The sequence below is a fragment of the Manis pentadactyla genome, chromosome 9, assembly GCF_030020395.1.
Source record: "Manis pentadactyla isolate mManPen7 chromosome 9, mManPen7.hap1, whole genome shotgun sequence".
NCBI classification, from domain to species: Eukaryota; Metazoa; Chordata; class Mammalia; order Pholidota; family Manidae; genus Manis; species Manis pentadactyla.
This window is the reverse complement of record NC_080027.1, coordinates 118,808,782-118,871,155: the sequence shown is the minus strand read 5'-3', so window position 1 is coordinate 118,871,155 and position 62,374 is coordinate 118,808,782. Positions and strand designations below refer to the sequence as shown.

Sequence of the window (62,374 nt, the reverse complement as noted above, 5' to 3'; positions counted from 1 at the left end):
CCCTGGTAACGCGGTGGACAAAAAGCTACTCCATCCCGTGACCGAAGAGCAAGGCTGTCCTAACCAGAGGCTTGTCCTTTTCACCGGCCTCCCTTTCGGCTGTCGGGAGAGGCAGCGCCACCCAGTGGCTGACCGCAGTGGTGCAGCACTTCCCCCACAATTTCTTCCTCCAGTTCGTGCTCAGGCTCTATTCAGGGGTCACCACCACGTCCTCCCAATGTGCATACTAGCGACTCGCTGCTTAGGGAGGATGAACAGGCCTCAAGGAAGCGGGGCGGGACACAGGCACCGGTAGGGCCCCCTGGCCCAGCAGCGGAGGACCCCTTGGGCTTTCAGCTGCGTGAAGCTAGGTCTGTTCAATAGCGACAGCTAGTGGTCACCCTCTAAAGCAGGGTTCTCTGAGCCTCACAGGGAAAGAAATGTCAAGACAGACTTTTTGGCTCTCAGTGGAGGCAGGCATATATCCAAAGACGTTCTTGGATAAAATGGCATGTAGAAAACCCAAACTCTTTAAAATGATGTTCGAGGGCCTTGGCTACCTTCCCAGCCACATCTTAGGCCACCCGTCCCTGCTTCTGATTTCCCCGGAGCAGGGACCTGCTGACGCCCTGAAGGCTTCCTGCAGCTCATGCCGTGCTTTGCCCTTGCCCCCTCTCGGCCCCAAATGCTCTTCATTCTCCCTATTGTCTGCTCAACTCCTGCTCATCCTTTAAGACTCAGTTCAACCATTACCTCCTCTAGGAAAAATTCCTTCCCTTCCACCAGAGCCCACCCCTCAAGGCTGGGGTAAGTGCTCACCTCCCCAGTCCTGTGCCTCTATTATTTTCTGCATTTTTCTGTCACTTGAATTCGCTACACTCTCAATGTGCCTTTAAAATAGCTTTATGTAACCACATAGAGGGACTTACTGTATTTTACTCACTGTTGGCACCCCTAGTACTGAAAAGAATCTTGGCACATATAAGGTATTTGGTTAATGTTTGCAAAATAAAGGATTCATAAGCCCTAGTACTGGGAAAGGCTTTAGAGGAAACAGAGACCCTGAAGACAAAACAGCTTTGCATTTAAAGGGAGAGATGTAGATGTATCTAAAATTCATTTCACAGATTCTAGCCCATTACTTTCTTCTAACCCCCAGCAGCGCGGAGCCCCCAGACTGTGCAGAGAGCCTTTCACCCCTCAGCAGCTCTCCTGACCTTGTCCTTTCTAGCAATACCCTAAACCCTAGCTCTGTGGCTTTCTGCCCACCTCCTGCATGACTTCTCGCCAGAACTAAACTGCTTCTTCATGAAACTGCTCCAGCACACCCACTCCTGGAATTTTATCTTAAAGGAAACACCTAAAAGAAGAAAAAACACATAACCGCATGCTTGTTTGCAGCGCTGTGTGTAAAAGTTAAAAATTAGTAATGACAAAAATATCCATAGAAATAAAATAAATTCCTCCACATAATCTCCATATGAATAGAATTATCAATCACATCATGCAAAAACTAAAAAGAGTATTACCACATTAGAATTTGTTGGGTTTTATTTACTTCCTTTTATTACCAAACATTTCATAGGATTTACTGTATTCAGGCACTGTTCTACTAGATGAATATTAACTCACTTAATCCTCAAAATAGCCCCATGAGGTAGAGGTTATTGCAATTCCCATTATTTATTCCCAAACATATTTGGTTTGGTCTCCTATTAATAGAAGTTAAATGGCCTACAAGACACTTGTTTGGGAGGACATGTCAAATATTTTTCATTGGTAAAGAGCGACACATTCTTATAAGAACTCGGTCAGTTGACTTGAGTTGAATGAATTTAAAAACTTATATATTTCTACTTTTGCCATCATTCCATACATGGAGAGGTTCCATATGCCTATTACTCTTTTGAAGTGATGATTTTAAATGTTTTTTGACCTATGAATATACTTATGAAATTATAGCAGATACAATGCATTGACTCACTGAAACTATGCCTCCATTTTCATACAACCATAGTTCTGAGTGAAGATCCCTTTCAGCATAACCATTAAGTCACAAGAGCAGATGCTCCAAACGCAGGTGCTGCTATAACAGTAGTCATAGCTAGCAGTTGCTGAAAGTGTTATAAATGTTGTATCATGTAATCCTAAAATAATCCTGTACAGTTGGTACTATCATTATAGCTGTCTTACAAAGGAGGAAACTGAGATGCAAAGAAATTAAAAAGTTTACTAACCTGAAACAGGCAGTAAGTGGTAAAGCAAGGCTTCCAACCCAGGGAGTCCTACTTCTGCGTGCTCCTGATCTACTCAGGGCCATGTGCGTCAGCAACAGCCTTGGGGAGCAGGTGGCAGACCTCATTTATGAAATATTCTTGTTACTAAATTGAAAGTTATCACAGCTCTGAATTAATTATAGAAAATTAATATAACATATATCTAGTAAATTATATTTACAACAGTTAATAGTTATCCTCAGTAAAGCTAGGTAAACATGGCTGCTATTTAATAAGGAAATTATTAAACAGATTGTGGTATACTAACATTATGAAAGATCATGACAACACTAGAAGGTAAAAATATAAAAAATATAAAAACACAAAAAATATTTGTAATGTATCAAGTGGAAAAACAAACACAAATCCTAGGTTCACTGCATTTAAAATAGGTAAAAGACAAAGATTCACTGGGGTGATAGGATTAAGGTGTTTATTTTGACCATTTAAAAAATTCCTTGAATGCTACCATACTACAATTTTTATAAAACTGAAAAAAGAATATCTGAATGTTTTCTGACCCATTTATCCATCAATCTGCCTTCATTATTAGTCTTCAAAGCGTGCCACTAAAATGCTCTCTCCAGAGCAGGCTCACAACGATCGACTATGTCAGTGCTTTGGTGAGATCAGTGTTGGTTCAATTTTGCTACATCAATTTAAATATTCCTTGTTATAGATAACAGACTGTGCTGAGTAGAAAACAGATCAGAAAGGTAAGTGTGGAAATTTGTAAATGTATAGAAAAGGCTCTGGAGGCTATTTCAGTTTGGAATGTGAAGCCATCTGTGAAATAATTGGGATAGTTTATAACAAAGGCTGTGGCAAGAAATGACAGTTTAAACAAGGAAGGAAAATTGCTAGTTTCGGAAGGAGAATAATGCTATTCAATAACCTCATTTTACGAGAGAGCACAACTCTCTCGAGTTGACAGCTTTCCTGAGATGCTCTCAGAATTCACACTTAAGCAAAGCCTCCTGGCTGTCCGGGAGATCATGAAAGAACAACATATACATAAATGAAGTAAAGTAAGTGGAAGTACATTTGAATGACTGGAAGCTTCACATTTTTGATATTTGTTAAATGATTTTTGGTAATTTATATAAGTACATGGTTTTCAAATAAATCACGTGGCTTTTTAGTGATAAACTAGGAGTTCTCAGAGTCCTGTTATTTGATAACTCACACATGCTGGGAAACAGCAGGGTAGTACTTTAACTGAGCCCTAAAAAGAAGTAATTTTTAAAGTTTAGAAAGGAGTATTGCATACCCAGGGGACAAGTCATTATGCTACCTGACTCAAAGATAAGCTTTGTTTTACATTGTGGCAAGCCCAGGGGGGCAGAATTTGAAATGAAGTCTAAAGGGGAGGAACGGAGTTGCTATGAGGATTAACATATGGTATTTCTTTATGTCCAAACAGATCAGCCTTACTCTTTCCTGTGCTGTCTGTTCTATAATACACCACACACCACACACACGCACACACACACACGCACACACACACACTCCCTTCCCAGGCCTGAGGTCTCATCATGTCAGAGCCCCTCAAGGTCCAAGCCAGTGAGACCTGGTCTCAAGGTCTCAAGACCCTAGGATGAAAAGTAACTTAGCTTTCTCAATGTTGGACCCCACAAGAATGGGACAACGTTATTGTGCCTTAGGGTTTGGACCTTCAAAATCTTAACATCTGTATGACAGATCTCTTGCCAACACTGATCATCGCTTACAGCATAACTTTGAGGTTTATTATACTAAAAGGTCCTCTATCAACAGTGATGACGCTAAGCAATCAAAGAGAAGAAGAGGACTGAGAACTCTGGCCACAAGTGTGATGTCGTGACTCCACTGCAGAAGCAAGCTTGCAAATGTCAGAGTTAAGGAAATATTTATCTTCCCCCTAATGGGTTTAGGTTGTATTACAGCCAAGAGTGATTATTTGTCCTTGGGAAGTCTGTGCGGACATCTGATTAAACAGTTACCACCTGGACACTTGGCAAACTAAAAAGGAGAGTCTGCAAGTCACTCTCTGGGAAGGCCTTGAATGGGAGCAGACTTTAATAAGCCCCCACTGCGTGAGCCTTTCTGCAGAACTTGGAGTTCCAAGTCCTCCCCCACTGGTTCCTGCAAAACTTGGGATGTCAAGGCTACCATGGACAATCCCATAAAGAGTGAATATTCTTCTAGAATATTCTAGAATGAATTATGCTAGAATGAATAACTTAGATTTGAGGAATGCATCCAACAACCGTATTGAGTGGGCCATTCAGACAAGGTGAATTGCACAGTTTACAAAGCTACTCAGTTAACTTGTTCTAACCCAGTTCTCTCTCTGTCTTATTCTGAACTTCTTGGGAATTTCCTGACAATATCACTTGTAACAGTTTCTTTTCAATCCACACAGATCAGTTCCTTTCTTAGTTTTCCCCCAAATTTCCTAGTCCAATTGACTTTTTAAAAATAAGATTCTGCCTGCAATTGCTCCTTTTATTCCCCAACCACCCACTCACCACTCATCACTTCAGAAAGGGGTGAATTCAGAGCTGGCTTCATTCCAGAATTCTGAAAAAGACACCGGGGACTTTAGAAGAGCAGAAACTTTATAACCAAGATTGAGAAGAGGTAACTAAAGAGAAAAGGAAATAAAAAGCCATTTCTCCCCCCTCCTAGAATTGCACGGTTTGAATCTGACCCAGAGACCCATCCCTGTCTGCTCCTGGAGAGGGCTCTTGACTTGAAGCTGTCTGAGAACTCGGACCATCCAACAGCAAGAGAAAGGGTGCTGGGGTGCCCACTGGGGGGAGGAGCTCCTGGGCCCAGCCCTGGAGGCCCCAAGGGCTCAGGGGCCCACTCAGATTGTGCCAGAGAGCAAGAGAGAGGAACTGGGGTGAGCAAGCATTGCGGCTTTGTCTGTTTCCTGTTTCAGTAAGGCTGCTGTGCACAAAGAAAGACAGCATTAAGAAGGGAAATGCTAAGGGGGCCCAGAGCCACGGACTAAGAGCTTGCACTTCACTTATCTGCTGTCTTGCTCCTTCTGAGACCAGAGCCAAGATCTGTCCAGGAGCTGGAATGCTTTCCTGAGCTGCTTGGGTTGGAGCCTGGGACCTGAGGTAACTGTGGAGGATGCTTCTGTGTCCAGGTTGGGGACATCTGGCTCTGGGGCGGGGCAGAAGATGCTCTATCATCCAAGCTTTCCTGAGCTGAACAGGGAGACACAGAGTGGACGGTGTCGGTTACGAATGTTGGGGGTTGGGTAGCTAGGAAAGTGCCTGTGTTGGTTTCCAGAGGCCGTACCCACAGCATGGAGCTCAGCTTCCAGCACTCCTCTGTTCCATCCATTACATTAGATGAGGAGTGAGTCAAACGACTTAGGGCTCAAGCAACCCAGTAACAGGGGCATGAGCTAAATGACTTTTCACAGTTCTCTTTGAAGTAGGAATCCCCACAGCAAAAGCTGCCTTTCCAGAAGCTTAGGTGAAGCCCCTTTCTCTGCCCCTCACACCCAGTGCTCTGGGCTAGGACACCCAGACCCAAGCAGGAAGCCATTCATTGCACACACAGCCCAGAAGTAGGCTCAGAGCCTTGGAAAGGCAGCCCCAGACCACTATCAGGTACAGGCAGCACCCGACCTCTCCCTGCAGCACTGCACCCCCAGCCAGTCCACCTGGTCCCTGAGCTCCAACTGGGCCTCAGGCAAGCGCCAAAGGGCACCACAGATGCCAGAAAGCCTGGGCAGTGGCCCAGTGACCTTTCTTTGAACCACACAGAGACCAGTTCCTTTTTCTTCTACAGCCCATCCCTTTTAGTCAGCCTTCCCACATGGCTCCTTGTGATCAACTAAATCAGGTCAAGACACCCCAGAAACTGGGTATGATTCTGCTCAGCCGAGTGTATGAAATCTGACCCAGCATGAGGGCCTAGGGGTCTGGGAACTCTCCCTTCCCTATAGAGCCACTTCTATGGCAACTCCCTGCTTGGGTAATCAGTGCCAGTGTCTGCCCCAGGAGGCCGAGCAGGGCAGCTGTGGGTTTCAGTGCGCTGGGTACACAGCCTGGTTGAGAACCCCGAGACCTTATCCCAGGTTCTGTCTCCTCCCCCACAGCCCTTTCCCCCTCACAGCAGGAAGGTAGGGGAGGATTCTCCATAACCAGAGGGTCTGCCTCCTATGCAAAGCCTGTGGATTACCTAGAGCCAAACAGGAAGGGGATCTAGCACCCCACATTTTAATCGTGGGATGCAGGTAGGGTGACCACAAGTTCTTCACCCCATCCTCTCTTGGCCTTTCTGCCAGGCCTACCTGAGTTGCTGATTGTGTCCAGACCACAGAGAAGTCCTTTCTCCTTGCAGCCCACACCCTGGGGTCAGATGAGCCAGAGTGTATTTACATAGGATTTCAGTCCAGGACCAACATCCCTGCCACATGGCAAGCAGTGCCCCCTCAAGGAGAAACGGGTGGGAGCACTACAGAATGAGGCGTCCCTGGTCCTGGAGTGCCAGGCCAGCTTGGGGCCTTTGCCTTACAGCACCGGGTATTTAATATCCAAGGTTAGCAGACAGGGGTAATAATAATCATAGTTTATGTTTATTATTAAAATGTTTATTTTTTTGTTATTATATAATAATATATATAATATATATATTATTATATAATAATATATATTATATAATAATATAATATAATATCATATAATTATATATTATATATATTATATAATAATAAAATGTTATTATTATGTTTATTATATAAAAAGCTAACAAAAATGTAGTGTGTACTATGTGCCAGATGCTTGATATGAATTTTTTCTTTAATCTTCATAACCTCGCAAGGGAGGTTCTGGTCCCATCTTATAAATGAAGACATTGCAGCCTGGAGATATTTAATAGCTTGTCCAAAAGCACGTAAGTAGTGGGTGACAGAGCCAGGCTGTGAATCCACACAGTCTGAGGCCCAGCCAGGGTTATCCCCTGCCCCTGTCTGTGGCAGAATAGCCAGGGGCTATGGCTTAGGGTGCCACAGTGTAGATTTTGGACATGGAGTTCACCTGAATATAATTCCGAGTCTCCTCCATTCAGCCATTCATAACTTAGTATCGAATGGGCTTCTCAGATCCTTTTCTAAGTTTTTAAATAAAGGAGGTGACAGGTGGAAAGTCAGGGGACCCCTATAGAGTAGGAGTAAGGAGAAAAGCCTAAAGAAAGGAGAGAACCCCCCAAGGATGGGACAAGAGGACAAGACAGGCATGGATGACCTCACAGTCCTGCATGGGGTCAGCTCTGCCGGAGACCAGAGGATGTGCCCCTCCAAGCCTTGAGTCAGCCTTGAGAGCGTGCAGGGCTTGACTGTGGAAGACCCCTCTCAGGGAGTGAGACTGCCATACCCAGGACCCTGGGAACGAGCAGAAGGATCAGAGCGAGCAGGAAGCCTGCAGAGAAATTCCGCACTGAGCCAGGATGGGCAGCGAAGTCCCAGTGAAGGCAGAGAGGCTGCTACCTGTTGAGTGTGTTTGACCTATAAACAAACCTGAGGGGCCAGATCTGGCAAAGGCCTGCTGGTTGGTGAAGCTGAGACACCCTTGTCTGACTTCCCCAGGAGCTAGGTTCCCGGAGTGGTGGGTAGTGGGCCGTGGGGCAAAGCAGAGAAGCGGCAGCTGTAAAGGCTAGTCCCTCGTCCCTCATCAGTCCTGGGCTGACTCCAGTAAGCAGTGGAGGCAGGGCGCAGAATGGCCAGAACTCAGGATCCAGCTCAGCCAAGTCCAGTGCCAACTCAGCCAAGGGACCAGAGGGTTCTAGGAGGATAAACAAATCTGCAGAAGGTAGGTGAGGGATAGTTGGAGAGAGAAGGGGGAAGGGAAGGGGTGACACGTGTGGCCTCTATGCCAACACTGGTTTCCCAGGGACTTGTAGGTACTGTTTTGTTTGTTTTTGTTGCATTTTTGTTTGTTTGTAAAGGCCTTAGTAAGGTATAATCCACATGGTTGCTGGTTTTGATGACACCATCTGTGTCCAGGCAAACAAAAGCCAACTTGGCACCATACTTAACTAACAGGGAGGTGATTCTAAAAACAAATGGAATCCTCAACTTGGAGAGTGATTGAGCGAAAGCCATGTAATGGGCTCCAGACAGCACTGGACTGACAGTAGGCACTCAGCCAACACTCAAATACAATTTGAGTTTATCTGCACCTAGAGTCAGAACCGAGGCGTGGGGAGTAGGTTGCCAGTGTCTGAGCTTCATGACTGGAGGAATCATGGACCAGAACCGACCCACAGCCAGTTGCTAAGAGTGCAATAGGCTAAGAAGTGAGCAGTGGGTGCAGGTCACACGACTGGCCATCTTGGGGTCTGGTTATCCTTCCAGGCCAGAAGAGTCACTCACCTACTTCAGTAACAACTTGGGCCAAGAGATGCTACTTTCCTTTTAGATTAGGAAACACAAAGCCAATTTAACTGGTTTCCTAAGAGTCCCTGGAAAATGAACACATCCCCTCTGCCATCCAAAAGGCTATAAGCTCATGACAATTTTTATCAATTATTTCTAATGTTCTCCCACCTTAGAGGCAGGGTGAGATGTCAGTCAAGGAAGAAGTGGCAGCCAGAGAGGTATTCCCACTTTGTAGAGGAAGAGATGCAAGCCAGAGAAAAGCAGATGTTAGTATAGAGACTAGACCCAGGAGTCCTGACTGCCAGTTTGACACCATCACCTCCCCAGTTTTCAGCCCACATGTATGGGATAGTGTGCTATTTCTGCCCCCTCGTCCAGGAAGACAGTCATTTTTCTGCCCATCTCCTGACCCCTCCCTTTCCCCTCCCTCCTGGCATTTGGCAGACCCAGGCAGCTATTCCAGGAACTGGAAGCCAAGCACAGCAGGTGCTCAGGAGGTCATCATGATCAGCCCAGACCCCAGGCTTTCCCCCGGCCGAGGCCGGTGGGCTGAGAGCTACGAGACCAAGTATGAGCGCCGGCAGGAGACCCGTGAGAGCCGCCGCTGCCGCCCCAACGTGACCACTTGCCGCCAGGTGGGGAAGGCGCTCAGGACCCAGCAGAGAGAGCAGTTCCAGAGGGCACGGCAACAGCAGTTCTTCAGGAGGAGGAACCTGGAGCTGGAGGGGGAAAGCAAGGCCCAGGCCCCCAGGGCCAGGGCGCAAGGTCCCTCCAGGAGGACAGGCCAGGCAGCCGACCCCAGGGAGCCCTTGTCTTGGGCCAACAGGATCTCTTCCCCCAGACAGCAGGTGGGCCACAGCAAGGGACACACTGCTTTGGAGGTGGGGGTGCAGTGTGGGGGAAGTTTCAAGGCAGGTGGGTGGGCTCAAGGTCACTGAAAAGTGATTTAAATTAAGTCCCTTCATCCTCAGTCCTGTAGTGAAGTCTCCCTTAACCACTTACTCATTCAAAGGTTCTTGTGTTTCTCATTAGTTTTGCTATTTTTTTTTTCACACTTGCCTTTTAGGAGAGAAAATAATAATTTTAGAAGTAATTCCACAGCTAATTCCTAGTATCAGTGCAAATTTAGACAATCTATACATATCATTGACAGCATCCATTCATCCTTAATTCAACAAATATTTACTGAATGCTTCTTGTATACCAGGTACACAAACCAGTCTTCCAGATGCCCCTCTCAAAACACGCATCTCTCCTTTATTCTTCTGTGAGGCTGTTGTCCCCACCAACCTTCTCTCTTTCCCTTCGACCATTCCAATTGCACTAAATTCACTCGGCTAAGGTCTCTTCTCATCCAGGAAGGCTTCCCTGGCTTCTCCAGGCCACCTCTGCTTGCTGTGGTCTTTGAGGTTATAAATCCTCTATGACTGTGTAACTCTTAGAGGACCCAATAGTCTGCGCTAGGAAGCAGGGTTGGCAAAAATCAGGGTATGTTGAAATGATCTCAGCCAGCAAACCATCTGTGTCTTCCTGTTCATCTTGTGGGCGTGCTGGCAGAGGGATGGGTCCCCTGTATTCTCTGCAAGTGCCTGGCATAGTACTGTACTCAGAGAAGGTGCTCAGTCGGGGCTTCTTAACCAGTGGCTCTGTAATCCGCAATAGGAGGTGCTGTTCAGAAAAATGATCTTTGAGCCCAGCTGTAAAATAAACCAGCTGTGCACTTCTGGGGCAAGAAGGTTCCTGAATGCTTCTTGTTGAAATAAAAAAAAAATTAAGCAGAAAATACAATTGACTACAGAATTACACCTGAGCCTACCAGTCATTCAGTGTTTTGTTGAGATTGAGTCAGTCTGCATGATTGATACCACGGGCATTTCTTAGACTTGTAGTGTTATATTACAAACAGAAGTTTTGATTTTGTAAGAAGAAAATACAAAAAGAGCAAACTAAGTGGGGACAACTACAACTCCACCCCTCTCTGTAAACGCCTCCTCTACCTTCTCCCTTCTCTTCGCACAAAGCCTCCGAGGAAGGCGGCCATCTCTAGGAGGAGGAGGGGACCTTGAGGCCGTCCATTCGAAACTCCTCGTCACACCACGGGAGGGTGAGACCTAGAGAAAGCAGGAGCTGAGCCCAGACGCCCTCACTCCCAACTCAGGCCCGTTCTCTTTCCACATCACCACGCTGGCTGCGTGACAGGCTGAGGCCAAACAAGGTAGATCAGGGATTGTGGAGGCTAAATGGAGACAAACCCAGCTCCCCTCTGCCAGGCCTGAGGCCATTCCCACTCCAGGGCAAGAGAGGGAAGAGCAGGGACAGCCTTGTAGCTCTGAAGGCTTGAATGGGTTACTTGGGTTTTCAAATCATTGGTTCATCTTTCCACAATCAGCTGGAGAACCGTGTTCTAAGAGGCTCGAAGATCTCAGCATCCCCCACTTGCTTTCCAGGTGTCAGGACCCATCTCTGAGATCTTTCCAACAGCGCGTCATCCTCCCTCGGGCACCTGGAGCAATCCGGCAGACCACCTCCCCTCCCAGGCTGGAGGCCTTCCAGCGCAGGGCTCGCCCACCAAGAAGCCCCCCAGACACCACCGTGGTGAGCACAGAGCCTCCATCCCTCACTGGGGCCTGCAGAGACTCCTGCTCAGGCCACCTCTGCTGGCCCGCAGTGGGGAGTCCCTGGGTTCTGAATCACCTTGTCCTCTATCTCTCAGGCACTCAGACAAAGGCAGACGGAACACAGCCAGCAATTAAGAATGACGCCAGCCAGCAAACCAAGTGAGTGCTTTCATGTTCCTGACCCCAACTCGCACACAGCCCCTCCATTCCTCTCTTCCAAGCGTTTACTTGAAAGCCCTCACCCAGTACGTGGAGAGGGAACATGGTGCATCTCTGTGTCTACTTAATTGAGAAAGAAGAAGACCTTTCCCACCCTACTGGCTCTTCAGAAGAGATCAGAGAAGGAGTCATCCCACTGCCTTGTCCTAAGGTGCTTGTTTCTTTGAGCCATTGTCATTTTTGTTTTTATTTCTTCTCTTCCCAGTTATGGAGTTGCTGTTCTAGATAAGGTAAGAAATCTTTACCTTGAAGGGGTTGAATTAAATGTTATCTAAGCTCCTCCAAGTTCTGACACTCTGGAATCCCATGGTAAACTCAGATGGGATGGAGGGGCACCTTCTCCTGGGCGAGCACAGACACGGGGCCCTGGGGGGACTCTAAGTCAAGGAAGAAAGCTGACTTGACACAAACCGATCCTGGCTCTGCTTCCATGTCCCAGGATTTCAGGGGCCTACAGTCTCCTCTTCTTTCTCTCTAGGAGATCATCCAGCTTTCTGAATACCTCAAAGTAAGTAACATGAGGGCACCCCGCTCAGCCACTCCATCGTCTAGGCCTTCTTCCTCTAAGTCAATCTTACCCTCTTGCATTTTGTCCCCCAGGAAGCCCTGCATAGAGAGCTAGTTCTAAAACAGAAAATGGTGATTCTCCAAGACCTGCTGTCCACCCTGATACGGGCCTCTGACAGCTCATGGAAGGTAAGGAAATGAAATCTTTATTTGAACAAAGCTGACGGGCATCTCTCACTACCCATTTCATTCTTCTTTCCATACCATCCCAGCAAGAGAAGGGGTTTTCTCACTGCTGAAGAGGCAGGAGGTGGGGGATGATGCTAAGACCTAGAGGTCAAACAGGTCACAGTAAATATATGGGGGACTTGGCTGGGCTCCTCAACTGAGGGCCATGTTGCTGCAACACCCAGGGAAGACCCAGAACCAAAAGGGGCAAGAATTGCTTTTTTTTAATTTTTTGGAAGAAAAGAAGGATGATTCCCCTGACTGTGGTGTCTGTCAACTATTTTTGTATGGAATTCACACCAATATTAAGTCCAAGCCATCGTGCAGCTGCTACTCAGCCCAGACATAAACGTCAGTGGGAAGAGACTAGAGATCAACTAGTCTAATTTTCTCATTTTGCCAATGAGGAAACAGTGTCAGAGAGCTCAAGGGACTTGCCCAAAGTCACACTACTAGTTGGAGGCAGAACTGGAACTGAAATTGAGATCTTCTGACTTTCGTCCATTCATTCGACAAATATTCATAGGTCATGCTCTCTTTATTAAGCACTGGAAATATTAAGATTAATTAGACAGTGTTCTTGCTTTTAGAGGGTTTGTGGTTTTATCAGGGAGACAGATGCCTAGACAATGCAGAGAAATGAGAAATAAAAGGTGTGTTTTCAGGATATGTAGTATACAAAAAGGAATGAATACAGAAAAGAGAGCCAGGGAGATATTCAGCTATATAGGCATTTTCTGGGCAAATGTGGAAGCAGGAACTATATTCTAGGCAGAGGACAGAGCACAGGCAAAGACCCAGAGACATGGTATAGTCTAATGCAATGGGTCTCCAACCTTTTAATCTCAGGACCCATTTATTCTTTTAAATCTATTCTCATTATTTAAAATACTTTTAAAAAGTACTGAAAGCCCCAAAGAATTTTTTAGATTTATAATATTACAATTTATTGTATTAGAATTAAAACAGGAAACTTAAAATATGTATTCATTTTGAATTATAATAGTAAATCCCTTACATGTGAGCCTAAACTATATATTTTTATGAAAAATAACTATATTTGCTTCTGCATTTAATCTGTTGTAATACATTATTTTGGTTGAAGCATAGGAGAAAAATCCAGACTCTCAGATATGTAGTTGGAAAAGGGAAGACTTCACAGATCCTTTGAAAGGGTCTCAGGGATTCCCAGGGGTCCTTGGGCCCCACATTGAAGCCGGGAGATGAGCGTGTTCAGGGAACTACAAGCAGTTGGACGCCACTGGAGCATAAAGTACCAGGTGCAAAGGGAGAACAAATAACCTCAGGGGTCTCCCTGAACATCTGGCCCTGCCACACAGACGGCTTGTGCTTAGACAGAGAGGTGGAATGGAAGGGTGCAGAACAAAACCAAGAAGTTGAAGCAATGTGTAGAAGACTTCCAAAGCTCAGCCCTCTGTACCGCCATTAGTCATTGGACCTGGACTTGTCCATGTTCAGGGCTCCTGACTACTAAGGAAGCCGTTTTCATTAGCAGGACAGGAGCCCGGGACAGACAGCTGTGCATGCCAGGTAGTTTCTGGTGTTGAACTAAATAAACTCATTTATTCAACCGACATTTGATCAGTTCCAACTATGCCTCGGGTCCTGTGTGAGAGGGACAAAAAGAAATGGAGGAGGAGCTAGCCTGTTCGCCAGGGAGAGCCATGTAATGAAGAATTCTCCTCCAGTGTGACAAAGCCACAACAGCAGTTTCCACAAAGTGGCACGGAGAATAGAGGAGGGGGCAATTCCTCAGCCGGAGCTGGAACAGGGCAGGCTCTGAAGGAAAGGGGCCCCTGTAGCTGCGTCCAGGGGCATGGGTAGGACTTTACCAGCCCAGAAATAGGAAGGATGGTGGGGAATGAAAAGCCAAAAGAAAAGGATGTTTAAGGTCAAGGAATCCAAATGATTATAGCAGGTGTAACAAAGCGTTGGGTGTAGCAGAGTGTGGCTACAATGAAGGGATCATGATGACAGTGACTGTAATGGGGTTTGTGGGGGAGACTTGGGGAATGGGGGAGCCTAGTAAACATAATGTTCTTCATGTAATTGTACCTTAATGATACCAAAATAAAAAAATAATAAATTAAGTAAATAAAATGAAGGGATCATATTCAAAGATAAAACCAGAAAGGGGCTCAGACAGGGCTCTAGAATTATGAGGCCTCAACTTTCTCTGTTGAACAGGGTATTTTTAACTTAAATAATATGTAGATTCCCTTTTAAAGGAAAAACAAGTATATCACAGGTCTAGGAGAATGCATGCTATCCCCAGTTTGAGAAACACTGCTCCAGACACTAAGCAGGGTGGCGGTGGGACGACACTTGATTGGGGCTTAAAGTCATGTACTCACAGTGTCCGGCCCGTGCTGTGCCCCTGCTCTGCTAAGTACACGTTCCACTGACAGCTGAGGAGTTGTCCTCACTTGGGCAGCACATACACTCAAATAGCTGCAGAGTTAAGCTGGCAGACAGCGATCAGGTCTGTGTTCTAACAGGGGGAGCCTAGCCCTGGGTTGGGTAGGAGGGGTGAGGGCCCTTGTAATACTCCAGGTCAGATACAACCAGAACCTGAGCTGTAGCGAGCGTGGCAGGCACATGGGGAGACATCTCCCAGGCTGATGAAGGGGCCTCTCACTCCGTTCTCCAGCACAGAAGCCCCCTCTGGCTGAGGTTTGCTCCCTGCCTTCTTCCACCTCTGCTAAGACTCACATTTCTTTCCTTCCTCCTCCCCACCTTCCCACCCCAGCTTCCTGTTGGTGAGAAAAACAGTCTCAGATTTTTCAGTTAAGAGCTCTTGCTCCCCCAAAACAAGACAATTCAACCTTCTACTCCCTCCCATGGAAACTTCAACTTCAGTGAAACGCCAGCCCCAGACTGTGGTATTTGGGGAAAAGAATGGAAGAAAGTGACCAGAACAGGGACTCTGACATTCGGCCCAGGTTAGGCCTTTATTTTTTCCCTTTGGCCTCCATGATTTGAATCTCCAGCTTCACATGCAGAGAAGCTCACTGCAAACTCTTAGACCCTAGAGGACCTGATCCCTCACTGCCTCCCCCTCCAAGCTGACCCTGGGCCTCCCGGATGCTGACATCCCTGAGCTGGGTCCGACCTTCAGAGAGGACACAATTCGAGCAGTAGAGAAAGCGAGCTCAGACTATCAGGCAATACAAGCAAGCAATACAGGCAGCAGCAAGGCACACTTGGGTTTTTGTTTTAAGTTCTGTTAAGTGGAAATGAGATCTTGAGATGACAGCACAGCAGGGGATTGGCTGCAAGCCCTGAGCAGCCTCTGCTAGAGCGGAGAGCTGAGCCATGCATGGGCTGACGCTTCTGAGGTGAGGTTGTAGCGTTTCTGGAGAACAGATCAGAAGCAGGGAAAAGACAAGCAGAACGGGAGCTGATGCCCTCAGACCAGCACCAGATGTGCATGGCCTCCACCTCACTCCCTTTTCCAGCTGCAGGTACTATGCTCTCTGAGCCCTGGGCTCCTGGGGGTGGCAGGGGAGTGGAGGGAAGGGCAAGGAGGACAATTGCCCAAGAAAGTCCCCAGTAGTGCTTCTCCCTTGTGCCACTGGGTTTCATGCAGTGAGAGCTGGGACGCAGACCAGGAAACAATATGCCCCATTTGCAACAGCTTGGCTGCAGCTTTCCTGCACTCCTTGGGGAGTCTGGGAAAGCGGAGCTGCGGAGAGAGATTTTGTTTTTAAGGCCCTGACTTGGGTGGCCCTTCCTTCCCACTGAAAGGGCTATCCTGAATTGTCTTCTGCAACATGACTGGAAAAGTAATCTGGGGTGTGGCTAAAATACAAAAACAGTTGGAAGAGGCAAAATATTGGATTAAAACCATCCTAAAGAAGGAGTGAGGAGCTACCCACAAGAAACAGGTGACAGGAGAGAATGTAAAACTATTGCCTTGGGCTTGTCTGTTTTCTTTGCAAATTATAGCAAGATAAACCTTAAACTCAGGGGGTTAGATTGCATTCTTCATAGTAAGAGGTTTAGGCAAAGGAAAATCTGAACAACGGGATGGGGTGCAGAGGGAGTTGATTTCAGGACCTGTGAAAAACAATGAACATGCCGCTCAGGAAAACACATCACTTTGCAGTTGCTCCAAAGCCCAGAACAGGGAAAGTCTTTGTCCGTCTCTTTGATCTGTCCCAAAGCCCTCGGTATTATTGTAGATGCCAAATCCCTGACTTTTGGATCTCACACGAGACATTATGGAAAACATTATGAAGAACTTTGAAAAATTATTTTTGGCAAAGCCTTTTGCTTTTGCAAGGCCCAGCTGAGTAACACAGGAAGCAGAGAGGGTGGGGGCGCCCCCTGGCTCCCATGGTTAGAAGAATCAGCCAAACAGATCAAAACAGGAGCTGTTGAGATACCACTTCCTGCCTCCCCCAGGTGCCCAGAAACTCACTGAGGGGAGGCAGTCTCCCCCCTCTGCCCCCAGGCCATTTTAGACTCTGAGGAGGAATGTCATTTCTAGACCTCACAAGCATCCTACAAGACCTGGCTGGACAAAGCCAAAGAGACGAAATGAAAATCTGTTACTGCTGAAGAGACCCACAACCTTTTCTCTAGGAAACTAGCTGTCATTGGTGGCGCCCTGCCCTCTCTCACCCTCTCACACACACGACCTTAAATCAGACTCAGGTCTGGAAGGACAAAACCCCTCCTGGGAAGAAGGGAGAAGCCTGCAGGAGGGAAGGACAGAGCAGTAAGGAAGCTCCCAGCTACTCAGCTGGAATACTGAAGCACCAAGGGCCAAGGAGGGCCCTTCCTGCCTGCCTTTCTCCGTCCTCGCCCTTGAGATTAGCATCTCTACTGGAAAGCCCAAAATGCCATTAGACAGATCCGCCTTGTGAATAATAGAATGTGGTGTTCTGGGAAGCCCTTTGCCGCCGCCACCACCACACACATGCCCACGCACATACACACGCACACCCATGCCCTAATAACACTCCTCCGTTTCTTGCTTTCTTAAAGAATTTCTCATCTTGAGTCCGGTATGTGTGTGTGTGTTGGGGGCAGGGGGCAGGGAGGAAATGTATTAGTTTGCTAGGGCTGCTGTAACGAAGCACCATAGATGGAGTGGCTTAACCAGCAGAAATGTATTTTCTCAGAGTTCTGGAGACTAGAAGTCTGAGATCAAGGTTCTAGCAGGGCTGGTTTCTCTGGAGGCCCCTATCCTTGGCTTGCAGATGGCCCCCTTGTGGCTGTGTCCCCTTAGACCCTCTCTTTTGTGCATGTGCATCCCTGATGCCCTCTTCCTCTTATAAGGACGCCAAACCTATTGGTTTAGGGCCCACCCCAATGGCCTCATTTTAACTTAATTACCTCTTTAAAGATCCTATCTCCAAAAACAGTCACATTTCTAGGTACTGGGAGTTAGGATGTCAACATATATCAATTTATTTTTTTGAGGGGTGGGTGGTGAGGGGATGGTTATGGGGATACAATCCAGCCCATAAGGGGGGAAGGGAGGGAATTCATATTCCCTAGGTGGGGAGACCCCATTAGTCTTATTGGCATATACATTAGAGGTAAAGTTCTATGTACAAGACTGAGAGGAGTTGCAGAGTACAGAAGTGTCTAGGCAGACAGGGGAGAGAGGTCATGAGGTAAGAAAAGGAGAGCTTAAAAGCTTTCCTTCAAATGGACTCTTGCTAGGGTACCCTGAATAATTTGATAGAGAACCTCAAGGTACAGAGAGGATGTTGGGGGCCAGTCTGATTCTTCCTTCTCTTTCTCCAGAGAAAAAGGAAATATCCTCTTCTATCCAAACATCCTTTGCCTCTTTCCTCTCCCCTACCTCCTCAAAGAGTTCAGTTCTACAAAGTTTGTTTGAGCACAGACCACGTTCTAGGCAGTAGGCTGGAAATATAGAACAAAACTCTCTGCGTGCTATGCTTTGAGCCAAACTCATTAATTCATCCCATTTGTTCCAGGGCCAGCTAAATGAAGACAAACTGAAGGGCAAACTGAGATCCTTAGAAAACCAGCTGCACACCTGCACCCAGGTAAGCACTCTAGAGGACACTTCCAGCCCAGGAACCTAGTATTAAAGAAGAATGCTTGAACCCCAGTCCTCTCTAGAAATGCCACCTGACAGAGATTCATGCACCCATTCCTACTCACCTAGTCCTAGCTTGCCATTTTCACTTTGGTTCCCAGCTCGCCATCCCCATCTCCTTTTCTCCTGGGGTCCTTCCCTTTGCACCCTGGGAAGTGTGTTCTGGGGTCCTTCCCTCTGCACCCTGGCAAGTGTGTTCTGGGGTCCTTCCCTTTGCACCCTGGGAAGTGTGTTCTTTACTCCCCGAACTCCAGGAAGAGGCCCTTGGTAAAGATTCACACCACCCAGATAGACTTTCACAGGTCCCGATCTTTGAGCAGATGAGTTGGATATGTTAAGGAGGTCTTGCAAAATGATTGTCATTCCTTGGGCAACTTTTATGTAGTAGCAATCACTGGGAGAAAGTAAAATACTGTGACTCCTGACTTTTCTGTGGCATTGTTATCCAGTTGCAGTAAAATCTTGACTGGCCTGATCTTGGGTTACAAGTCAAGCAAAGAAATCAACTTTCACACTTGAGAAGTGATGGATTTCTGACAGGTGGTGAGATGTAAAACAAGAGAATGAGGTGAAGCAGGCAGACTGCTCCCATTTGGAATTAGGGAGATTGGGTGGACCTGGCCACACAGTTGGGTCATGCAGGGGAACAGACTTTTATATATAGGTTTGCTGTTCCCCAAGTTTTATTTTTTAAATATGGCTTGTTTTGTCAGATTCTTATGAAGTAAATAATGTCAACTAAGCTCATAAGAGTCCACTATATAATCCAGAATGCCAGTCTATTCATTCTTAACAGGGGATAAAGCTGACCAGCATGGTTAAGTCCAATAACTGGGACATACCCATGTAAGACCTCAGCCAATAACCCCTAGATCTGGTCTCTAATGAAAATTCCAAGAATGTAAGATCAACTCACATTCAAATCCAAATTTTTTCAAATGACTCCAAAGCTAAGTGGAAATGATTTTGTATTGATACCTAAATGTGTGTTACCTAGACTACTGATTACCCTGTGGGGTACCCAAGAATGACAGTAAGTGTCTTGCACTCCCCAAAATCACAGGGCATAAAGGTGAAAGGCCTGGGGAAGGCAAGACCCCCACAGAATCTACAAAGCTGCTCTGTGTCTTTTTCTCAATTATGAGGCCAGGTGGAATTTTTTTTTAATGCAAACCTATTATTTTTAAAGCATTAATTGAATTTACTGGGATTTGCTCAGATCTCTGAAGCTACAAAGAACAATGATCTTAAAAAGAAAAAAAAAAGCATGCTCTTTGCCCTGAAGGAATTTACAGTCCTCTAAAGCAGACAGATGAGTTGATAGAGTGCAAAGTGAGACATGCAAGGCTTACTGTGCGAACACTAAGCTCCCTAATCCATAATGAGTTGGGGGATGAGGTGGTTAGTCAAGATTCATGAGAACGTATGTGATTCTTGGGCTGAATCTTGAGCATGAGTAGAAGTGAACCTTAGAAGTATTAGGTGAAAAGAATGGATAAAGAGACTCTAAGCCAGAGAAGCTACACAGACAAAGGCAGAGGCCAAAATGCACAGTGCTTAGGGATCTGTGAGCAGTGCAGCCTAGGTGGTGGTAGCATGGAGTTAAAGTCTGGGCTTCCTCCAGATGCCCTGCCAAGGAGTCAGGCCCTGATATTTAGGACACTGAGAATCCACTGAGATTTAAGCAGGGGGTGACCTGATCAAACTTTTGTTTTAGGAAGAGTCCTCTAGGTATAAGGCTTGAACAAAGGAAACTACTGCACTGATGCGTATCGTATTATTAGAGTCTGAACCAAAGAGGTGGCAGATGGGACAGACAGGTATGAGCTGTAAAGGAGACTGACTTGACAAAGCTTGATGGACAACTACTTACTGGGAGAAAGTGAGAAAGAAATCAGGATACTCCCTGGTTTAGGGCTTGGGAGATTGGGTGGGCGATAATGTGGGTCACTGAGATAGGAAGCACAGGAGAAATGTTTATAATGATTGCCTTTTGGAAATGTTGAATTCCGAGGGCCTACGGAAGGCCAAGGGGACATTGCCCACCATGCCTAGGGCACTGATTATTATCCCCACTCACCTCTCACATCCCTGGGGGACTCTCCCTGCCTACCTCTAGCCTGGACCGAGGTCCACCAGATTACTGGTATCCCTGCCCAGGGGTAAGGATCAAATGCTTTCCATTTCTGTATCCCAGCTCTGGATTTGGTATACCGTGGCTCGGTGCGTATGTGTTGATTACATCAAATTTACAGAAATACTCCCCTTGGGGAATGAAAAAGGTGCTATTAGAGATGGAAGACCAGAAAAACAGCTTTGAGCAGAAGGCCAAGGAGTCACTGCAGAAGGTGCTGGAGGAGAAAATGAACATACAGCAGCAACTGCAGAGCACACAGGTGTGGGGATGCTGCAAGGGGCTGGGGATGCCACACGGCTCTGGGTACCAAGGGACCAGCTACACAACTCCCAGGATGCACCCTCTCCTCTGATATCCCCCAGAGGTCCCTGGCTCTGGCAGAGCGTCAGTGTGAAGAGTGGAGGGGCCAGTACGAGTCGCTGAAGGAGGACTGGAGGAACCTGGGAATAGAGCACAGAGAGCTGGAGAGCCAACTCCACGTGCTCCAGTCCAAGCTCCAGGTACAAGCACTGAAGGGAGGGGGTTGGAGACAGGGGGCAGGCTTAGAGGAAGTAGGGTAGTGACGGCAGTGATGACAGAGCTCTGCTGGCCTGAGGCCTCTAAAGGCAGCTGAGCGCAACTGGCTTTCAGTTCCTCACTCACTGCCCACTTTGTACCCGACTGTTTTGGATCTGAAATCTAATTCTGAATTTAGCAAGGGTGTCAGCACTGCTCATGCAAATGAACTAAGTGTTCATTGGAATGACACCATCCAAATGCAAATGGCTGGACTGGAATATGCATCAGCCTCCTGTCATACCCGAACCCACTCTCTGCACCCCACCCCAGCAGGGCAGCAGGCTCAGAAATGCCCACTGGTGACACAAAGCAAATGTCATGAATTAACTTACAGGCTGACTATTAACTAACATATCCTGCCACTGGTTTTTAAGCAATTATAGTAGACCTCTGGCATTCTCAAGGGTTCCATTATTTCCAATCCATGTGCCCTCAGAGGAGTTAACTAACCTCCTAATCCTCAGTTTCCTCATCTCTAAAATGAGTATAAGAATAGGACCTGTATCATAGGAATGCTGCAGGACTAAGGGCGGTAATCCACACAAAGTACTTAGCACAATGCCTGGCACATGAAGGCCCTCAACAAATAGTAGCTACTATTTTTCATAGATTGGACTTACTTGGTTTGGAATTTTGAGGACCCACCTCAGAAGTTCATCTTTGTAATTTTACTGAAGCAGGGATGCCAACAGCCTACTTGTTAAGAGACAGGGTTTGTGAGTCTTGTCAAAGGAGGGAGCCTAGCTGGCCCCTGCACTGCGCCCACCTCTCAGCCTCGGCTGTCCTCTTCTCCCCCTGACCTACAAGGCAACTTTTGTGAAGGTCTTTTTCTTCTTAACCTTAATTCTTGGAGAAAAATGACCCTACCCAAAAATAAAAATAATGATCACGCTAGAATAAGAAGTAGAGACGAAGTGAAGACATCTAGAAAAGTGATGATACGGTCTTCCTTAATTTGGGCATTTACCCAAGTGAGTCCCTTGTGAATGCTGAAAATCATATGCACTGCTCTTTTAAGTGTGAAAAACAGAGCAAAGGGAAAGATTTTTAAAAAACAAAAAACCTTCCCTATTTTTCCATTTCCCAAATACTCCTTCTATTTCTGAAATGCTACAGTTTTCTACAATTTTCCTCTTCCACGGGACCTGCCCCCAGCCTCCACCCTAGCACTGACCTGCTTCTGTGTTGGCCTATCCACCTCCTCTCAGGGAGCAGACAGCAGGGACCTACAGATGAACCAGGTCCTGCGACTTCTGGAGAGTGAGCACGAGGAACTGCAGGCCAAGATTGAACGCCTACAGGGGGACAGAGACCTGGGTAGCTCGGACACCCAGCTCCTACAAGGTACCCTTATCCTTGGACACCTTTGGCTGAGTGAGCTCAGAGAAAGGAAGCTGGCTGGAGAGAAAGACTTCAGTATTTGTTTGGTTGGCTCTGTGATTTCATTTTACCTTGAGGGAAAGGCAGGGCTATTTTAATCATTCCAAGACTGAAAAATTAATTTAATTGCACTAGACCATCTTGTAGTATCACTCTCTCTTCCAGCCCATCCCTCTGAGCCAGATCACAGCTGTTCCCACATCAGTCACATGTGTCAAGGCTGCATTCCTAATTTGAAAGGGATGGTCAGTTGAAACACAAGGCATACTGTAGTGAAGGCTTCCCCGTCACAGCCTCTGTGTCAGCTGACAAGGGACACAAATTGTGTGTAAAGACGATCCTGAATGCAAGCCCACACTGCTGATGCAGATGGAATCCAAGGTACTTGGCTTCTGGTTTATCCTTCAGAACTGGGACAAGTAGAAGAGCAGCTTTCACGTGACACATGTCTGAGGCCATGGATAAGAAAGCCCCTACTACTCGTTTCCTTTCATCAGGTGTCCAGTTCATTAAGTCTTATGTTCTTCTATTTTGGTTTGCATTATTTCATTTTTCAGGTCAACTAAAGAGGTCAGAAGAGGAGAAACTCGCCCTGGTGACCAAAGTACAAGAGTTGCAGAGTAAGTTCCCTTTCCAGATTCTGAAAGGTGCACAGGTGGCTTTCAGTGTCCCTGGGTCTCCTGCCCCACAAAAGGCATCCAGGAGGGGCCGGGGGCCCCACCTCTGGCATATCCTCTACTTCTGTGCATTTTCAGACTCTCTTGTTATGAAGTGAGGTCCCTTACGTAGCTCTTCACAAGGTATGCGTTATTAGCTCTACTCTTTTTGTTTCTTTTCTACTTTTCTACTTCCATGCTGGTGACAACCACCTGCATTTCCCCCCAGGAATTGCAGAGCTTACAAAGTGTTGAGTTTTCCAAGGCAGTTCTTATTTTATATACTCTAACTTGTATCATGTACATGAATATACTGACCGTTGTCACTAGGAATATAGGTTCCGAAAACAAGTTCATATTATATATGGCTCAGTCCACTTCAAAACTACATATTGGAGCCAAAAAAGAAAGGAGACTTTTCAGTAGAAAAGTAGGCAATTTCAGAAAAGCCAGAGAACCTGATCCAACTAATAGCTCTGCTGGTGGCCCCCCACCTGACAGAGAAGTTTTATGCAAACAGCAATAAACACTAAGAGCACAAGGCAATGAGAGGTGAAAGGGAGAAGGAACACCAGCAGCAAACAGGAGCTCAATGGGCAAGAAGTCCCTTCAAAACCAGGCCTTTACTTATTCAGTACATATTTACTGAGCCCCCACCAAGTGCCAGGCACTCTAGATATACACACTGAGGACACAGTAATGAAAAGAATGACACAGTTCCTTCCCTGATGAAGATTACATTCTAAGTAAGCTCTGCAGTAGAGTGTGGAATTTCTACAAACAAATAAATGTATGTCAGTGTGTAATAACTGCTGTGGAGAAAAATGCAGCCAGTGAAGGGGAAATTAGCAGCTATTTTGTACAGGGTCATCTGGGAAAGTCTTTCTGCTAAGGTAATATTTAAGTAGAGACTTAAAGCTAACGATACGGTAAGATGAGCTATAAGGATGGTGTATTCACAACAAAGTACCACAAAGCGGTGACTTAAAGAACAGATATTTATTTTCTCTCAGTTCTGGAGGCTTAAAGTCCAAAATCCAGGTGTTAGCAGTGTTGGTATCTTCCTAAGGGCTATGAGGGAACCACCTGTTCCAGGCTTGTAGATGTCCATCTTCTCCCTGTTTTTCTTCACATGTCTTCCATCTGTGCATGCCTGTGCCCAAACTTCCCCTTCTTATAAGGACACAAGTCCTATTAGATTACAGCCCACCCTAATGTCCTGTTCTAACTTACTTACCTAGGTCAAAAATCTATCTCCAAATGAGGTCACATTCTGAGATACTGGGAGTTAGGACTTCAACATATGGGGAGAGGGGGAACACAATTCAACCAATAACAGATGGGAACATCTTTAATAATTAAGGTTCTAAGCAAAGTTCTAAAAAGACAGTCTTTGCAGTAAATATGCTAGAACAGACAAGTTCTTTGTGTTTTCCAACAGGTTTGCTTCAGAATCAATCCTTTCAGCTTCAAGAACAGGAGAAACTCTTAAAGAAAGGTCAGCAAATTTACTTCCACAAGTTCTAAGATATTGCTCTTTCCTTGCCTGCCTAGAGGCAGGGGATGGACCACATGACCTCTTGGAGTCCCATCCAGTTCTGGGAGTCTGTTAGGTCAGGGATATAGGGGAGCTTTGTAAGGACTGATCACTGGCTCTGGGAACACTTTAACTAGTTACCTCCCATCCTGAGAGGTTTATAAACTGTGAAAAGGATTTCTAATCCCTCTGAAAACATATGTCTGTGTTGAACATTTCAATAAATTGATTTTGAACTCAGGATTTCATGTCAATTTTTACATTTCACTTTCCAAATCACAGCCAACTCCCCAAGGCTAAGCCATGTTGCATGCAACAGTAACCTCACTCTCAGCCCTCAAGGGTCTGCTGCCTTAGCTTTCTGAGGATCCATCATGCATCCGGAGGGGGCAAAAGCCCCTTGTTAACTCACTACACACCACTTTTGTTTCCTCATCACACTCACTGGGTAAAATGTAAGGCAGAAATTATGATGCCCACATACTATGGATAAAAAAAAATGAAGTCCTACGGTCATACAAATTAAGGACACAGCTCAAATATTCTGAATTTGACTCCAAATCCAGTGCTCTCTTCACCAAGACTTAAGACTGCCAGGTGGCTGAAAACCATCTTTAACTACATGAAGACGAACTGTAGGATATGACTGCCATTCTCATGACTTTGAAATAAGGACATAAGGGAAAGGGGTTATATTGGAAGCATCCAGCCGACTAGCTGAAAGGATATGCCATGCAACCAAAGAAACTGGATTAAGTATTCTCTATAAATATCTGGCATTAGACAAGACTAGGGATTCGAAGAAAAGTAAGATGCCAACCTTACCCTCAAGGGGCTCAAATTGCAGCACTCTAGGCTGAGCAGGGCCCCAGGGGAGTTCTTTAAAAATCTGAAAATTCCACTCCACGCAGTCTAGCCAGGGACAGGCCCTCCCTTGTTCTCTCCCCCATTCCTGGGGATTCTGTCCGCAACAGGGCGCTTCCTCAGGCCTCACGATCACTGAGAATCTGGCTGCTTTTTTAGATCAGGCTTTGCCTGTGTGGAATCCAAAGCCCTCCCATAACGAAGTGGAGCCTGAGGGTACAGGGAAGGAGAAAGACTGGGATTTCAGAGACCAGCTGCAAAAGAAGACTTTGTGCCTCCAGGCCAAGGAAAAGGAGGTGAGACACTGCCCCCAGACAGTGAGGGACTCCCCCCACAGTGGTAGGAAAAACTGCTGGGAGGCAGCCAGAGAGAAGGGATTTCGAAGTTCAAATTGTGATTCGTGCCCACAGGTATTCATGTGCCTGTAAAAAATGTGCTTTGAGGTTGATTTGTGAATCTTCTCCCTTCCTTATGTATACCAACCCTTATTCAAGGTTTTATGAAATACCTTTTGGAAAGTTGATCTAAACTCAAACACATTTAATAAACATATTACCTTCTCAAAGTTTGACCTACATTGAGTATCTTAAAACTTTATATGGTGTCTTTTAAATAATAAAACTCTTCCTATCTACATACATATCCCTGGGAAGTATTCACATGTGACTAGCTCCCAACAGAGATACTTGTACAAAGCACATTCCAAGTCTTTTTGTGCTATACGAATTTCACTTCTGAACTTCATTTTGTTCACATTTACACTGTCACATGAAGGCACTTCTATGTATAATACAGAATATTAAAATATGCATTATAACCAATCATTTAAATGAACACATTCTGGACAAACTAGGTGAGACAGTCAAAAGGCAAACTGAAATCTGAGAAAGGCTGGGAAGGGAGGATGATGGCAAAAATACCAAATGAATAAAGGGGTAACTTACACAGGGCATTCTCCCCTGGACTCTGCCCCAGATGGGATGATGGTGATGACCTTGGTGGTATTCTCCCCCACAGTGCAGAGAACTGCATTCAGAGTTAGACAGCCTCAGTGAGGAGTATCTTTCCTGCCTGCATAAGCTGCAGCACTGCCGAGAAGAGCTGAACCAGAGCCGGCAGCCACCTCCCAGAGTAAGAGCGTTTCTCCTCCCACATAGCCCCAGGTGATGGTGGGAAGATTCCTTCTTTGGCCAAATCTTGCAGATAAAATTTATCAGCCCATGCCAACAGCTGGCCAGCCTGTCCCAGTCAGCTTGGTTTGTACTATACTGAGAGTACAGCAGCCACGGAAAGAAAAACTCATGCATCAAAATCTCATTTTCGTGGAACTCTTGAGCCTGAAGGGAAAGACTTAGTATGAGCTAAAGTATGAAATGGTGTTCTTTTAGCCCTTTGTGAATGTAGTGGCAAGGACAGGGTGAGGAGGGCAAAAGTATTGAGGAATATGAACAGAGAATAACTTTGCTGAATTATTCACCACCTTGACTGTTCACACAAGTATTTAAGTATCTGGCCCTTGGCTGGCTACGATTCCTGGGCCAGTGACAGCTTGTAAAGTGGTTTTACCCCAGGGAGGTGACACAGTCAAACAATGATGCAAAGAGCTTTTTCTCCTCCACCAGCCCAAGTTTTCCTGCTGGGCTACAATGGGAAGAAGGAAGATTACCTTTGCCTATTATCTTCTCCAACCAATCCATGGCCTCCTTCTCTTTCCCCCTCCTCACAGAGGCAATGTGGCCGATGGCTCCCTATGCTGATGGTGCTGACGGCTATAGCACTGGCAGTGTTCCTGGCCAACAAGGACAGCCTGATGATCTGAATAATGTGCGACAGCTGCCTCAGCTGAAAGCAAGGAACTCAATAAAATACTTAAAAGGTTTGGGTACTTTAAAGTGTGGGTTTTCCCAGCTCAACCGAAATTTCTGACTTTGTTATTTTTTTAAACTACTGGTAAAATAAACAAATAAATGTCACCTGACAGTCTCTGTTCCTCACAACTCTCGGTTTATTCCCGAATGACACATCACATCACAAAGGTTAAGACATTTAAGCACGTGGTCTACTCTCTCTAGTCTAAATCAGTTGGAGGTATATAAACAGGCAGTAAAACGCAGTCCTTCTACTTTCTGGCAGACACTACCCACAGATGGCAGGTGTATTAACAGCGGGACCATACAAGGGCATACGACTTGTCCTCCACCACCCTTCTTCTGTGCAATCTCTTTCCTTCTGTCTCCTACCCAGTGATGACGAATAGACATGAGCTGAGTCAAGGGGATTCCCTAAGTACAGAGATGGCAAATATGCACTACCAATGCCAGTACCACCTATACCTATGCCCACTACAGATGTGGCCAACAAATTATAGCATTCTTCCCTGGTGTTCTCAAGATGCACAGAACTGACACTTGAGATGATTCCTCTTTGCCATCCTTGACTTAGAGCTGGCCATTTACTGAGCAACTTCTACATGGGAGAAGAGTTACAGGGCCACAGCTGGCAGTGTGGCTATCTCAAAGGAAATGCTGAGGTCAGCGAAGTCCTTCTGAGCCCTACATCGAGTCCTCAGGTCCTTCTCCCAAATGTTTAGAATATCCCTCAGGGCTGGGAATAAGCTCTCTGGGACACTAAAGGAATACAGCAAGACTGGGGGTTGACCGGGCAGCCACGAGATCTGGGCAGTGAACACCCGTAGTGGGGTGAGCGCTAAGCAGTTGTCATCTCCCTGGTTCAGGCGAAAGGTATAGGGAACAGGATAGCCCAGGAGGATCCCAAACACAGTACAGAGATTCCAGTCTGAGGAATGGAGCCTGCTGCAGGAGACTGCCAGGGATAGGTCTCTCTGCAGCCCCTGTAAATGTGTGATGATCTCAGCCACGAGGGCCTTCAAGTCCTGTACCTCGTCCAGGGAGCAGATAGAAGGGTGAGGCTGGGAGCTGGAAACATCCACAAAGACTATGGTACCAAGCAGCACCTGCTCCAAGTGCTGACATACATGGTCAGGACTGACAATCAGGTTGTTTTCTCCAATCTCAAGGATGTGAAGTCCCTGGTTCAGGAAACCCAGGCCCTGCAGCTCCTCCAGATAGCTCTGGAGCTCTGATGCCCCTGCACAGTTGACGTCATAGAGCAGAGCCGGCTTTACTCCCAGGGCCACAGCCAGCACCTCTCCAGCTAGGTGAAGGCAAACGGCTCGGGGTGGGCCCCGTCTCTTTCCCAGGCCCAGGGTCTGCTGAGCAGCTGCCACCAGCAGCTGAGGACTCAGTGTTGACATGGGATCTGGGAGCAACATCAAGCATGGCCTCCTTAACTAGCCACAGTTCCCTCCCTTGGGCCGCATCTCTGAGCTCCAGACATTTGAGGAAGACCCTAAAAACAGAGCAGTAGCAGGGGATTATTAACAAAGCAACCTGCCAACAGCCTTCCCCTAAATCTTACAGCATCTTCCAAAGGACATTTTGCCCCTCTGTCAGCTTTGATGTGCTAAGGCAGACCAGTCGGAGTCCCAAGGCCACCCGATTTCTATGGTTGCCTTAGTCTCCCCTAGTCCCAAATTTATGTGTCATTCTGGCCTTTCCTCTAGACTTATATTCTCTCTGGCTTCTATTCTAAAGTTTACCTGTTGCAAATTACTTTATCTAATTCAAACCTTAAACAGTTTGGGGCAGAGGAGAGGCAGGGCAATCTTTGGCAAAATTCAGAGCATTTCACCTAAAAATGCCCTCCTGAGACAGAGTTCTAGGTTCGCACTCTTCCCACTGACAACTACCGCTCCCTTCCCGCCACAGTAGCTTTAAGAATAGCAATCCAATTCAACTAACATACACTACAATGTGGACTAACCACCACCTCACCCTGAGACATGAAAGTAAACAAATGAAATCTGCTAGAACTGCAGGACGGTTGTACTTTAACTTCCGACGCCCCGCTCTCCCCTTCTGACCGACATCCACGGACCCCTGGAAGGCGGGCTCCCTCCACTCCGACACCCTCTCCTGAGCATATTATCGTGATTTCTTAAATGAGACAGAGGTCTCTCTGTCACTCACATACGTTCTTCCACTTCCGCTGCGAGTTCGCGGGCTCCGGTACGCCCGGCAGCTTCCCGCCCGCTACCGGGAGGGCAGGGGTCGGGCTCCCCTGCGGCGGCGCTGGAAACCCCGCCCGCAGAGGAAGGACTCTCGCTGCCAGTCAGGTTCTGGACGGCCAAGTCGACCTTATTGCGCATGCCCAACACAGCCTCTCCTCCCCGCCGCCTTCCGTGACGTCACCAGTCCGCTCCAGCGCCTCGCGTTAGAACTTAGGGGCCGAGCCGCCCCGAGGCGCCGGTCTGCCGGAAGTGTGGGCGCCTACGACCCGTCCCCTTCCGGCCAATCAGAAGCCGGCTCTGCGCGTCTGCGTAGGAAGGAGGCGGGCGGAAGTGGACGAAAGAAGGCTGGCCGTGGCGAAACCGGCCGCCCAACGCTACCTCTGTTTGCTTTGGAGGATGCCCTGCCTGGTGTTACTTGATGTAGGGTCCCACTTCACCCGGAAGCCAGAAGCCGGGCACACTCTTTTTCACATGAGAAATGAGAAGCAGAAATGCAGAGTCTTCTCAGTCATGTCATAAAGAAGAAAAGGTGTTATTTCACTGAACGGTTAACACCTCTTTAACTACCAGTGATACGATCCATACTACACAGCCAAAGAACATGAGAAAGCACGTATCTGATGTGACCGGAATTTATTGATACATGAACAGAGCAGAGGCTAAGGGAACTTCGGGCACCTGCACTGGAGGTTTCACTCTTAGTTCTACCTTGGTACCTTCAGAGTGTAAAGAGCTACAGCTGGAATAAAGATGGGGCCAACCTGGAAGGAAAAGGACCAGCTTATACGGGCTCCCAGCTGATTGTTGGTTCTTAGCTCATAGGGAGTCAGAAGCACAGACTAGAAACCAATTTTAGAATGTTTTTCCTTCCCCATATCTATTTTCCCATGATGGTGTGGGTAAAAATTGAAACATTTCCAGAACATCTCACCTGGCTTTCATACATCTGCATATCAGTAGGCTTTCAGAGGTGGAAAGAAGTTTGGCTTTAGTGCATTTGCATCATTCCTCAAGGGTGGAGAGAAGTTCAACTCCATATCAATGGGTAATTACCTGGGCAAGCAGGGCTTATCTGTACCTGAGAGGTGAGGGGGAGGGCTGATTTTGCTTCTGCTGGAGCAGGAAAGAGAGACTGGTCCCGACTGCAGTTTGTTAGGCAATAAACGGGTTTTAAACTTAATTCTCCCTTTGGCTGATTTCCATTTTTGAGTTATTTGCCCCGGGATTTCCTCTTCCCAGACTTACAGATGGTAAGCAATAAAACCCTAAAATGAAAGACTTAGTTCATCATTTATTCTAAAAACAAACATTGGAGAACATACTATGTACTGGACACTGTGCTAAGAGCTGGCAGCAAAGTCCAAGACAAACAGTCCCTACCCTCAGGAAGTTTGTAGTTAAGGAGGACACAGATGTTGAGCAATTACAAGGGAATTGATTATTCTGAAGGAGAAAGTACAGGGGGCTATCTGAATATATAACCAAGGACCTAATTATATGCAGAGGGGCCAGCCCAGATCCAAAACTTGACCCCCCAATTTACCTACAATGGGTTCTTTTTAACTTGGAGCTAATCTAGTTTGTGGAATGGACAATGAAAAAAAAGAGCTGGTGACACTCCCTTCCTAGTCTTAAACAAGGTGAAGGCAAAAAAATAGAAGACGCCAAGGGAGGTGAGTAGTGTAGCCACGAGATATGGCAGACTGAGTCTCCAAGACAGAAAGGACAACTGGTTTCTATCCAACAGGACCAGAGAAGAGTACTGAGGACTATCAGCGGAAAACCCTGCTTGCAATCTCCCAACATTCTGAAAAGAAAAAAAAACAAGGAGGAAACTGGGCTAACTCGTTAAGACAATTTAAAACCACTGATCCATTCCACTGACATATTAATAAACTTCACTACAGTCACATACTAGAAGTTTGATCCCTTCTGACACTTCAGAATACTATTTTCAAAACCTTTTGCTAGCTCACATTATCTGGGCTACCACCCAGATTGACAGCCTGGCTGTTGACATCTTGCAGAATGAGGGAAAGGGACCAGCCCAGATCCAAAAGTTGCCCTCCCAATTTACCTATAGTGAGTTCTTTTTAACTCTGAGCTATGAAGACAGAGAGACAGACATCAAGACCAAATCCCTGACTTCACCTAACTCAACAAAATGACCAAAAAATTAAAAATTTCTGTTCCTCACAGGTTCCTGGTCTCTTGACCTTCTGCTCACAGCTGAGCACCTGACCTAATGAGATTTCTCTTGGTCAAACTTTAGTAACATCAGATCCCACTGGATCCCTTAGAGACCCTAAACCACAGCTTAAGCATTCTAAATAAATTATTCCCACTGCCACCTGTGATTGAGTTGACCTTATGGCTTTTTAAGTGAAACTACCCAACTTTATAGCTAGCTCAACTTCAGTAGCAAGCAGGAGGTTGCCTTGGTTTAAGGGCAGCAGACTAAACATGGATTTTCTTAATATGGCCTGGCACAAATAGGCATCTGTATTCAAGAGGATTGGGCCTGCAACCAGAGATTAGGTCTTGGGCTTTAAGTTATGTATAATTTCATATTTTAAAGAAGGAGGGGGGAGGACGAAAGGGTCAGGAACTGAGCAAAAGTGGATAGATCAGCCCAGTTTGTGGCAGCTACAATTGCAACGTTCTACACCACTCTTCACCTAAATTGTTCCTGCCCAGCTTCCTCCACTAGAAAGGGAGACAAGCAGGTTTATGTTATGTGAGCCTTTTCCAGAAGAGCACTGCCCAACCCTTCTTCACCCTGGCCTTAATACACTCAACAGCCTATTTTTCATGACTGCAAAAAATCCAAATGACAGGAAAACTGTAAACATCTCCAGAACAGGAGGAACTGTCCCTTAGTCAGAAGAGTTTATCCTAGTTGTCCAGCTCACTCCCAGGTCTTCTTCCAAGAAGAAAAAAAGAAAAAGAGAACTCTGTCCTCCCTGAAGATTACCGCCAAGTCATGTATGCTCATCTACGACACACACACAGTGGTGTTTTGAGTGGCAGCAAGGTAAACACCTGACAACCATTCTTTTACAGAATCCCCAGGCCTTCTATGTCAACAGCTTCCCTTTGGAAGCTTAGTTTATGAGCATTTACTCCACACGCCGGATGACTTTCAGACTTTGGCACCTATTTGTATTTAGATATCAAGCTTGGTTCCTAAGCAACCAGCCAGTTCTCCTCCCTCTCACTTCCCCCATCAAGGAGCCAGCTTACTATACTAGCAGAACAGGTCAAACAGAGATCAATCCTGGACAAATCAGGGCTTGAGGGAACTTTAATGAAAGAAAAAAAAAATGTGGTACAAGAACAATGCAGAAGGGTTCTGTTCCAGGCGGTTTTCCCTTGTACAAGTAGAATGAAGTCATCGAGTCAGAATTTTAAAGTTGGCATTATTTCAGGCATCATTCCAATCCCTTCACTTTACAGTAATGAATCTGAGCCAAGGTTAGACTTGGTTCAAGGTCACACTATGGAAGCAAAGCTGCAGCTAGAACCCTGATGTCCAAACTCCAAGGCCAAATCTCCTTCTACTACATTACTACCATTGGGAGGCTTAAAAAAGACAGGGAAAGTATGAAGGGCAATTTTTCATAAATTAAATCAACTCTCAAAGCTAGGCATATCTGGAGAGTCAGAGACTACCAACATTGTTAGAAAGAAGAGAGGTTTAAAAGAATAATAAAAAATATCCATATGTACAATATTGTAAAAAAGAGAAGGGAGACAACAGGCTTGATTTACTGGGCCGGCAGGGCGGGGGGCAGCTGCATGCTGGGGGTGGGCTGCATGGGCTGCCAGCTTTCCTGGGTTTGGAGGATGCGGTACAGCTGCTTCAGCTGAGCGACGATGTTATCTTTGATGTCTGGAGTTGAGATCTGCAGGCGCACACTGCCACTGTCAAAGGATCGTGTGAAATCACCAGAAAACATCTCGTAGATCATCCGAGCCACCACTGGAATGACCTGTTCAAGACAGAGGGCACAAGGGCATCTGCTGAGGAAAAGCCATCTTTAAACAGCACAAGGGACTCACGATTAAAGGAAGGATCAGTAAAGCCCTAGGGAAACCCTCCAATCTAAACTCTAAATACAAGGAGTGTCTTCATCTCGCTGGACTATCCTGCCACGCTGGTTTCGATGAAGGCAAAGAACCTAGATGTAGCACACCATCACATGCCCAAATAGATAACTGCTTATTTAGCAAGACGAAATGTACCCAAATTTCATTCAGCACCTGCCTTATCGCACAATTCCAGGGCCAGACTCAAATGGTCTTGCTGCCACTTCCTAGAAAAAGGTTGTTCTTAAAAGTAACTCACAGGTTTTTCTAAAAAAAGCTGAAAGGGTCGTATCTTATAAAGGTCTCAGCAAGACTTTAATGTCGGTAAAAAAATGAAAGATAAGGTCCCTGCTAAATCAGCCAGCCCCTTTGAAGACCCCATAGTCTCCAGCTTGGTCCTACTGTACAATGTACAAAGCTTGAGTAAGCTATTACATCTGATGGGATTACAAACCCACACAACTGATGGACCCCGGAACACAGCTCAACCCCAGACCCAGAGGCTAAAGCATTGGTAAAAGGCAGAGTTGTTGATACATCCTTATCTCCTCACCTGAACCAAGATAAGTTTTCTTTCCAGGGGCTTCCCATCCGGCCATTCTTCCCCAAAGCATAGGTAGATCTCAAATGGTGGCTGCTTCTCTATCTGTCCTTTCTGGTGGGCAATGAGATCTGCAGAAGGTGGAAGAGCAAGTTTGGTTTAGTGGGTCATTCCATATCCACTCAGTAAATACCATCTTTTATGCTAATATGGCAGCTACTAGCCACAACATACGGCTATTAAATTTAAACTAATTAAAATTAGATAGATCCTTAGTCACGTTAGTCACATGTATTTGCACAATAGCCACATGTGGCAAGTGGCTACCATATTGGACAACACAAATATAGAACATTTTTATCATTTCAGTGGGTTCTTTTGGACATCACTGAAAGAGACTTGGAGTTTAAAACACATTGTAAAATTCACATCTCAGGGCTCTCCCTAAACTTGTCTTGAATTCCCACTCAGGTATTTCCTAAATGAGAAGACTGTATGTTTTTCTGATGATGAACAGAGTCAACTTCCAAAGTTAAGAGTAAACTGGCAGTATTTGGGGGTAAAGACAAGGCTGTCTCCCTCCTTAGCCCTTAAAGGAGCCATAATCAACCTAAAAATAGCTTGCTAGCACACAGCTTTAGAGTGTTGGAACACGCTGCCTTGTTGCCCAGGTAACTTTTAGTTTTCTGAACCAAGATTCTGTTCTACTTGACTTCCTCCAGAAGAAATTTTTTGGTCAACATCTTTTGTAGAGCCAGGGAAGTGGTGGAGGGAAGGAGGAAGCCATACTTCCAGGAAGCAGTTTCCACCATCAACCTTCTGAAAAAATACTCACCACTAAGGAATGTTTCCAGACAAAACAGTTTAACCTTCTTTTGTCTCTCGATCAGGTTGGGGGCAACAAGTGATGGAGCACATGGCCCAGACCAGTACACCTTGCATTGGCACAGCCTGATGGCATAAATGGCATGACCGCTGACCTCCAGGATCAGTCCTCTGTCCATGACGTCTAGCAGCTTACTGGTGAACAGCTTCTGCTTTTCATTGGTGATATGCTCTGGACCTGGGAACTTGACTTGCTCCAGGCTGACAGGACCAAAGAGCTCCTCCTGGTCAGGCATGGGACCCAGATCCCCATAGAAGAGCCGGCAGCCCTGGGGATTGCTCACGGTCATGGTCTGCCCATACTCCTTCCCACGGTACTGAAACTTGATGTCCAGGTCAGTCACTGCAAGGTGAGAGAGGACAGTGAGAGTCCTGCTCTGTTGCTCTGCCCGTCCATCCCTAAGACTCATGCAAGTCCATCAAGATCAAGCCACCTTTCAACCAGCATTCAGGAAGGCCACTGCCAATAGTTATCCTTCCTGCAATAAAGGGAGACATCAACATATCCCTGGAATATTCACTCAAAGGTTGCCTGAAAGCAAACAGTTCAAGGTCCAACCACACTACCTCTGTTCAATCACCACACCCTAAGGGCTAGAATTTCTCAAAGCAAAGTTCTGGATTCTTGTCTCCCCATTTCATACTGAGTCTTCATATCAATAGGCACTGGAAGGAACTAAAAACTAGGTATCTGTTATGTGCCTCATTTTTGGCTCACTGCTTAATATCTTTTCTAAAGGAATAAGAAAAAGTACCAAGCCATCTTTCTGCAAATTACACACATGAGCACATACCATAGATCTCTTCTAGTAATATATCATAAAAGGACACAGCTCACAGCAAAGTTAAGTTTTGCTCTGCAAGTGTCTATTTAATCCAATAAACTATCTGCCTCTTGGACAAAATTCTAGCACTCACATTCCCCACCACGTGTAGTATGAAAGAGAGATGGGCATTGACATGGATTCTCCATTGAGTTAATTTGTGCCCAATTCAGGGATTTCCTCTGGGTCCTAAAGCCCCTCAAAATGCAAGGGGCTCTTTTAACCAAATCCATGGCCACTAACCTCCCTATAATATAACACAACTGGCCTTATCCCCAAATCCCAGGCCTTTCACCCAGTTAAGAGGTGAGTACCCTAGAGCTACAACCAATCAGAACATGCCGATGGGCAAGGAGGTATGACAAATGTTTTCTTCTTCCCTGATAACTCATCGGCCAGCCAGGAACCAGACACAGAGGCTGCCTTTAGCGATTCTATACATGGCATAGAAATGGACAGAAGATGGGGTAGGAAAGGGACTGTAATAGGAGCCGAGGACCCGGTTATGAAGATCAAGTCTCACTTACTTGGGAGAGAACTGATCCACAGCTCTGGGGAGCTGTAGAAGGGCTGTATAGGTGGCTGAGGTACTTCCATCTCCAGAGGTTCAGTTTTGGGCCACACTGCTTCAGGGCTGCAGTTGCCTACACTGGCTGGTGCCATGGGAGAACCTAAAACAGAAGGATGTGGGTGAGCAGGCAGGGGCACACACATGCACCTCAGCTGTTCTGAGACTCTAAAACCCAACACGGTCAATAGACAAGAGTCAAACACAGGACCATGACGCAGTGTGGCAGCCCATCAGTGGTTCCCACAGTCAATGTAATAAGAAACAAGGCTCCCTTGTTCTGCATCCTAACCACATGACCTCGCCCCTACACTCCTAGTTCTCAAAACCTGCACTGACTGAAGACTGATAGACAAGTGGGTTTTCTCTGGGGTTAAATTACAATGGGCATGAATGAGAGGTTCCCAGTTGCAAAATTTGACCCCAGCAATTAAAAATAAGCTCCCTGTCATCCATAAAATAAACCCAACTGATTTAGTTGATTAGCTTCAAGTAAGTGTTAATGTAAAGAAATTCCATTAAAAAAAAACTTTTACATGCACAAAACATCTGGAAGGATATTCAAGAACCTGGAAGGATCTGTCTCCTTCAGGAAGGAACTGGGAGGTTCAGAGACAGCATGAAATTCAACTGATTACCTTTTTGTACCATTATGAATTTTAAACCATGTAAGAGTACTATGCATTCAAAAACATCCAATTAAAGCTTTCAAAAAAAGAGAATGGAAACCCTATCCTATTTTCCTGCTATTGTCAAAGTTGGCCCACTCCAAAATCTACCAATTTCTCCTCCTAGCCTCACCTCTTAGGCATCTATTCTTCAACAATTCTTCTTCCTCTGCCCCAACAACTCTGAAATCACATAGGTTAATGTTTCTTTGACCCTTTGTGTACAATCTATGTACCCATTTTACTTTTTTGTTTTTAATATATGACCCACATCTTTCCACAAAGTCCCTAAAATAAGGTCATACAACATTAGGTTTAATAAGATATGAACAGAAATAGGAAATCAGGATTTTGAAAATAGGTTGCACCCCTTTAAGGGGTGAGAATAACAGAATGAGCCAGCCAAGGATTTGGGAAAGGATCCCACACCTCCGGATGTGCAACTGTTAAAATTTCACTCAGTGAGAATATAGCATGTGGCAATGCCGACCTGAAATAGCTTGATGGTATTTTTCTTTACTCATCACTTGGATGCAAAGATATAAATGGCAGTAAGTGAAAGAGGGCCAGTGAACAGATAAAAAGAGTCATTTCCTGATTCTTGAAGGTAGGGCATCACCTGGAGTAGGGCCCTCCAAAATCCCAAAGGAATCATCTTGGTACAGTAAATTTTCTAGGTGGCACATGCATCTCATTTGGTCCACAGTGGTCACATGGAACGAGAAAGGCGGTGAAAAGCTGCTCAACTGAATGCCTGTCATTTGACTAGGGGCATCTCAGTGGACAGGTCAAGTGAGGAAGCTGCAGAAGAGCAGTTCATCTTGTGTTTGGGCGCCCTCAGAACGTGCAATGGGAAAATCAGCACCTGCTCTGTCAACACAGTGACCTTTCAACCTCTCAACTTATTTTCCTGGGAAACTGAATTCAAAATGTCCATAAAAGAAAGGTCTCTTACAGCTAGGTTCTGTCAGAGCATAGTATTAAGAGCTGCAGAAATCAGAAGTTTCCCATGATAACAGCCTTAGCAGAGTAGACCCTGTTTAGGAAGTGACACAAAATTTATACTGAGGAAAACTGGAAGAGTTTGCCTACAATTCATGAAAATGAGTCTGCACTTGGCCTGAAGGGAACCAGCAAAATTTGTAACAGCTGATGTATGTGTATGTGGGACTGAGAATGAATTTGTTTTAAATTTCTATAAATTATTATATGATTCAGAAGATGTTCCCCATGCGTCAAAGTCACCCCACTGTGATAATGGGACCATCAGAGTTCCCTTGCCTGTGACCCCTACTTGTTGACAGACAGGCAGCCTGGCCACAGGGCCTGGTCACTGCCCCCAGTGCCTTGGTGACTGAGGGGTCAGCAGTGACAAGGTCAAAGTCCCTTACATCCTCCTCATCCCCCTGTACCGCCACCCCCCCTCACCATTGATGTTCAGGAAGGGGAAGGTGTCCTGGATGGGAACATGGTGCTGTGACTGATCGAGCTCATCTTCCTCATCTTCTTCATCCACATCATTATCCTTTTCATCCCAAGGAGCAGACCCAGTGGACCCTATGGGAGAAACACAAACAAGCCAGCAAGTTAATCATTCAGGCTGCACTGTCATCCATGCTGCTGACCCACTGTACAAGCTAGGGACTGCCAGCATGGAGGCTCCTAGGGTTCAGTGTGCACCCTCAGTGCCCGAGGGCGTGTTAACCCCACTTCTAACTCCTCCTCCAGAGCCCTAATGTAAGCCCCCCCCCCACGAGCTATAAACCTTCCTCCCTTCTCCTAGAAATTTCTTAATTCCCACATTAGCATCGTTTTTAAGGAATCAAGGACACCAACAAGTCTACATATGTGGCTCTTAGTTGGTACTTGTTAAGCACTGGGTAAACAGGATGATCAGGTGGTACCTCTTAGCAAAAGTATCCTACAAATTAAATGATCACTCACTTATAGAGAGATCACACTTTATAAAGTTCTCTTTATAAAAAGAACTTAGTGGTTTTACATGTCATGTCAATTGAGTCTTATAAGAGCCTTTGAAGAAGGCAGGAAAGATGAGAGCCCAGATTTTACCACTGAAGAAACTGAAGCTCAACAGTCATATGACTTGATTCAGTGAATGTCCCACATGGAGTGAAGTGATAAAAGCTGGGTTCCGAATTCAAACATCCTAAGTTTTAATTCATCCTTCTTCAAAAATGCCTGGCCTCTCCTCTCCATGTTGAGTCCCAGGAGAAGCTTATTTTTACATAACTCTCTGTCCCCTCTACTTTCTAATGCTTTCAGCCATCAGACTAGTAGGTATTCCCCTAAGTAAGCAAGAAGATTTTGCTGAGTTTCCATCTTTTGTTCTTTGGGTCCTTCTTCAGGAAATGTTTTCTGGCTTTACCAGTCTTAAACTTTGTAAGCTGGTTGATTCTGAAGTTGATTCCTTAAGAGCCCAGCCCAGACATGGCATATGGTTCACTGTCTCCCCAGAGCTGGAACCTCACCTGGGTTGATGATGGAGCCCTGGGGCTGGGGGATGTCACACACTTGGTATATCTTCACTGGGTTCATGGGCACCTCCTTGGTGCCATCGTACATCAGGTTGAATTCTCTGCTCTTGTTGAGGGCACAGCGGAGCTGGGCCTTCCATTTAGCTGGGTCAGGGTCATCCACCCCTTCCTGGTACTTTCCTGTCTCCACAGCCCAGGCCTGAAAAAGAGGAAACTAGTGAGTACCTCCTACTGCCCAGAAACACCGCAAACTGTGTTCACCTTCTCTGGCACAGACACACATCCCCAGCCTGGCAACCCCACCATCCCAATCGCAAGTTACAGAGACGGTGGCAAGAAATACCAGCCTCAGGTCCAGGCAAGGTAAGGCCTGGGGAATTAAGGCATATGCAACAGGATATTTTGAAAGGAAGAGCTTTTTCTCCAGTGGTGGTGCCAGTACCACCTGTCGAGACTAAAATGGCTACAATGAAGAGTTGAAAATAAAGAAAAATCTGGAAAAATATACACCAAAATGCTAATGGTAACTTTGGATTGCAGGATTGCAGGTACTTTTTTTGGTTTATTTGTTTCTGACATGAATTACTTATGTGATAATTAGACAAAGGGAGAAGGTATATGACAGGAAGAGTTTGGCCTTGCTGTCCCCTCCCTGTCCAGTCTTCAATCTGATGCATAAATATTGCAGAAACCAAGTGCCTTTTGGAGAAGCAGCCTGTAGGAGGACAAGAAGCACACTCTGAGGGTTCAACTTGCCTCAGCTCGAGCCTGAGGGCCTCAAGTCCTAATAGGCCCACATCCCCTGCCTTTCCCTATTGCCTCAACCTCACACTTCATTGGAAACATTTTGCTGGAAATGCCAGTGCCCGGTGGCTTGGGCTAACCCACAGGGGCTCCTCCTCTCTGGTTTTCAGTTTCCAGGTCTAACAGGCATATATGTGTCTGCTCACAGGATTTTACTCTCCCCCACTGCTCACACATTCTCAGATCTTTTTTTTAGGAGTTTGACATATTCACTGATGCAGAAAAGAGGGATGTCGTTAGCAGAAAACTCAAGGTCAGGGGCACACACACCAGCTGGTTCAAGCTGGCAGGACATTCCACTTGTCCAGTCCCAACTCCCCGGTCTGCTCCTGTCCACAGGCTTCTTCAAGCTGAAATGGAATTTTCTGCCCCATCCTTTGAGATCTCTGATCACCCTCAGTGACTCCTGCAAGCCTCACAGTCATGAGGAAGTTTCTTCCAATAATAATACAAGTCCTCCTCCAGTTCAGACTCTATACCATCTTCTCAGACTCAGGCGCTCCTCCGTTTGTTTTGCGGAACACAGTCACGAGGCTTGACAATGTCTGCTGCCCCAGGCGGCTTCATAGGCACCATTCCAACCCCCTACAGGGGATTTCAACTTCCCTGGTCCCTGGTGTCTGAGAGGCACATTGTTGCGCCCAGCGGTCCCTGGCTGTTGCCTCCCACATCTCCCCTTCCATTTATTTGATCCTCCATGCCCACCCCGCTGGCCTGGGCTGTGCTGACCTTGGCACGAGTCTGCACATTTCTGTGGCTCCCTAAACCCCTTCCCCTCCACAGAGAACAGCTAGACTAAGCCAGAGCCACAGCTACAACCTTGCTGCTCACAGCACAGCCATGCCCCAGGGCCCACTCCAGTGGGGGGAGGACCCCAGCTGATACGGCAGATGGTGCTACCTACCATACGGCGATCATTGTGATTTATAAGCATTACTTGTTCAAACCCACTCTCAACCTTGCTCCTGAGATTCCAGTCACTGCACAGGTCCCCATTTCTCTTCCTAAAATGGAAATAATCTCTGCACCTTTATGGTAGTCTACGAGTCCCTTCCCATACATCATTTCACTCAGTTCTCACAACAGTCCTGGGAGGCAGGCAAGACTGGCTTCATTCCCGTTGTGCTGAAAGGGAAGCTAGAGCCCAAAGACATTACATACATGACTTGCTCACACATGCTATTGATGGTAGTAGAATTTGAAGCCAGGCCTGTGGCCTTCCAACTCCTGGGCAGAAGGGGCAGTATCATAGGCCTGGGTCCAAATCGTGACCACACCACTTATTGGATGTGTGCCTGGCCAAGTTACTGAGCACCTCTAAAACTCAGCTTCTCCATCGACACCATGAAGGTAAGCCCCCCCTTACAGAGCTGTCAAGAATTAAATGAGGTAATGGACTTAGGGTATGGAGCAGGCACCCATTCAAGGTTCCTGTCCCGCCTGCCCCGCTGCATACCCTGCTGAAAGCCTGTCAGAGCTTGGCACCTGTGAGTGCACCCTCGCTCTTCTCCTGACTTCCAAGGCCCCCCCTAGCATTCTGCAAATAAATAGACAAAGCAGCTTCCCACAGCTCTAAGCACACTAATTGCTTTTGTGAGTGGGGTTTTCAGGAAGCTACCAGCTACCACCAGACACTTCCAGCATGTCAAGTTTTCAGACCAAGGCCACAACAGGAGGCCAGCTGGGCCAGGGCAGCCCCATCCTGCTCACAATGCCAACTCCAGTAGTTGGTGCTGCTTTACGGATGTTTTCCTTATCACCTTTATATCCTTATTTATTTTTTAAATTAAAAGCACTCATTTGTTTTCTTTCTAAGTGCCATCAGCCAGTTTTCTCTGCACGTCTCATGTCTACACCTGACATAACTGAGGTGGGAGGGAAACATCTCTAGGCTGGCTCGCCTTTGAGGTGTGAACCCACCTTTCCTAACCCAGTCTCAGCAAGAACCTGGGACCTCAATCGTGAGAGACCCCGGTAGGGATTGGATTTTACTTCTGACTTCCAGCTTCTAGAGGGAAGAAAAGCATAAACTCATATCTCTGTATCTTGGGAGTGCAGGAACTAAATCTACTCATGAGATCGAAGGCTGACCAGCACAGAGAAGCTGGTCTGGAGCAGAAGCACCGGGTCTGGAGTTACAAACCATATGACTCTCCTGCCCACAGACAGCTTCCAACCTACTTCCACTTTAAGTCAAGCTTTGGTTTCACTTAAGTTTTGTAAAATGACATGTGATTAAACTTGTTTTCAGTTAAGTAAAACAACTCATATCAGAGCTATTTTTTATTTAACATATTTGTAGAATAAAAACCCCAAATTAAATTGCCTTTAATTTTTAAGCAGAGGCACAATAGTTTAATATCAAAAGAAAAACTTGCATAGAGTCCTCTACACCCATTCTACAGACTAGCCTGCTAGCCCTCAATAATTCTCTCCCGGTCTGAATAGCCATTCCCAGGCCTAGACACCTCTCTCTATAGCAGAAGCCTTTAGTGAATGAAGAGGAAGGGCCAACTGCTGACCTTTGGAAGCTTTTGGAACAACCCCACCAAAATAATCCCTTATAGCTTAGCCAGCCACATCTGGGACCCTTTGGGATGTGAGCTGAGTACCTTGACCAATGAGAAAGAATAAACAGCCTCAATTATAGATGTGCACCAACAAGAGAAATCACTATGCCCACTAAGTGTGGGCACCCCATCATAAACATGCTCTCTGTTGTGCCAGCACTTCGGCTCTAGTATGTTCCCTATGCCAACATAGAAAACAGAACAGAGGATGCAAAGGTCTAAGAGCACTGAAAGATGTTTTAGGTCAGATGGCAGAGGAAGTCCTTTACCTTGAAAATGGTATTCTCCTCTTCTTGTTGGGGGCTATGCCGGGTGGCATGTTTCCAGGGAATCTGGAAGCGTTTGGAGTCCCTATGCAACCAGATGAGCCCCGGGTACAGGCCACTATCCACCTGGGCCACCAGCCAGGGCTTCAGCCGAACCCTGCGGGGGTGGAGCGCCATGATCTGGGTGGGAAAAGGGGGAAGAAGTGGGGAGAGCAGGAGAATTAGGCCAGCCACTGGGAACTCTTCCCAGCCACTGTTCCCGTAGGATAGAGCTACAGTTTCATTAGATTACAGCAAAGAAACTAAATATGGCAATAAGCTGTGCCAGGTGGGGAAGAAAAGAAAAGAGGTTAAAAGGTTCTTTTGATTCTTATTCCCAAGCCATTTCTACTTCATGCGCGAGCCAAATCAGACTTATCATGTAAGTAGATCACATTTCTGCTATTTAAATCCTGAAGCAGAAAAATAAAAAGATGATGTCATCCCCGCAGGGACACAGTCCTTCCTGAAGTACCAGGACTTTGGACGAGAAGGAAACTGCTCTTTTCAATCTCATCTCAGGATAGGGAAGAAAAGAAGCTATGGAAACAGCAAGGATATGGACAAGAACTTGAAGCACACTCTCTTTTTAGACAAGTCAACTAAAGGTGAAGGGGACTATTTTAATAAGAAATGACACCATCGTGGTAAGACAGAAGTAGGTGGGTCTTAGTTCCAAAGCCCTCACTTACGTAGATGAACAGGCAGCGTATCCACAGGGATCTGAAGAGCTGGGCTTTGAGTCAGCTTTCCTTTCTTTGAGCCACCAAGTGATTCTGTACCAAGAAAAAGGGTTCTGAGCTGGTTATCTACAGGAAATCCAGTGTCTGGGAGAAGGCTTAGGAACACCAGAGGCAAAGGCTCGGAGCACCCAGCCATGCAACCGAGTCTGGTCAAGCACAAGCCCTAGAATTACCAAATCCCACAGTTCCTAGCCCTGTATTACTAGAAACAGGCAGAAGATAAGCCCTGTACTGCTAGGACAGCCTCCTCACCTGGGTCTGTTTATCCTGACTGGCTGCAGGAGCCAGCCTGGGTAAAGTCTGCAATTGATTCTCATAAAAATACAGAGGCACAGCAGATAACATTTGGCAGCAGCCAGCACTCACGGCAGGACACAAAGGCCTTCCCAGATCGGGTGCCTGAAGAAGAACCAGTCCCTGGAGAATTGTTTGCCTGGGATGTTGTGTTTAGATGTTTCTCAGTGTGTTCATTTTACTTTGTTTTTACTTAAGCTGAGACGGGGACTCCTGCAAAATAACATTGATTCGACAAATATTTGTTCGTCAGCTACCGTGTGTCAAACACTACAGTTAGTCACTGAACACTAAAATTCAATATTTTCATCAGACCCGCTGAAGAAATCCACATTGGAACAGGCCACAAATGGCCTGCAGAGTGAAGGGAGATAAATAAGTCACCTTCACACCCAGAAGGATCCTCACTTGGATGGAGGTTCGGAAACCAAACCTGGTGAGTCAGCCAAAGGCTCCCACTCTGAGAGGCTTCACTGAGGGGCTGGCCCCTAACACCACTTCTCTTCCCAGCCAGACGTCCAGCCAATAGGGAAAACCCAAACCCAGCTCAGCCTCTGGCACTTTAAGAGCAAGGCAGGACCTGCTCTCACCTGAGCCTTCTGACCCACTTACCAAGTCCTGCAACTGAAACCTTCCCCCAGGAGTACAGCTCACAGTGGGCAGGTGAATACTGTTGGCATGCAGTATTCAGATGCCCCCCACCCCCACATTCTTGGCCTTGCTTTAGGTGGTTGTAGGGCAGCAAGTCAAGCCATCAAAATCAGGAGAACTCTGACCTTATAAGGAGGAGGCACTGCATATTCTCCCAAGGACAAGTTATACCTTCTCCTCAGTCCTAGCCTACCAGAGGGGGATGGGGCAAGGGAAGGACAGGAAGAATTGGGAAATGGGAAGCAAACTGGTCAACTTAGTGAGGGGCTTTTGACACTTTCTATTTCAGTATTGGTAGGTCCTGTGTCTGGGCCTGCCAGACACCTGAAATCCACCTCCTGATGGATCGTGGACTTTGAAGAAAAGGGCTTATCCTGGTTTACCCACGGCTCATCAAGAAAAAAACTGAGGCAACCAAGCCAACACGAGGACCGGTATATAGTGATGGGGAAGGAGAAGCAGCCACCCAGAAAGATCAATGGTTAAGATCTAGAGCCCTGGGTTCTCGGTGTTCTCCCAAGATGGCACTACACATGAGCAACCCCACCTCAGTGTGCCCTCCTCCATGCACCACCTTGTACTGCTAACCCTCTCCACCTTCTGGAAGTCAACCAAGATCTCCCCCTCCTGCTATCCAGCCATCCAGTAACTAAGACTCTAAACACAGACAGGGGGAAAAACTGGAAGTAACCAAAAAAACAGAGGAGAATGGCTAATCACACATTCACAGATTACAACATTAAGCAGCCATTAGCAACAGAGTGTCTGAAGAGTTTTTATGGGATTTGGGGAAATGTTTACAATATGAAGTTAAGAGGGGGAAATGCAGGATATGATATTGACTGGATGGTAGTGTCTCCATCTTGTTACATAACATGCACTTGCATATACACATACACACAATAGAAAAAGAGAAAGAAATAATATACCAATGCGATGATATTTGTAGTGGTTACCAGGCAACAGGATTATGGGTAAATTTTACACTTGTCTATATACTTTTATATATGATTCACATTTTCCTACAATGACATGTTTCAATTTATAATTTCAAAAAAACTACAAGCAGTATTTTTTTTTTAACCACAGGAAGTTAAGACATGTCTTGACCCCTGGAAGGCATAAAAGATGATGGCCTTAAGCTGATGAGACCATGATAACAACAATCATTTGTATCTACATAGGCTTTACAGCTTTTACATTCACTTTTACTTAATGTGTCTGATTTCATCCTCATGATCTGCTAGAGGTATAATTATCATCCCCATTTTATAGTTGGATTAACTGAGGCACAGAATAGTTAAGTGCTTTATCTGGGGCTTGGACCCAACATTCCTGAGTCAGGATGTGCTGCAGCAAATCCTGCCACTGTACCCTGCCTTCCAAGTCCCTTCCTTCTTCCATACACTGAGAGTAAACCAAAAACATATAACAGAGCTCCAAGCAGAATGGAGTGCCAGTGACGTAGTTAGGGAGGATACTGCATGACACCCACCCTCAAACACACCTAAATCACAGTTCTCTCTTAAACACTCTCACCACCCAAAATTCCAATGTCCACAGAACAACCTCAGCCTAGGTGAACTCAGCCCTGCTATCCAGCTGCCATCACAGCTAAATTCAAGGCCTGTATCTCCAACAGGTCTTTAACTAGCAAAAGAACAAAGATGCTACCCACCCACTCCCCTCACACTGGGCATTGAGCAGGGACAGGACCCTTTTGACCTCCCCAAGGCACTAACCACCCCATTCCGGATAGCAGGTTCTCCATGACACCCCCACTGCCACCTGTCTAGGCCCTGCCCAGACTAATTTCCAGGGACATGGCGACCCCAAAGCCAAGATTCAGCTGTCAGTGATTTTGATCAGAGTGAAACACACCCCCCATTTCTTCTAGACAGACTTCAATGGTGGTCCTACTTTTCTTCTTCCTCCTGGAGAGAATTGAAGTGCCCTCTTCCAAGTTCCCCAGCCTTTCCTCCATTTAGTGCAGCCCAGCTTAGGGGTAAATTCTGGATCTCTAGCCATAATTTCCACACCCTTCCTCCCTGCTGGACTGAAGTTGGGGGCCAGTGAGAAGGCACTGCGGGACACTGGGTGCCATTACCATGCATTATACATACATCTAACACTAAATTCCTCTCCCAGGTCAGCATCAGCCTCATCAACCCCTATTTAAGCACCTTCCCCCTTTGCAGTCCCTGCCTTACACCTCTGATATCTACCAAAAGAGAAGGGCTAGGACAGGAATGACCCCTTTGCCTCAAGGCAGGCTTCCTGTGAAGAGTGGCACCCCGGGCCTCCTTTCCAGGCAGACCTGGAAGACTTTCCCCATTTCTCCACCCGCCCTCCATCCCCTTCAGGCAAAGAGAGCCTCACCCCCAGAGCAACCACACCCAGCACCACCCTCCCCAGCACCAAACTTGGTCACTTGGAAATCATGGGTGTCTCCCAGGCCCAGGGCTAGGGGCTTAACTGTGCTAAACAAACTCCAGGAGAGAAAACAAACTGGCTAAAGCTCGTGGCCGCCCCCTCTCCCAAAGTCCCCAAACAGCCACCTGGGCCAAGGGCAGCAGGCCTGGGAAATGCCCTCTTTGGGACACAGGGGAAGGCGGCAGCCCAGAGTGCTGGTTAAGACCAGAGGGGTGGAGGCGCCTTGCTCTATCCAATGAGAGGCGGGTAGGGGCCAAGAGCAGCACACTCCGGTTGGGTGGGGAGGGAAAGGGAGTCGACAGAAGTGTGGGTTCAGGAGCGGCCCCGCGCTCTAGGGCTAGGGCCGCCCAAAAGGTACTTGGAGCGGGACGACAGGCACCCAACCGCAAAGGGTATCCCCAAACGAACAGAGGTCCCCAAGCAAGCTTTCCTAACTCCGCAAACCCTGGCACGGACCCTCTTCAACAGCGAGCGTGTCCCTCCTCCCTCAAGCTAGTCTCCAGAAGTTGGCGTCCCCACCTTTCCTCAGACCGGCTACCAGAAGTGGACGTCCCTCCGAATCAAGTCCCGAGTCAAGATCACCCGTCACCAGCGCGTTCCTCAACTGTCTGGGCAAGCAACACCTGGCTCTGCGCAGATAGAGGCTGTGGGCTCGACTCCCCGTCCCGCACTGGCTCTACCTGTCCGGCCCAGGTGCGCAGTGCTCACGTCAGCGCCTCGCCCCAGGACGCTGTGACCCCCACCGCCGTCGGCCACGCCTCCAAGGCGTGGCCACGCCCTTCTACGTTCAGGATTGGCTGGTTGGGAGAAACCTGATACTCTGCGTTCCTGGGCGGCCCCGCCCCGCCCAGCCTTTTCCCCACTGCACCCCCTGCTTGTGAACCCGGCTGAGAAAATTCCTAGACTCAAACCTGGGCTTTTCGCCTCGGGGTCGGTGGTCTTGGGAACTGGAAGCGACAACTAGGAGGTCACATCTTAGTCGAAGGTGCCTCTCCTCCGTCTTGCCCCACAATCACCCTGCAGTATTGAAACAGTTAAACACAAATAAGGGTTTAGAGAGTCTGGTTGGCCCTACTTTCCGCTCGGCCTGGGTAAGTGGAATGGGATGGGGGGAAGACACCCAAGATACTTGGGCCCTTCTGGGGGACGCCCTGGAGCTTCCAGAGCAAGAATTCTGCCTTTACTCTGCTTCTTACCCGGGTGACCCTTAATAAGTTACTTAACTTCTCGGTTTCAGTTTCTTGATTTATTGAAAAAGAATAGTGTGCCTTTTCTAGTCACTATCCTGTAGTGATTAAAGCATGGCCTCTGGAGCCAACTATTGGGGTTCAAACCCCAACTCCATCAGTTACTACAGACTCGAGAAAGTTCCTTAAGCTCTCTGGGCCTGCAGAATGAAGCAAACATAGTACCCATCTCAAACGTGTCTTGTGGGAATTCAATAAATTACTTCATATAAAGTGCTTGGAACAGAATGTGGTGCTTAACAAGTGCTTTATAAAAACTTGCAATTGTTATCAGTGTAAGGATAAAAAGTACCATATAGACAGTGCCACACAGAATAAGATGACATCTCCCATTATTACCTGAAATTCAAAGCCTGTATGACCCCTAATAGGTGTTTAATAGTTTCTTCACCTTTCCCACTGCAGTGATCTGCAGTCCAGATAGAGTGTGTGCTTACAGTGTGTTGTGTACCAGTCCCTGAGACCCCAAGGCACTGAGTTGTCATGGGTAAGAAGGGACATAAATGGGATACTAGGTTTTGGAGTTTAAAGCAATGAATGAGAGACCATGAGGGACTGGTGTTGGGTTGAATTGTGGCCCCCCTAAATTAAGAGATAGAAGTCCTAGAACCCCCAGAATGTGACCTTATTTGGAGATAGAGTCTTTACAGAGGTAATCAAGTTAAAGTGAGCTCATTATGGTGGTCCCTAATCAAATATAACTGGTATCCTTATAAAAAAGGGAAATTGAACACAGAGATAGATGGTCATAGGAGGAAAGATGAGGCAAAGAGACACAGTAATGAGATGACCATCTATAAGCCAAGAGGAGGGACTGGAACAGATCTCAGAAGAAACCAACCTTAACAGGTATCTTGATTTTGGACTTCTAACCTCCAAAACTGTGAGACAATACATTTCTGTTAAGACACCCGTTGGTGGCTTTACTTTATTTCCATGGCCCTAACAGACTAATACGGGTAGGTTGGAGAGCTCCAGATTGGTAATAATGTGGACTTAATTCCAGTTCAGTTTAGGGACATAGCTAGCAAAGGCCTGGGAAGTCAGCAAGGCCCTGTGCCTGACTCAGCCTGTCTCAGCCACTGAATGTGGCTCCACTTCCCTTTATGTAGAGGAAGGGCTGTCTCATCAGCACAGTCAGCTCTGTCCTGGTGATAACTACTAGACAGGCAGATCTGGCCCAGGGCTGGGCTCCTCAGACCAAGAAAGCAGTCCAGGTGTGTCTGTGATGACTGGGTAAAGACCACCAGGAGACTGTCATTGAGGGGAGCCAAAAGCCCAATGGCATACACATGAGCCCACACACAGGCATGCACTTTTGCACTAGCAGAAATTCCCATAACTAAGGTAATTTCTTAAGGATCTTCTTTAGAAGACACATGTTTTAGAATAAGAAATTCAAGGAAGAGGGCTCTTCACATCCTCTAGTCTAGGAGTGATACTGGCTTAGAGATGTCTGACTCACACAGTATTTTACATCACATAAACACCCAGATTCTCAGCATCTCTTAAAGAGTCAAATGCTCTGGACAGCCTGGGCCAGCAGTTCCATCTGACAACAGCTGCCCATTTAGAGGGAGTCTACCTATTACAGTCTGGACAACCCCACCCTATTGGACTCACTCATTTACTTTAATTGCCTGACCCTGTAAGCATATGCATTTGCAGCCTCTAGTCCAAATTCTCCCTTTTTATAGGTAAAAAACCTGAGACCCAAGGAGGTCAAGTGATTGACCCAAGGTCACAGAGCAAATTGGCCACAAAGTCAAGACTAGAACCCAAGCACAGGGCTCTTTCCACTTGGACCCTGCTCAAGCACCCAAGCCAGAGTCTGTTCTGACTGGCACTGCACTGGTTGTTAAATATTAAAAAGAAACACCCATGTATGTAGGCACTGATACCATGGTGAACAAAACAAAGCCCCAAGTCTCATGTCACTCTACTGAAGAATCAATGGAAAGAGGACAAAGCTGGAGGAATAATAAGGTAGAGTGAATAAGGTAGAGATAAGGAGGAACTTTCTGGGTCTTCAAATGATGAAACCTGGCAATAGGCCACCCTGAAGTCATCTTTGCTTGAGACACACCTTATCTGGCGAATAAGAACATCTTGTTCTTCTATGGAGGAATCAGGTCTATGTTCTCAAAAGAGGCCTCTTGGGATTCAGACGTTCCACTGTGGCTTGGACCTTGAAGTTCCCATCACCTTGTCCTCCATCCCTCCCTGCTCAGGTGGGGCATTGCTGACTCACCTGTGAGTCTGAGTTTCAGGCAGTGGGATGTACGTTTCAGCACAGCGGCTCTTATTTAACAACTGCAGAGAATCGGGGAATTCCCCTCTCCTGCTCCCAGGCAGCTCTTATTTGGTGAAGAGGGGTCTTGTTCACCACCAGGAGGCTTTAGTCTCTGCACTATCAGACATACGAGAGTAAAGCCATGTGATCCAAATCCTGCTCTCCCCTTGGCAGAGCAGAGGGCATGGCAACTGGGGTTGCTCCCCATGGCTCGGAACAGTGGAAAGCTTAGTGTACCTGCAGTCGGTAATAGCCAGCAATCTCTGAGATGGAGCTACGTGTCAGTGGAGCTGCTGAAGAGGGAACTGGGACATCAGGCTGCCCAGTTCCCGTGCTGTGCTCTCTCGGAGGAACCCAGATCCCAACCAGCCTTCTGGAATGCATTCTGGAGCCCATTGAGTCTACCCCAAATCCTTTCTTTCTGTACACTGGTTCATCTCTGGCCCCATTCAATTGTTTCAAGGTACCCAGCCTACAGATGAACCTCACACATTGCCTAAACTACAGTCTAAATTATAATGCACATTGGTCTGTCCCTTAGCCTCCATAGATTGTACCCCAGAATGAGACCCAAATCCTAGAATCCTCAAGATTTCTGCAGAGGAAGCTGAATCAAAAATAAATTCATTAATGTATCTTACTTTCCAAACTAGGCAATGAAACAAAATTCTGTTCGAGACTTTAGGAGAATTCCCCACTTAAATGTTCAGAGCTATTCAATTCTCTTTTTTTATCCTTGAACCAGGCTGAGCACTAATAAGTGTTCTGGACGAAGCAACTTCCTCTATTCCAAACTTGGCTCTATGTTGGGGGAAGGAGGAGGAAGTGGAAAAACAAGGCCCAGTAAGTCACATGGAATTAAGCTGCTCCCCCGGAACCTTTCCCTCCATTCTTGCTCCATTCAGTGCCAATCTGAGAGTCCACTTCCATCTCCCCTGGCAAAGGAAGCCTCCATTGGCCCTGCAGAAAAAAGCACCAAATAAGAAACTACAACAAATACCATGAATGTGGGGGTTCATAGTCCTGATTTCAAATATGCTGTCCTGTTGGGACAGAGCAGTGTTCTGATTTTGACTTTCATAGTCAGCCTAAAAAACCCATCCTGTGGATACAAACACTCTGAAAATGGTCAAGTGCTATGTGGATGAGAGGCATCATCACCTCTGTTATCTGCGCTTTGTTTCCTCATGTAAATCATTCTCTTCAGGCTTCAGTCAAGTCCTTGAGGGCAGCAAGGCACAGAGCAGACAGGAACTCTTGTAAGCCAGGAGCTGCTGGCACAGGGCTAGGCTCAGGGTAAGTTACATGAACCCTGGACAATGTGTTGACTTAAGAACAATGAGTTACTTATCTGGGGATGCAGGATCTCTTAGAGGCAGTGTGGTAAGAAACTGGACTTCTGTTCAATAAGACTGATTGACCAAATGTGTTTTATCTCTTCCCCTTCCAAGATGATTCCAGTACAATGACAATGAAGGGCTTTTAAGAAAAGAAGGTATCAGTCCACCAGGGTAAGAGAGGACAGAGTACAAAAAGCAGGAGAGGGGAGATAAGAAGGGATGAGAGATTTCAACAAAAATACAAGGAGATGAAATATTATCTCAATCAAAATAAGGAGCAGAGAGGGCTGATGTTTTGGTCATAAAGCTTTCAGTGCTATTTGATTTTTAAGGCAGGTATCTATAATGTTTGAGAAAAATGTTATCATTACTTTTTTTTTAAAGAAAGAAGAAAGAATTGGGACACCTGGGGGTCTGACCTTTCCTTACCACTCCGAGTTTATCGTTGTTGCTGTCTGAGCCAGAGCCTTTTATCTGAAGGAACTGAGCAAATTCCACAATTACCTTCTAGTTCTAACAATTCCTAGTTATATGGTTAAATTCTAGAGGCAGCACTGATTCCTCAGGAAAATAACCTGTGTGCTTTGGAATTAGCCAGAACTCTGTCATCAGTTTCCCTTCTCTTGGTTCCTATTTGTGTGAGCTAGCTCGACTTCGGTTTACTCGTCTCATACATGAGGATACTGCCTATTTCACAGGATTGACAAGAGGATTACATGAAATGAGTAAAAACAATAAAAGGGCTCAACAAATGTTGTTTTTCTCCACTGCTGCACCCTCCCAACTTTATGCAAGGATCTGGTAGAATTCTGGGGCAGCATGCATTTTGCTTAATAAAAACCTCTAGAATTCAGAGGTGAGTTCCTCTGTATTTATTCTTAGGGCAGGGAGGATATAAAACACCTCATTTCTGTTGATTGGGTTAGGGGCAAGGTCTAAGTGTGGGTCTCAGAGGCCTAGTGAATAATTCCTTTGAGGAGATGTGGCTAACTAAAGGGCAGACAAGGGAGGGTATAAATGAGAGGTTCTGTGACCAAGTCACAGCCTCTCCACCCCTACATTGTGGGAACTTTCTCATAACATTGTCCACACACCCAGCTTCAACCTAGGTTAGCCTCCTAGCCAATAACTTGTGGTTCTGCAGAAATGCTAAAGATGATATCCACAGGGATTTTTTTTTTTTGGTATCATCAATCAACAGTTACATAAGGAACATTATGTTTACTAGATTCCCCCCATCACCAAGTTCCCCCACATACCCCATTGCAGTCACTGTCCATCAGCATATAATATGTTGTAGAATCACTACCAGTCCTCTCCATGCTGTACAGCCCTCCCTGTGCCCCCCCCACATTATACATGCTAATCGTAATGCCCCCTTTCTTTCCCCCCCTTATCCCTCCCTTCCCACCCATCCTCCCCAGTCCCTTTCCTAGTAACTCTGAGTCCATTCTTGGGTTCTGTGAGTCTGCTGCTGTTTTGCTCCTTCAGTTTTTCTTTGTTCTTATATTCCACATATGAGTGAAATCATTTGATATCCACAGGGATTTTGACTCCGTAGGGTGGCTCTAGTCTTACACACTAATTTCCACCCTGTGGTGTCCCCTCTCCACTAATATCTTGAGTTATACAGCATTCAAAAAGGTCATTTGATCTGGTCCCTGCCCCTAGACACCTTCAGTCCAGCACCACCTCAGTTCCCACATGCTGAACTCCAATTTGTCTGAGCTGAGGTCTAAAAGGTGGCTAAACGCCATGGAGGGTTAGCCCAATCAAGGAAGGAAAGGAAGATATACATAGAAATGTAGAAGTTCTGTGTTGATTTCATGTAACCCCTGGCCAGGGGAACCCTGGAGTTAAGATCAAAAAAGGTTCAGGTCTTTAATAGCGATACCCAGACCCAAACCCAAGGTCCCTCCTGGGACCATGCTTGAGACACTAGCTTCATTCCTTCAACATCACTCAGTAAATATCCATTGAAAGCCTCCAATATGCAGACAAGATCCCTGCCCTTGTGGAACTTACTGCCTCTATTCCAACCCAAGTCCTCTGTTTAAACTTTCATTTACATGTCCTTCTGCTATTGTGACCACCTCCTCTCCTGCAGCCTCCAGCCCTTCTCTATCTTACAGCCCTCTGTGAGCTCTGATTTAGTCACACTCTTGCTCAAAAACATTCTGTGATTTCCCAGTGTTTACTGAATCACGGAACATTATTCACTCATCCAACAAACGTTTTTTGTGTATCTCCTGTGAGCCAGGCTCTGTTCTAGGTGTTGGGGATACAGCAGTAAGCAAGACAGATAAAAACTTCTGCTCTTATGCTGTTTATATTCTAGTAGGGGGGACAGACAATAACCAAGATAAATAAGTAAAATAAGGAAAGCCCGTTAGTTGGTTAAGTTCTAAGAAGAACAATAAGGCTTCAGAGATTAGGAAGAGGACAGAAGTAAACCTTTCGGTAAACTAAACAGAGAGAAGACCACACTCAAGTAGATATCTAAGAAAGTGATGGAGGCAGCCTTGTGGACAGCGGAGGAAAGAAGATTCCAGGAAGAGGGGTTGGCAAGTGAAAAGGCCCTGAGGCCAGAGCTTTCTTGCCTGTTAAAGGCTGAACAGGGAGATCAGAATGAGGCCCAGCGGCTGAGGAGTGAGGGAAACCCATTGGGTATGAGCTTCTGAGAGATGTGGTGGCTTTAGCTTTTACTCTGAGAGACTAGAGAGCCACCAGGAACTCTTTGACAGATGAGTGACGTGGAGTGACTAGTTTTGCAGGATCACTCTTGCTGCTGCGTTTAAGAGAGAAGGGAGAAGAGGAAAAAGCAGGGAGACCAGCTGGAAGGCCCCTTTCTGGCCCAAGCCTACTTTTTCAGCCGTGTTTCTTTCCATTCCACTGTCACAGCCCCAGGAGGCTCTCCTTCCCTGAACACACTTTGCAGCTGCTGACTTAACCGTCCATCATGAAGTTGCCCCCACTTGGAATATTAATAATAATAACTGGAATACTAGCTGCCATTTATTAAGCATCAATAACTCCAAAGGTTTTCTTTAGTATTATCTAATTTCACTTGTAGACATTATTCCATTTCATGTTTATATTTTGTCCCCATTCATTGGGAAACCTGAAGCTTTTTACAAATTGTCACGAACTGAAAGCTCCCTGGGCCCAGCCATAAGATGTAGAACAGTTGATGCCCTTTGGTCTCAGATGGGCCATGTGCATCTTTGAGGGTTTCCAGACCATGTGACCCCCACAGCAGGTCTGCACAAACGGGGGCAGGATGTTTAAGGTGACCCTTAGAGGTTAATATCAATTTTCTGGTTAGAAAAATGCAAGCAAAAGACAGCTCAGGCAAAGAGAATAGCTTTGCAAAGGTCCAGAGGTACCACATAGGATGGTCAGGACACTGCAATTTGCTAGAGTGTAGTATTTGCAGGGATGAATTTGGCAGAAAACAGATCTGGAAGGCATTGAATGTCATATCAAATAGCCAGACTTCCTCTTCTTTACAGTGAGATAGCATTGAAAGGTTTTAAGTAAACCAACAAATAAACAAGTTACTGTTTAAGGTTGAGCAGGTAGGAGTGCCTGGGAAGGCTGAGGACTGTGGCGACCTGACAGCATATGTTTTTAAAAGCAGCAGCCACTGAGTTCTGGCTGGTGGTTGCCACACAGAAAGACAGGCCCAGTTTTGCTCCTGGGAAATCTAGGTTTTTAAGTAAAACCCTCCAACTTTTTACATGTTTGCAACAAAAATTTTTAAATTTTTAGTTACATGAGCCATATGAAACACCCCACAGGAGCTGCCACTTGGGGAATTCTGCCCTGGAGGGCAAATAAGCTCCAGAAGGAGAGGGACTCTGTATTGTTTCCACTGTGTTCTCAGCACTTGGCACAGGGCCTGGCACACAGTAGGTTTTCAGCACACATTTGTTCAATACATGTGTATGGGTTAATTATTAGCATTCCTATTTCACACCTGAGAAAACTGAGGCTCATAAAGGATCACATGGGAAGTGGCCCTACTCAAGTTCAAGTCCAAATTTACGAACTTTGGAATAGACAAAATGACAAGAGAGATGAAGCAAGAGTAGATACAGCTCTGCATCAGACCCTGGGGCTGTGCCCATGTTAACAGTGTCTGGTGTTCAGGCTCCACCTGGTTTTAAACCCCTGGGAAACTTCTGATCCCACTCTCTGGGATTATTTTTCCCCTCTTACTTTGTTCAGACCTCCGACTCAGAAATGAGGTGGCCCACACACCACCTGTCCCTCCGCAGCACAATGACATCTGTATAATGATGAGCTGCTAGCGGTAGCAGTTTCTCCTGGGCCTTTCAAATCCAAAGAAGGACCCACCAGGCCTTCACTGGCTGGGCACCTGGCAGACGAAATCCCTGGGTAGCCAGGTGGCGTCAAAGCATTATTGGCTTTAGTTCACTATTTACAAAACATGAGCAGCAGACCTAGGCATGGCTGCTGCATAGATAGAAATGCAAGGAGGTGGGAAAATAGCAGAGCCAGTGAAGGGTGATTTGGGGAAATAAAATACCAATGTTTGAGGCTTCTAAAATATGAGTCAGCATTTCTACTAAGATTTACTCGGTTAACATAAAATCAATCCTTCTTTCCTTCCTCCCTCTCTGTAATCAGATAGTAGGTTAGTCAGTCCATAAACATTTATTGTTCAGTGTTCAACATACTTCTATAACTGGCAACTAATGATTTGAATGATGCCCTTGCACTGAGGGTGTCACACTATGTTCATATACTTTTAATTTATTAAGAAAGGATAAGGAGGGAAAGAAACACAACATGTTCTACTAACTATTGCAATTCACTGGGGAAAGCCGTTCCCCAGTACAGTTTTGAGAGTAGTTTACTGATGTTAGCTTTTCTGGAATCTTTCTAGAAACTTGCACTTTGAAGAAATCATTGTGGCTCAGTGCCCTGCCTCATGGGATCCCCAGCACAGCGCTGCTGGCCAGCCAGCCACTTTGGCTTTACTTTTAGATCCATTAAGGGATTTTTCTTTTGTTTGATTTTTCAGTCTTATCCAAGGTTACTCAGCTAGTGAACGTGAGTAGGAAGCTACCCGGCCCCACCTGTCTGATGCGGTGCCCTTTCCATTAGGTCATGAAGGGAAGCCCATGCTTTGGAATGTTAATCTTGCCCACAGGCCTGAAGTAATGTCCCAAGATGTGAATGCTGCAGTGACCATCTGTCTGTCCTGGAGGCGTGAAGAAGGCACCATGCTCTGTCCTTGACCCTGACTGACTGAGCCCAGGGCCTGGCTCTGGAAGTTTAGGGGGCCTGGGAACCTCTCTAAGTTCATCAATGTCTGGAGGCCCCGAGAGTTTCGCTCTGGTGCAGATCAGGCATCACCACCTCCCAGTTACTATTCTGAGCTGCGGCAAGTGCGAGCTTGTCTCCCCTTCCCACCCTGCCCAGGAAACCAGCAGCATTTCTAGTTCAGGCCCAGACCCGTCCCGGCGGCCTGGATTCCACTGCCTAGGCAGGAAGCTCATCTCAGCCCAGTGACCGTCTCTCTGGTCTGTGTCACAGAGGAATTTGTATTCCTGCAGATCGGGGCAGTGGGGGTGGGTAGCTGCACGTTTCTCCCTCCGGCTACAGAGTGGTGGGGTGGGGATCAGGGTGCAGAGAAGGAAGGACGGCAGGGGAGAGGCGAAGCTTTAGGCATTCCATTCCTGAGCTGTTTTTCCCCAAATCCAAAGCAAATAAAGGAGTTGGGAAGGCTGGACTGTCTGCCCAGAGGCCCAGCCCTGAGTTCTGGCCCCCAGAGAGCTGAAAAGAGCACTTTCTGGCATTCCCACATGAGGGTGGGAAAGAGGCTGTGTCTGGGCAAGTCTGGAAAGTGCCTGTTCCCTGTGGCCCTGGGGGAACACGCCCCAACTTACTGACCTGTCAGGGAAGCATTTATGGGATAGGAAGCCCAGCCTTTGTGTATGAGCTGCATGTGTGTGTAAGTGTGTGTGTGTGTGTGTGTGTGTGTGTAAGCAAAGAATTGCTTATTGCATTCATGTGTTTATTGTTTATCTGAAATTCAGATTTCACTGGGTGTCCTCTATGTATCTGGCAACCCCAATACATGGGGTCAGGGAGAACTGGCTGGAGGCTCACACTCCAGCCCCCTGCCTCTCAATTTCAGTGGAGTGCAAGCCAGTTTCTGGATTCATATTCCTGCCTTGACCTGCTCCCCACCCTGAAGCGAGACCACACCGTGGGCTGTGGGATGCCACAGCCCACGCGGCTTGGGTCTCCCCGCCTTCAGTTCTCAAACTCCAGGCTTTCATGTCAAGCCTTAATGCTCCATCTTGGAGCCCCTTTGAAGATGAAAAGCTCTTCTGAGAAGTGAAGTGCTCTGTTGTTGTAATTAACGTAATTAAGAGCAATTTTTCTCATAGCCCTGTAGAAAACCAGGGGACTCTGCTTCTTGTAAGAAGTACCCACCTCACTCCCCCAGGAGATAACCAGCCTCTTCTAATCCAACACCAGGCAGATGTCCCAGCTGAGGATCAGATTCCTATAGTAAAAGAAATTCAGTCCTTTTAGTTAAAGGCTCAAGTACAGGGACAACTTTGAAGAATGATTGTTCTGCAAGTAACATACTCTACTTAGGAAATAAACCTTAACTATTTTTTACAAGAGATAAGACTAGTGTTTTCTTCATTTTTAAATCTGAAATACATGACTCTCTGACTTTCTTTTAATGATTTTTGGAGGTCTTTTGTTTTCTGAAGAGCAAACACTAATTTCAGGGTGTATTTCTGTGTGGTTGAATAACTTTCCTCCTCAGATCCCAGCTGATAATGCTCAACCCTTACCTGTGTTGATCTCGTCTGCCTTCCCACTAGGACCTGTCTTGTCCCCAGTACTTTGACCATTATCTACCCCAGCCATGACGGGACTGAAGAATAATAGTTACTTTAGGATTGGAGGCCACAATAAAAAAAAACCCTGTTTTTTACCTCTGTAGATGGTTCTTCACCATGATAAGGCACCCCGCTCTCCAGCCACAGTAGCCACCCTCAACTGGGACATGTCTGTGTCTACTTTCCAGGAGTGAAAACACCCGGTAAAGGGTAAATCCTGAAGCTACCGTTTCAACTCCAGCTCAGGACCAGACAGAAGGGCTGCCAGCTGCTGCCATCTCTCTTCTCAACCCAAGTGTCCTGACCACTAGGAACAACCTCTTCCTTGTTTCTGAGAATCAGGCTGGTGTCATGCAGAATGGTCAAGCAGGAGGACAGGTAAGCATTTCCCTGTGAAGGGAGCTGGTCACGCAATGCTAACTACGGCAGTGACAGGTCATGCCCAGAGGCCCTGTACAGAGTCTGTTGTCTTAATTGCTCCTAGGAGTGCATGCTTCTCTTTACCCCAAGGAGGTGATCAACTCTTCCACAGGAAGAGCTACAGTGTTTCACCCCCTAAAGGTCTAGCACAGAGGAGATGCTCAACATTACTCATCGGGCTGTGCCAATTTAACCTGTTTGCAATGCACCAAACTGTCTGTCTCCCTCTGGATTCCCAGGGCGCTCAGCGGACAGTGTAGGGGTTCCTGGCATACCTACACTGTGATTTCTATCTGGCCTGTTGTGTGACTCAGGAGTTACAGAAATATCCTACGTGGTGACTGTTGGCAGTGCAAGGCCTCTGCCCCAACGTTAGACTGTAGGCTCTGATGATGCAAATTAGCAACAGGTTATAAAATCTCCATCACCCCAAATTTGTCTTTAATATCTCTTTATTTGCCCCACCTTAGATTTTCCTCAGCAATCACAAGAAAGAAGAGAGTTGCACCTCAGAAGAGTGCGCCTCAGGGCCGGTCCTTACAGTGCGCGCCTCTCCCCATAATACACTCACACACAACACACACGCTCACCGGGTGCGGCAGGGCCAACCCCTGCCCGTCCTTCCTGTGTCATTCAATTTAATCAAATAGGAACTTGCACTTAGACAGCAAATAATGCTCAACAACAATAACGGCCCATACTGAGCATTATTGGCCTAGTTTCTTTGAGTTTCAAAGTTACCAGAACAAGTCAGATGAAACAGGGGGGGCTTGACACAGGCTCAGTGACAGCCGGTTGTGATGAGGCCATTGACGTGACTTTCACTGCAGGGTAGAGGAGAACCTGGGCTGGCGGCCTAGGGCCTGGAGCCCATCACTCCCAAATTCCTGGCTCTGGGAACAGCATGAGATGGATGCTGGAGCCTCCTTCCAGCCTATCCAGCTTGACACCATGGGGGTGCCTGGGGAAATGGCATGTACTTGCCAACTGAAGAACTGACCCTAAAGAGCTATATCACTGGGAGCCGGTTCTGGCGTGGCACACCTGAGGCTGAGTAAAATTGGGGAGAATCAGGGGAAGGGAGGGAAGCGCAGGGGAGAATGTCTGCTATTACTCCCGTGGAGCAGAGCCAGGCTTCAGCCATGATGAGTGTAACCAGCACTGAGCCTGTAGAATGGGTGGGCATCTCTGAGAGACTTGGCCATGAAAGGAAAGGAGCGACACACAGCAGCAATTCACCGGAGAATTCCGCTTTATTAGGGAAAGGTGCTGGGTTATATAGGAAGGGGCATGGGGTGACTGTGGTGTCACTTCTACGGGGCTGGTGGCTATTGGCTAGGTGCTGGGATTAGGGGGGCGAGGGGTGATTGGGCTTCAGGTGGCGCCGGCGGGAACCGAGGACCCAGAAAAGAAGCAGGAAGTTCGCCATCTTATGGGTGGGAGCCCTTCAGGCCAAACCAGGAGAAGACAGGACTGCCTGCTCACCAACACGTGTAGAAGCTTGGCGTCTCAGCCCACTTGGGCTGCTATAACAGAGAGCGTACCATAAAGTGGGTGGCTTATGAACAACAGGAATTTATTTCTTAGAGTTCTAGAAGCAGGGAAATCCAAGATGAAGGTGCTGACAGATCCTTCTGACAGAGTTTGGTGGGAATTCACCTCCTCTCTGCTTAGAAGGCTGTCTTTTTTCTCTGTCCTCAGGGGGTGGAAGGGGTCACGGAGCTCTTTGTACTCCTTTTCACAAGGGCACTGATTTATTTCATGAGGGCTCCACCCTCATGGCCTAATCACCTCCCAGAGGTCCCACCTCCTGATACCATCACATGGGAGGTTAGAATTTCAACACGTGAATTCTGGGGATACACAAACACTCATTGCATGGCACTCGGCATTACTGGGATTCCTATAGTTAAAGAAATTCAGTCCTTTTAGTTAAAGGCTCAAGTACAGGGACAACTTTGAAGAATGATTGTTCTTCAAGTAATATACTCTACTTAGGAAATAAACCTTAAATATTTTTTGCAAGAGATAAGACTAGTGTTTTCTTCATTTTTAAATCAGAAATACACGACTCTCTGACTTTCTTTTAATGATTTTTGGAGGCCTTTTGTTTTCTGAAGAGCAAACACTAATTCCAAGGTATATTGCTGTGTAGTTGAAAAACTGTCCTCCTTAGATCCCAGCTGATAATGCTCAACCCTTACCCGTGTTGATCCCCAGTACATTGACCATCATCCACCCCAGCCATGACGGGACTGAAGAATAATAGTTACTTTAGGATTGAAGGACACAATAATCCAAACATTCACCTGCTCCAACCCCCCTAGTGTGTCTTCAGGCAGAGCTGGAGGGAGCTATAAATTTGCAGAATAATGGTAGTACTTCATGTGCTCAACACAGAGTTACAAACAGCTTTGCATTCTGTCCTTCTGGGATTTTCAGTGCAAGAATTCATAATAAACTCATGAAAGGACAATTTTTCATGACAAAATTTATTTCTCAGGTGTTTAGTTCTAACCAAAATGAATGCATAGAGAAGAAAGCAAAGAAAAATTAAGAGCACAAGAAAATGCTAGAAAATCTTGTTCATGAGAACTGGGTGGTTGTTAAAGATGAGACAGGCTGATGTTATTGAAGCTTCATTATTTGAAGAAGGAAAACTTTCCCTCCAACTGGAAGGTAAATCATTGCCCAAGGAAAAAGATTAAAATCATTGAAGCCTACCCCGTCAGATGTAACGGGCTCAGTAGTTAAGCCTACTACATGAGGGCTACACTGGG

At 46.4% G+C, this 62,374-nt stretch overlaps 3 protein-coding genes and 1 long non-coding RNA gene across 12 annotated transcripts; 2 read left to right on the top strand and 2 right to left on the bottom strand.

Annotated features, from left to right (window-relative positions):
• Positions 1-4,414: 4,414 nt before the first annotated feature.
• TRAF3IP3 (TRAF3 interacting protein 3) lies at positions 4,415-27,304 on the top strand. 3 transcript variants are annotated; one of them, XM_036912419.2, is made up of 16 exons: positions 4,415-5,365; positions 9,082-9,485; positions 11,085-11,232; positions 11,351-11,414; positions 11,680-11,704; positions 11,953-11,982; positions 12,075-12,170; positions 18,185-18,256; positions 20,565-20,705; positions 20,809-20,946; positions 22,213-22,348; positions 22,942-23,004; positions 24,482-24,538; positions 25,601-25,737; positions 26,459-26,572; positions 27,168-27,304. In XM_036912419.2, the coding sequence occupies exons 2-16, from the start codon at positions 9,141-9,143 to the stop codon at positions 27,258-27,260; spliced, it is 1,659 nt and encodes a 552-aa protein (XP_036768314.2). In that variant the 5' UTR covers positions 4,415-5,365; positions 9,082-9,140; the 3' UTR covers positions 27,261-27,304. The 3 variants fall into 3 exon arrangements, with proteins under 3 accessions (XP_036768314.2, XP_036768318.1, XP_036768317.1); XM_036912423.2 differs by lacking the exons at positions 4,415-5,365; positions 9,082-9,485; positions 11,085-11,232; ... (5 more) ...; positions 26,459-26,572; positions 27,168-27,304 and adding an exon at positions 14,976-15,172 and having other exon boundaries at positions 24,482-24,665; XM_036912422.2 differs by lacking the exons at positions 4,415-5,365; positions 9,082-9,485; positions 11,085-11,232; ... (5 more) ...; positions 26,459-26,572; positions 27,168-27,304 and adding an exon at positions 15,286-15,694 and having other exon boundaries at positions 24,482-24,665.
• A 124-nt stretch (positions 27,305-27,428) lies between these two features.
• C9H1orf74 (chromosome 9 C1orf74 homolog) lies at positions 27,429-29,904 on the bottom strand. Of its 2 annotated transcripts, none has more exons than XM_036912433.2 (2): positions 29,495-29,904; positions 27,429-28,810 (listed from the first exon to the last, which is right to left on the bottom strand). In XM_036912433.2, exon 2 carries the CDS (start codon positions 28,731-28,733, stop codon positions 27,924-27,926), a length of 810 nt encoding a protein of 269 aa, XP_036768328.1. In that variant the 5' UTR covers positions 28,734-28,810; positions 29,495-29,904; the 3' UTR covers positions 27,429-27,923. The 2 variants fall into 2 exon arrangements, with proteins under 2 accessions (XP_036768328.1, XP_036768327.1); XM_036912432.2 differs by having other exon boundaries at positions 29,491-29,903.
• A 2,913-nt stretch (positions 29,905-32,817) lies between these two features.
• On the bottom strand, positions 32,818-48,389 carry IRF6 (interferon regulatory factor 6). Of its 5 annotated transcripts, XM_057508011.1 has the most exons (11): positions 47,921-48,075; positions 44,276-44,530; positions 43,973-44,056; positions 43,245-43,421; positions 39,596-39,800; positions 38,535-38,663; positions 36,398-36,541; positions 35,481-35,525; positions 34,997-35,389; positions 34,174-34,292; positions 32,818-33,523 (listed from the first exon to the last, which is right to left on the bottom strand). In XM_057508011.1, exons 4-11 carry the CDS (start codon positions 43,416-43,418, stop codon positions 33,299-33,301), a joined length of 1,434 nt encoding a protein of 477 aa, XP_057363994.1. In that variant the 5' UTR covers positions 43,419-43,421; positions 43,973-44,056; positions 44,276-44,530; positions 47,921-48,075; the 3' UTR covers positions 32,818-33,298. The 5 variants fall into 5 exon arrangements, with proteins under 5 accessions (XP_057363994.1, XP_036768320.1, XP_036768321.1 ...); XM_036912425.2 differs by lacking the exons at positions 44,276-44,530; positions 47,921-48,075 and adding an exon at positions 48,313-48,389; XM_036912426.2 differs by lacking the exons at positions 44,276-44,530; positions 47,921-48,075 and adding an exon at positions 48,082-48,103.
• Positions 48,390-57,751: 9,362 nt separating this feature from the next.
• On the top strand, positions 57,752-60,792 carry LOC118926003 (uncharacterized). 2 transcript variants are annotated; one of them, XR_005030280.2, is made up of 3 exons: positions 57,752-57,833; positions 59,363-59,552; positions 59,659-60,792. It is a non-coding gene; the product is annotated as an uncharacterized LOC118926003 (long non-coding RNA). The 2 variants fall into 2 exon arrangements; XR_008999397.1 differs by having other exon boundaries at positions 59,279-59,552.
• The last annotated feature ends 1,582 nt before the right edge of the window (positions 60,793-62,374 follow it).

Coding starts and splice junctions, on each gene's coding strand:
- C9H1orf74 (XM_036912433.2), bottom strand. CDS start 28,733: ATGTTGCTCCCAGATCCCATGTCAACACTGAGTCCTCAGCTGCTGGTG.
- TRAF3IP3 (XM_036912419.2), top strand. CDS start 9,141: ATGATCAGCCCAGACCCCAGGCTTTCCCCCGGCCGAGGCCGGTGGGCT. Junction 11,983..12,074: donor AGCTTTCTGAATACCTCAAA/GTAAGTAACATG, acceptor TTTGTCCCCCAG/GAAGCCCTGCATAGAGAGCT. Junction 24,539..25,600: donor GGAGAAACTCTTAAAGAAAG/GTCAGCAAATTT, acceptor CTGCTTTTTTAG/ATCAGGCTTTGCCTGTGTGG.
- IRF6 (XM_036912425.2), bottom strand. CDS start 43,418: ATGGCGCTCCACCCCCGCAGGGTTCGGCTGAAGCCCTGGCTGGTGGCC. Junction 38,664..39,595: donor GGGCTCCATCATCAACCCAG/GTGAGGTTCCAG, acceptor TTTCTCCCATAG/GGTCCACTGGGTCTGCTCCT. Junction 36,542..38,534: donor CCCCTTCCTGAACATCAATG/GTGAGGGGGGGT, acceptor CTTCTGTTTTAG/GTTCTCCCATGGCACCAGCC.